Source organism: Falco peregrinus, chromosome 6, assembly GCF_023634155.1.
Source record: "Falco peregrinus isolate bFalPer1 chromosome 6, bFalPer1.pri, whole genome shotgun sequence".
In the NCBI taxonomy this organism is placed as follows: Eukaryota; Metazoa; Chordata; class Aves; order Falconiformes; family Falconidae; genus Falco; species Falco peregrinus.
The window spans coordinates 9,527,880-9,599,968 of NC_073726.1; positions in this window are offsets into that span (position 1 = coordinate 9,527,880).

Consider the following 72,089-nt stretch of genomic DNA (forward strand, 5'->3'; position numbering starts at 1 on the left):
AAGGATGCGTGCAGGCATGCTGCCTGCTGGCTCTTTCCCAGTTTGCTGTCAACCAGGATCCCCAGGACCTTTTCTGCAAAGCTCCTCCCCAGTCAGTCAGTGCCCAGCCTGTTTTTTTGCAAGGGATTACCCAAAGCCATGTTACAGACTGAAGAGCTTCTCAAGTTCTCTAGCTATTTAGGCAGCATTTCTGCACTGGGCATATGAATGACTATAAAAGACATGAGATTGCTACTCAGCTGGCTGTTGACAATGTAATAAATAATTCAATATAAGGCATATAGTAACAAAGCAGAGTAAGAAAACAAGATTTTATAGTGAAAAATATGAGACTTCTATAAGCAGCCAGTAGCTGGATGAGCAAAGTAGAGGATGTAGCTGAATTTTTTAAGCCCCACCATGAGCTCACAGTAAAGGGAGCATTCTTTTTGAGTTATTCAAACACAAAATCAGAAAGGCCTGTGAGAACATCCAGGGACTTAGTCCTTTGTTTGTCATTTATTTATTGTTTTGTAGTATGCAACTGCTTATTCTTACAAAGTCTGCAGAAGTTCAATGTCATCTGTCAGTCACACAAACCAGTATTGCACAGATAACTGATATTGCTCATGTAGAAACATATTCTCTATTTTCATTGTTACTAAGTAGGCACACTATCCATCAAATAATCATCTGTGAAGTTACAATCATTATATTTGGAATTTCAAATAAAAAAGGAAATAATTATACCTGCTGTAAAAAAGAGCTGTGGATAAAAACAAAACCCATAAGGTCATTCATATCTACAAACTGTACCATGCATCCTGAAAGTTAAATAAAATGGAGTTAATTGGCTTTGAAGAAAAAATTTAATAGTCTGACAGAATCTTTTCTTCCACCGGATTGAGAAATGCAAGTCTTTCAGGTTATATCCTTTACAATGCTGCTAAAAATAGAATAAAACCAGGAATTAATTTGTGTTAGAGCTAGATGGAGAGTAATCACAGCAATCCACAGGTTACATTTTCATATTGAAATGTAGGAATGTTCCACACAGAGCATAGTTAATTGCTCAAGGTTGTTAAACTAATTATGATGATGATAAAAGATACCATATATATAACTATCAGCTTTTAAAAAAAAAAAAAAACAACACCAAAACCCCCCAAAAAACCCAAACACAAAAGAACAGTGAAGGTTTTCCACCTTCCAAAAGGCAAGATGCAAGTGAGGTATATTTAGAAAGACAGAACAATATTTCAGTAAATGCAATAGACTGAAATCTGATAAACTTAATAAAACTACTGACTTTACCACAGACAGTCGTTGTTGTTTCAGCTTATTATTCTGGTAAACCATATAATCTTATAGTACTTATTTTCCTTTTCTGTAAAAATGGAAATAATAAGTCCATCCTGTCTATTCAGATTTGATACTTGGCAGGGTACAGGGCTTATCCTATAGCATGCTTTAATAGTGTGTCTAAAAATGTATGACTAATTATATTGTTATATGATATGCACAATGTCATATTAATCATTATTAATCATCATCTTCAGCATCGCTCAGAAAGGAAAATAGTTCTGTATAGCCTCAGAGAAGTAAGCAGATAAGGCAAACAGCTTGATAAACTACTTACAACTCCTTCTGAGAGGAGATAAAACAAGGTAAATGACCACAGGTTCCAGGGATTCTGACCTAAACTTTCCTTGCCACGAGGCATGCACTGTCATGTGGTAAGGGTACTTGTGCAGCAATTAGAACAGCAAGCCAGATGACCTCTGGATGGATAAGAATAATCCCATATAAGTTTGTATTGCACTGAATAATACATATCTATGGTATTAAAAATGCTGGTCTGAGTTTGCTGGTCTGGAATTTCCCCTGTGCGTAAAATTTGTTTTCAGTTTTTATGTACCTTACATAATGATGTCAAGTTTGATTTCCTGCCTCATACTCATGATTTCAGGTTTCATTACAGGGACTCAACTTCTGCTTTATTGAATAATCAAAGCTAAGAAAAACAGATAAAATATTTTGTACAAAAGAAAAAAAAGATGTGACTGTGAAGCTCACAAGCTTTGAAATGTTGACATTGGGAAGACTGCTAAAAGAATCCTTAAATTCTTTAAGCCACAATAAAACTTGCACTGTCTGTGACATAGGATTTTAAAGTCATTTTCACGGTTAAAATATTACATCTTTTGTCCCATTACAAACACAGCAAGAAAGAAAGTGATAGTGCTCAGATTAGGAGTGCATCATTACTCCATTCATCCCAAATGCCTTTTATAAATGCTCTAGACTTGATCAGAGCAAACTGACATCATCCGAGAGCCTGACTTCCACAGCTGATGCTGGGATACAGTGACAATGCACACAGTGATAAAATAAAGCAACTACTTTGCCTATTTTAGAGTATTTTATCATCACATCATTGGAATTCCTCAACATTTTAATACATGTACTAAAAAAATACTGGTGGGTCATTGAGCAAGTTTTACTATGTATGAACTGTTAGCTATGAAACTGAGGGTAAAATGTATAAAGTGATATACTGCTGCCACACAAAAAGTCTGTGGCAGGGTAACAACTGGAGTTCTTCAAATAAACTACTAAGGATCATAATCATTATACTATCCTTTTTCTCTGCTGGAAATTCTGGTGAGAAGGACCGGCTACTGTTCTGGAGAGAGAGCAGTAGCTACAACTCTACATCCCTTGCAAGTCTCAAATGACTGTATGACCCATCTCCCTGTTTAAGTTACATTCTGGAGTAAATCAGGAACTGAGAGGGTACCTTTACTGTACCTTGGTGAGCAGACTTGAGAGCTTCCCTAATAAAAAACATGATTAGTGATTTTCATTGTACAGCACGGGTATGGCAGACTAGATCTTCTCCATCATGTATTTGATACAGAAACTTGTTATTCAAATACACAGCTACTTCATGGCAGCCAGATAAATCTGATAGATAAGACTAAGTGAGCATAAGGTTTCTAAGCTTCTGTAAAATTCATACCTCCTCTTTCTGGCTACCCTCAGTAGGTGAGCAGTACTAAAATCTCTCATTTTCAAAGAGCGTTGTATTTGTCCAGGCATTATGTCAATGTGAATTCAGACTTTGAAAATCTACATGTAATCAGACTTTACCAGACTGCATTTTATTGAAAAGGCTTGGAAAAGAATATCACCCTTGAGAGGAAAACATTGGAATATAAAAAGGTTAACTGCATTGTTGCAGGGATACCTCCTACCTGCTGAACACATATGTAGCATTAACTTGCTCCATCCTACATCTAGCCAACTGTGTCAAGAAGCGGCATTCCTGTTGGCATGCTGTTAACTAGTTAGGCACGAGTCTTGGGAAAATGCTGTCACTGTCATAGCGTTATTGTACAGCCCCCTGTATTTCAGCACACTGGTGTGATCTTCCTTGCCACTACATGGGTTCACATTGGGCAGCTGAGGAGAGAAAGCAAGCATTTCATTTTGTCTTACCTCTTAAGGACTGGATATCCCAGAACTGCTAAGGACAGAGGACAAAGCAAGAAGGTAGAAAACTACATATGACAGTAAAGACAATAAAGAGATATATTTGAGTGCCAAGATGGTGATACAGAGTTCTGCAGGACTGGTCATGGTATCTTGGCTGTAGTGCCCTGGAATTCCATGGGGTTCATATAAATCTGTAGGACAAAGAGCAAGTTGAAGAAGAGTTGGCACGCACTGTGATACCTTCGCTCACCTGCAGAAGGTTCTGTTACTACCAAACCCGAAACATTAAATTGAACAGGAGCTCTGAGGTTATGGAGTCTCTGTGAGCAGTTGCCTCTACTGAATATATTTTTTTACCAAATTGAACAGGTAGTGGTGGGAAATTCTGCCTAATAATTTACTTCAGTAAACATTTCCATAACAGTGTTTCTTGTGCAGAGAGGTATTCTACCAGTTTTGGTCTGAAGAAGCAAGGTTAGTAAAGATTGCTATCATAATAGCTACATTTGACTTTTCCATGTGTTCTACCATCATAATGATGTGATTGCAAAAATGCAAAAATAAGGATAATTTTACAATGAAGAAGAAATCCCATTAGGTATACTTTCCCATCTGTAATTTTGTTAGAAATGTTTATTTTGTAAGAAAACCACTTATAAAGCATGCTTTGTGTTGTTAATGACTGGCTATATTTCTATAAAGCAGTAAGCCAAGAAAGCAAAGTAAGGAAGTAAAAACAAACTGTGCACTGAAAAAAGCATATACATTTCTCTAGCTGCCTTTAGCATACAGGAAGAAAAGAGACTGGATTTCAGGGACTCAAATTGTCTAATTATTTATCTATATCTACAACTGCTCTTCTGTCTGCCTATCAAAACCAGAATTTAAGTGATGATGTTATTTCAGTATTGTTAATTTAAATGTATACACTTCCTTTGAATTTATAACCCCAGGAAGATTTTAAAACAAATAAACCCTTATGATTTAGATATAATGTGATTTAACTTGCTACCTTGTATTTTTTTACAGCTTTGTGAATCTAAGGAAAATTTCTTTAGAGCTGATATTAAGTATGGGGTTTTTTTTAAAAAAATAATGAAACTAAAATATAATTAAGTCCTATCAAATAAGCTAACTAGCAATTAGAGTCTGGAAATTGTTAATGAGCCACAGTCAAGTCAGAATTTATTCTCTGCCCTTCAAAATGCAAAATTTCAGTCAAAGTCAGTGTAAATGCAGTGATTTTTAACTTGTATTTATTTAAAACTATTAAAGTAAAGCAAAAGGCAAAAGGCTTGAAACAATGTTACACATATTAAATAACTACAAAAGTTATTATGAAATTATTCCCTCTCTGAAAAATGTATGTTTCTTTAAAAAATCGAAAAGTAGCAACTATTTTGACATTGGCTATCACCAATATTGAAAAAAAAATTAAAAAAAATAGTACATTTGGTTTTCTAATTAAATATAAAAATGGAGTTATAATTTACAAATTCAGTTAACTTGATTAAATAAAATTACACATCCTACCTTCTTGTCCCTTAGTTTCAAGCAGTAATATTTACATTCCCCTTAAGATGTGATGCATAGCCATGGCTCTTTGAAGAAATACTATACACCACATTACACTTTTTCTAATTCTCAAAGAGTCCTTTCTTGGTAATTTAGAGCATTTGTACTCAACGATAAATGTGAGCCCCATTTTTAATTCAGAATAACTGACTTTCCTTTTTCCAATAGTCATTTTTCGCAGTTCTAAAAAGAGTATTTTTGTCTTTATGGACCATGAAAATGAATCTACAGACAAGTGAAACTTATGGTTTCAGAAGAACTAACAGGAACAGTATAGGAAAGACTCAAAACACACAGATAGGCTGTGCAGGTTATAAACAGGATGATGTGAAGTGGTTGCCTAAAACAGGATAGGCCTAGACCTTATGGTCTCGGGATCATTTTCTATCTTTTTTCCTAGGACATCTAGCTGGTTTATATTCATGCTGATACTATCAGAACTGGGCTTAATGTAAGCCAGTAGACTCAGTTTCCAAAATATTATTCTGTTGATGTTGATCTAAGTATTGAGCTATTAATGATGCCTACATCTGGTCAGCTGGGTACCTGTTGACTCCTTTGGCTGTGTTGGTGGTGTACTAACTCTAATGGATCAGTCGGCTCCTCTACAGACACCTGTCTATGAACACCTAGACACCATTGTTTTAAGATGCAACTTGAATTTCAGCCCTATTGTCACAGAGTGATCTCACCATGAAGGAGCCATGGGACAGGCTGTACAAATCTCAAATGCAACTTGTTCAACAGCTTGACCAGTCTAAGATTAGGGTACAATTCCAGTGCAAAGTGTAATTGCAGCTCATGCAGAAGTATTCTGAACTGCTAGGAAGATGTGATTTCAGGAGCTGTGTTACTAATGCAGTGAAAAACGACCACTCTCCTAGCTTGGCCTGAGCAGCCTCTCTGAAGTTTACAGTTTCTCAGCTTACTTTACATGACAGAAGGGAAGAAAAGGACAGGTGAGGAGACACAGAAAGGGCCTTGCCCATATTACTGTTACCAGATGACTCAAATGTTTCCAGTATTTCATAACCAATACTAGAAATATAATAGATGCATCTTTGCCACATTTGACAAGACACTTCATTTCTTCTCAGAGTTGGTTTGCTTTTGGCTGCTTTTGACCATAAATTATTTAGGATAATTTCAATAAGTATATTAAAGCAGCTTGGAGACACTTTTATTGGTAATCAGAAAATACTCCTAGTTTTTAACATACTTCTTACCTCTCTTTTGGATTTTGTAATACTAATCCTTTCTGTTCTATTGCCAGATAAATTAGAATATTTTTTCCTCCTACTTTTCATTCCACACACATAAATATGCTTGACCACAAACCAAAGTATGCTTGATCAAACTTACTAAGGATTTTAAAAAACTGATTTCTTTAAACTAACATTAGACCTTCAATTAAATCTTGCCCTCAGATAATCTGACCCAGTTTTAGAACCCAGTGATTCTGATGATGATAACAAGAGACTTTGTTTAATTTTGACTATTCTCACAGCAGTGACAAAACAGCCTATCTATACAACTCCTCTACAGAAATGTTCAGTGAATTGAATCCAGCACTGAATGTGTTCTCCTAAAGCTTCTATTTCTTTGTGGGTTTATTTACTCCTGAGCATTCACTTTTTTTTTTTTTATATATATATATCTTTTTATTTGTTTGTTTGCTTTAATGCCATCATTTACAATAATTTTTATCTACCTGATTTTATTTGATGTTCAGAAAAACATTGTTTTCAGTTTTAAACTGACTGAAAACTCTTTTCCTATTGCTACATTTTTCAGCACATGCAATTAAATTACTATATAGTCAAAATTCTTAATGTCATAACACAGTAACAATGTTCATATTAATATTCTGAGATAAATTACTTGAAGGCTAAAATAATAATTATTTTACAGAGTAACTTAAGCAAAAATACACAGTTCAGCATATACTATATTTATATGTGCTTCTCTGAATAAATCATTGACCCTAGCTTACCTTTGATCTGTTGGATCTTGCAGATTCAGATAATCAACTTTTTTAAAAAAGCAAACACAACAACAGCAGATCTTCTCTATTCTACTGTATTCTATTACTACTCTATGTTTGAAGAAACTCACCATCACCTTTTTCTTCTAAGATGTTGCCTACATTCTTTTGACCATAAATTGTATAGATCATACATCCTTTATTTCTTGATCTAATAATAATGGAATTGATCATATATTTATTCAAGCTGTGTACGTATCCTTGAGAACATTCTTGTCATTTAATTTTAAATGCTGAGTATACAACAATGTATACATCCAGAAGTGGTTGATTCAGTCCAATTAGGAATTTATTTTATTTGATGTCAGTAAACTTTTAATAAAAGCAATCATTATTAATAGTCAGTTCCATTAATATCTTTTTCATTTTCCAGCCAGACTGCATTGATAAAGTATGCTGGGGCATGAAGTATTTAGAATGGGGAAAAATCCAGTTAGAAGGGAATACCGAGGCATACCTTCTCCTTAACACGTATGATTACTGAAATATTTGTCTTCCATTGTTTGGACTGGCTTCACAAATATTCAATATAGATTAAAGTCTTAGTTCCTTTCCTCAAAGCATTTGGTAACCTGGCTCTCACCAAATATCTTCAAACCAAAAGACAACAAGGTATTTACTTCTCCAGTAGTATGAAACTGTATGCAGTAAAGGAAAATTAGTCTGTTCAGACAACAGGACTTAGGAGTCAGTCTGAGACTGTGGAAAAGGAAAGACGGACCATTAGAAATGTCATTGCCTTCTGCTCCTGGACAAAAATGTATTTATCCCTGGGGTCATAGGACAATTCATAGGAAGATTTCTAGTCCAACCTCCTATTCAAAGCAGGGTCATCTATGACATCAGACCATATTTTTCAGGGTTTGATTCAGATCTTGAAAACCTCTTAGAGAGACTGCACTACCTCTCTGGGCAGCCTGCTGCACTACCTGACTGTCCTCATCACAATGAAGTTTCTCCTTGCAGCAGTCTGAACCTCTTTTATTTCAATTTATGCCTATTGTCTCTCATCTTTCTGCCATGCCTTATTATGAAGATGCTGGCTCCAACTTTTTGAGAACCTTCCCATAGGTTCTGCTGGGCTTCTGTTTTGTCCACCAGAAGCTATCTTTGCTCCAGGATGAACAAGCTCAACTTCCTCATTCTCCCCCTCACAGGGAAAGTGCTTCATCCCCCAAACATTATTGTGGCCCTGTGTTGAACTTGCTCCCATTTATCACAGAATCATAGAACAGTTTGAGTTAGAAGGGACCTTCAAAGATAATCTAGTTCCAACTCCTTGCTGTCAGCAGAGACATCTTCCACTAGATCAGGTTGCTAAAAACTACATCTAACTTGACCTTGAACACTTCCAGTGATGGGATGTCCACACCTTCTCTGAGCAAAGCACTCCAATGTCTCACCACCCTTATAGTAAAGAATTTCTTCCTTACGTCCAATCAAAATCTCCTGCTGTTTAGTTGGAAACTGTTACGCCTTCTCTGGTCACTACAGGCCCTGGTAAAAAGTCTTGCTCTTTCTTTCATATAAGCCCCCTTTGAGTACTGAAAGGCCACAATAAAATTTCCCCAGAGCTTTCTCTTCTCCAGGCTAAACAACCCCAACTCTCAGCCTGTCTTCATAGAACAATGGCTATCTTTTACTGCAGGGCCCCAAACCAAATACAGTACTCATGCTGTGGACATCTAGCAATTGTTTAGAGAGGGGTAATTACTTCCATGTATCCAGCTTAGCTTCTTCTGACATTCTCTGGGCAGATATTCTTTACCAAGTGGCACTAATAAAGATGTGTCTCCTCTCTGTGTAGTACATCTCCTAAAATTTCTCATGTCATGATATATGTATTTTATGTCCCCTACTTTTTAAACTAAGGAAATGGCAACACATGTTGTGGTCAGTTTGGAGATGCACGTAAACTAATTGACCATATTCTAAACGATTGTGGGTTTAATCTATAGCATTTCATTCAAAGCACACCCTAGGTGATATTGACACCTTTAACAAATTTAACAAAACCAGATATGCATAGCTGCTGAAAGAGCAGAAGCAAAATGTAATAAAATAACCAGTAGGGAATAAGAAAAATTCAAGCTGTATAAGCTTTAATTCTAGAAAAAGTACATAATTCACCTTTCCAGCGCAAGGAGGAAAGCCTATCATGATTGCCCTGTTCATTGTCAGAGTTGATCATGAGATACATCCTATTCCTAACCAAGAAAATCACTGAGACATTTAGAAAAGCTGAAGCTACTCTTAAGACATAAGATATCTTACCTTTTTGTTACTGTATAATGTACAGATAGCATAGTACTTGTCAAAAGCTGTATTTCTGCATCAGATGAAATAGCAGGACATCTGAACCAGCCACAGCCTTGTTTCTCTGCAGTGTCTCCACCAAACGCCTTATAGATGAATAGCACGTTCAGCTATATGAGGAGCAGGGGAGGCTGGAAACATAAATTTAACTCAAGCTTCTGGGAAAAAATTAGCTGCAAAACAGTCAAATTTCACCTCTGAAGTTTGTATTATCAACATAAAATCTGCCTATTAACTGGTTTCTGTTGTGCAGTTGGGCATAATTTACTCTTCATATAGTTCAGTACAACACAGAAACACGGGGTACGATATATTCTTTTAGTACAAAAATCTGTTGTGAATAACTACTAAGTGTGTCTTGCCACACTGGTTTTGATTTGGCATATATAAATAAACAGATCTTATTTTTGTTCACCATACCAGAAAACTATTAAGTTCTATAAAATTATTTAATGCTGCCCTTTTTTTTAATAATAAGCAACTGTTTATCACTAATAAACAAAATTATTTGTTTCATCCAAACTTCAATACTTTCTTTAGTTTTCAAGATTTGGAAAAAAGTTAAAATGAAAAGTCCACTTAGAGACTTTAAAATTCTTCAAATTCTATAGAAGGCAATATGCGTTTTGCTCATCTCGTTAATGCTTTCCTGGGATGTGCCAGACTGTTTAGTCGGTTTAATCCAGAATGAAAGCTAATGTTTAATACCAACATTTAGAAGTATTTCTCAGTTTCTGGTTGATAGTAATTTTTCGTCTTTGGCAGTACTATACCTTCCAATAAATAGAAGAGACAGTCATATTGTGATAGATGATTAATTTTCTTTAATTTTCATGCAAAAAATGCAGGAGTATTCACCCTGAAAAATCCTCGCTTCTACACATTGGCTGTGGTTGACAGATTCCCTCTTCATACACAATGGAAGAATTAAAGAGTAAAAATTATTGAAGTGGGAGTTTATACTTTATCTGCCCTTGATTGAAGATTATGAAGATCTAAGGACTCAGTAGTAAAAATGCATAAGAACGTGAACATAAACCAGAAATTTGAACTGAAAAAATAATATATTTTAACAATATTTTCCTTTCTACAAAAGGGTGAGACAAGATTCATGCATAATACTTTGCTTAATGTATTTCAGAAAGAATATTAAGATCATTTTATACAAAACCTGAACTAGAACAGAATGGTATAGCTGGTTTTTCAGAGATGCCAGACAATCTCTTCTACTACAAACTGTTATTCTATACCACACAAACATATTTTAACAGTTTTTTATCCTGGATGAGTTTCTTTTCCTCTTCTCCACATTTCTCTAATTTCTTTCAAATAGTGTGAAATTAACTCCCACTGCTCAAGATTGCCATAAAAACATGTCATTCCAAACAACATCATGTCTCTTCTGAGAGACATATTTTTATGAACCTGTAGCTGATGGGCTGTAACAGGCAATAATTGGTACACTTTTTTGTGACTTTATGTTTGGAACATAGGGCATAGAATTTAATTGGCCTCCTGCACTGCTGTTCATAGATATGCATTATGACAGAAAACAGTATTATATAAATGTACCTACATTTATGAAAGTAAGTGCTACAGAGAGTTCTACACTTCCCTCCTGTTGTTGGACTGATATTGTGAAGTTGTAATGTTCTAGTGGTTAGAGCCTTTTTCTCTAACCCGTAGGAAGCCCTTAATCTAGCACATTTACTTTTTTTTTTTCTTTTTTTGTTTGAGGGTAATATTAATAATAACCAATACTACTGTTCAGAATTTCTACTTTCTTAGTATTTACCTTCATGGTTTTGGAGAGAACGTTCATTTGGGTAGGCTAGATAAGCCAAAGTTCTTTTGAGTGTCTTTTCCTTTGATAAGTTTTCCAGTGCTGATAATACAGTAATTTCCCTTGCAATTCATGTCAATTTTGTTTTCCTCAAAAGAATATATACTCTAATTGAAGCCTGCACAATCACAATTCAATCACATCTCCATTTGCCTACTGGAAATAGCTTGAATGATATAGCCTAGGATTGCATCTGCTTTTTTAGACATTTTTCTTTGTCAAACTGCCTTTATAATTGCAATATTCCCATCATGTCTTTCATGATAAGACAGGAAAGTCAATTATACATTATTCTTCTGTTGAAGATGAGAAGTGAAAATTAAGTCGCTTTCTAATACTGTTGTCCAGTTACAAAAGTGTATATAGTTCTATGCATATATGTATACATATAACTACATGTAATATCAAAGGAGAAAACTAACATTAGTATTCAATTACATTTCTGTGTTTTAGACAAATTGCCAGATTCTGATTTATTTTACAGAATGTAAAGCTGGTGCCAACACCAAAGAATAAGATAATCCAAGTTTATTCTGATTCCATAATCTGATTTTAGAAATGTAGCCGAATGTGCATATAAATTTATATAGCTTGTTTTATATTATCATCCAACGTAAAATAATTTTCAAAAACTATTCTATAGCATTTATATAAAATGTAAAATAAAAGCCCACCTTGGATGTGCACTCTATTGTTTCTGAAAGCATCGAAGGGACTGTACTATAGCATATATGGAGTCCAGAAGGGCAAAGCAGTCCGGGAAGGCTGGACAATCTTCAAGAAAGAAATCTTACAGGCATAGAAGCAGGCTGTCTCTATGTGCTGAAACATGAGCTGGTGCAGAAAAAGACCAGCCTGGCTGAACAACTAGCTTTGGCTGCAACTCAGGGGGAAAAAAAAGGAGGAGTTTATGATCCCTTGAAAAAGTTATGCCCCTTGAAAAAGGGGCAGGCAATTCAGGAGGACTACAAGGATGTCATGAGGCTCTGCAGGAGGAAAATTAAGAGGGCCATACCCCAGCTAGAATTTAATATGGCTACTGCCCTAAAAGATGATTAAAATTATTTTCAGAAATACATTCACAACAAAAGGAGGACTAAGGAGAATCTCTATCCTTTACTGGACGTGCGGGGAAACACAGAAACAAAGGATGAAGTAAACGCTGATGTACTTAATGCCTTCTTTGCCTCAGTCTTTAACAATAAGACTGATTGTTTTGGGGTACCCAGCCCCCTGAGCTGGAAAACAGGGATGGGGAGCAGAATAAAGCCCCTATAATCCAAGGGGAAAGGTTTAGCAGCGTGCTACACCATGTAGTCACCCAGAAGTCTGTGGAGCTAGATGGGATTCACCGAAGGGTACTGAGGGAGCTGGCAGGAGTGCTCACCAACCCATGTCCCAGTCATCTGTCAGCAGTCCTGGCTAACCAGGAGGTCCCAGTTGGCTGGAGGTTAGCAAATGTGATGCCCATCTACAAGAAGGGCCAGAAGGAGGATCCGGGGAACAACAGACCTGTCAGCCTGACCTTGGTTCCAGGGACAGTTATGGAGCAGGTCATCTTGAGTGTCATCATATGGTACATATAGAACAACGAGATGATCAGGCCCAGCCAGCATGGGTTTATGAAAGGCAGGTCCTGATGGACAAACCTGATGTCCTTCTACGACAAGGTGACCCACTTAGTGGATAAGTGAAAGGCTGTGAATGTTGTCTATCTAGACTTTTATAAAGCCTTTGACACCATTTCCCACAGCATTCCCCTGGAGAAACTGGCTGCTCATGGCTTGGATGGGCATATGCTTCACTGAGTAAAAAGCTGTCTGGAAGATCAAGCCCGAAGAGCAGTGCTGAATGGAGTCAATCCAGTTGGCGGCTGGTCACAAGTGGTGTTCCCCAGGGCTCGGTGGTGGGGCCAGTCCTGTTAAACATCTTTAACAATGATCTGGACAAGGGGTTCAAGTGCACTCTCAGTAAGTTTGCAGTTGACATCAATATGGTAGGGAATGTTTATCTGCTTGAGGGTAGGAAGGCTTTGCAGAGGGATCCAGACAGGCTGAGTCAATGGACTGAGACCAATTGTTGAAATTCGACAAGGCTAAGTACTGGCTCCTGCACTTGGCTCATAACAATCCCAGGCAATCCTATAGGCTTGGGGAGGAGTGACTGGAAATCTGACTCATGGAGAAGGACCTGGGGGTACTGGTTGACAGCCGGCTGAATATGAGCCAGCAGTGTGCCCAGGTGGCCCAGAAGGCCAACAGCATCCAGGTTTGTATCAGAGATAGTGTGGCCAGCAGGACCAGGGCAGTGATTGCCCCCCTGTACTGGGCACTGGTGATGCCGCACCTCAAACCCTGTGTTCAGCTCTGGGCCCCTCACTGCAAGAGGGACACAGAGGGGCTGGAGCGTGTCCAGAGAAGGGCAACGGGGCTGGGGAAGGGTCTGGAACACAAGTCTTGTGAGAAGTGGCTGAGGGAACTGGGGTTGTTTAGTTTAGAGAAAAGGGGACTCAGGGGAGACCTTAGCGCTCTTTACGGCTGCCTGAAAGGAGGTTGTTGGCAGTTGAGTGTCAGTCTTTTCTCCCAGATAACAAGATAGGAGAAGAGGAAACAGCCTCAAATTGCACCAGGGGAGATTTAGACTGGATATTAGGAAAAATATCTTCAACAAAAGAGTTGTCAATCATTGGAACAGACTACCTAGGGAAGTGGTTGAGTCAGCAGGCCTGGATGTGTAGATGTAGTGCTTAGGGACATGGTTTAGTGGTGGACTTGGCAGTGCTAGGTTAACAGCTGGACTCAATGATTTTAAGGGTTTTCTCCAACCTAAATGATTCTATGATCCTATGACATGTGACACTGATTTACTGTGGAATTTTTTCTGTGAAAATTTCAATGTAGCAATTGCACAGCAGTATGTCTACACCAGGCAGGAGGTATTTAAAATGAGCCTCGTAAGAAAATTTGCTATCAGGTGAAATGCCTTTTGTTCTAGAAGAATTAAGATACCAAATCATAAACTTCAGCTGTAGGCCTTTAATGCATTTCTTATTCTGAGAAGAGGCAAATGCAGGAGAATTCTAGAGGACACTAACACTGAATCATTGAAAAAAGATTTTGGGGGAGCCCATATTGATAGTTGTATGTGGGTTTGGGTAAATACAGAATGCTTCTCCGGCTGTGCTGATCACAGCAACATTGTGTTCAGGTTTGCCCTATGAACAAGACTATTAGGCTTATAAAAGTGGTTTTGGGAATATGATACTAAAAAAGAATACCTTGTGCTTTTTATTTGAACTAAAAATAAATGTCAGGATTGTAAATTTAACTGGAAATTATTTGAGCACTGAAACATTTTCCCCAGCCGAACAACAGGAAACAAATACTACTTAAGATATTTCTCATCTCCCAGTCCCTCTTGCTCTGGTTCTTCAAATCCACAACATGCCACGCAGAAGAAAACAGTGATGAGAAATGGTCTATCCTAAGAAAGATAAGCACAAGTACGAGGATTTTGGTGCATCTGCCAGTAGGGATGTTAATTAGAATCACAACAGATATTTTGGCAAGCATTATGTGGCTGTTCTTGCTGCTGTTATCAGCTTCTCCTTAAAGTAGACGTACTTCATTGCTAACACAATTCCTCTGAACAAAGTCTATTTCCATGAAGTTCTTGACTCAAATTTAAAAAGAAAATATTTGAAAAGTATTCTTTATTGATATCTTTTTAAAAAATCTGTATGTAATCTAGGGGTTGTGGGGGTTTTTGTTGTTGTAAAAAAGAATAATCCTGAATATGAGGCGAGTTCAGATGTTTCAAAAATTCCAGAAAAAGTTTCATTTTATTTCATTTGAACTATACCTATGGAAAGTCAAAATTGTAGTCATTATTTCTTCTTCAGAGAATAAAACATTCTGAATTCCTGAACGTTTTCTACAATTGGAAAAAAACTTGTCCTGTTTTACTAAGTACAAACACATTCAGTGTGATATAATGAATTATTATTCATATTTCCATTAAATCCTCTTCTTATCCCCCAATCACTTTGCCATTTGTTCTTTGAATTCTTTTTGAAATTTGGCCTTATAATGTCAACAAAGACACTCTGTATTTTATTTTTATACTGTAAGATACCCTTCATGGCTTTAATGACTATAAAATAGTATTTACTATATGCATGAAGATTCTTCTCCACTTACAGTTCTAAGAGGTTTCCAACTCAACATAATGCACAGTGTTTGTACGTGGATGGGGCAAATAATTGAATAAGAAAAGTGTAGTACCAAAACCCTCATTTTTAAAAACAATGCATATAATTTTCTGCCAACAGTAAATCTCTGATATCTTCTTAAGATCAGAAAATGTCTATTTTTAACTGATTTTTTCAGACAGTACAATTTTTCTCTATTGAAGATTTTCTTGATTTATTATTTGTTTTTTCTTTCTTTAACATTTTGTTGTAAGAAAGCCAGCAGTAAGTACTAATATACAATTGGATTTCCAAATGGATCTCAGTCCACTTTGCCACTATTATGGCAGAGCACAGAACACTCGGACATGAAGAAGTTAGATGACAGAGAAGTATCAAAACAAAATAAAAGGTAACTATATTCTTTGAAATGTGATAAAACTACTTCACTGACTGTGGAAATTTAGTTCATCCATTTCAGCTGTAGATGAAAAGATGTGCAGACACTATAGAATATGGAAAGGAAATTATATGTGGAATCTAACGCCAGTTGCTTACCTAGCAAAGATGTAAAAATGAGTCAGATTTTGTTCTCATCTCCCAAGCAACTTCATTGCAGCAATTGAAGCTAAACAAAACCTGAACAGCAAACAAGCGTGCTCCAAAACCTTAGAGAAAAAAGATTAAAAGTGAAATCAGTGAGACTTACAGTCATGAACAGACACAGATCAAGGCTACTCAGAAGTGTGGACAAAGATTACTTTTTCTTTCCACCAAATGAGAAGCTAAGGGTAGACAATAAGGGGAGAGAACAGGAGCAAAGATGGGGTGGAAAGACAAGTAAATGGAGGAAGGGGGAAGTAGCAGATAATTGCGATTGATACCATCTTGTTCCAGCTCCAGCACCCCCTGTTCCGTCACTCTTCAGAGCAACAGCTTCTTCTCCAGGATCTGCAGGAGTGTGCTGTTTTGTGTCTCAGTAATATGATATCCTAGACAAATGCTTACTTTGCCTGTGCCTAAAGATGCCTTTAGTCTTGAAGATAGTAACATGCAAATAAAATACATTTTAGAATGCATCTCTAACAGCTGCATGTGAGAAAACAAAAGAATCATTAAGAAGATCTCATCTATGAATGGCCCATAATGTGAAAGGTGGTCAGCAAAACTACTGTAAATAGGGATGGGAAAATTACCTTCCTTCTTTAGCTTTAACTTGTCCAAAAGAGCATTTATAGCTGTATCAGCCAAAATCTTGTCTTTTTATATTTTGAGATGTAGCCAGTCACATTTATCAAACTGTGCATAAAATCAGAGAATGTATTTTTGAAAAAAGCTTAAAAAATGCTAAAGCTTAAACAAGTTTTCACAATATTGAGACTTTCCAGGGACTGCGTAAGAACAGGTTGGGGAAAAGGGAATCACATGTTCAGTAAAGCCTTAGATCTGATCACAGCTGCTATAGGTGAACTAGTAGACTCTCAGGCATTAGATATCTGTTTATTTTTGCCTTGCATCTTCTTCAACATTAAAGTAATCAGCCCAGCTTAACTGAATTTTAAATACAATTCCTTCTTTTTCTATTCATTTTTTTGATAGAAAACCTTTGCAAACTATACTGGAAAGACTGAGAAGGAAAGTCAAATGAAAAGGGGAACAGCCTCCACACTGCACTTCAGCCAAGTGCCATGGAAGAGAAAACATCATCAATGACGTAGGAGTTTTTCTGTTCTCTGTAGACCAAAAGAGAACTGTAGTGCAATCCTGTACTTACTTAGGAGGAAAAAAGAATGAAGATACTCATAAAAGAGCACATGGAAACACACCTTGATGGCAGTTGAAGAAATGGTAATGAATTATGTAATATAACTGCAAGGATTCAGCCTTCTCCAGAGAATGCCTTTGAAAAAGATGGTAAGGATCACAGGAGAAACAGTAGCGGGTTCCATGTAGAAACCCAGACATAGCATCTTACTATGAAAATGTTCTTAAATATTCAGAAAAAAAGTGCTGTCTGAAATGGACCTAGTGCTTTTATTCCACCGGAGTCTTAACAGTAATCAAAGCTGTTCCAAGGTATTCTCCAGGGCCAGAGGACTGCGACATGAAAGACATGTTTGAATTTGGAACTGATATATTAAAAAAAAAAAAAAGTTACTATGTGTACATAACATGCTTGCTTGGAGTTTAATTTTGGCTTTTAATACCACCAGTTTGGTTTGCCACCCACCAGAAAATGCCTTTCATCAAAAGCTTTTGGCTTCAAAAAATTCAGCCTGCCCTGGAAATGTCATAAAAAAACATCAGTAAACAACAATGTTAGCTTCCCTTTGTCCTGTTTCTCTTTTATATTTATTCAGGAAATCACCACATTAGGTAGGAAAATAAGTATTCCTACTGATCACTGCTACAATATCAATTTGTCCCTTCTCAAGTACCTCCCAAGCCCTCTCTCCCCGAGTGCAATATTCAGTTTTCTCTTGCATCCCAAGAGCTATCACAGACCTGTGAAGCATTTCAATCTTTAATACCTTACTTTGTCACACTGTGTAAGGTTCACTGAACCTAGCTGAAGGCTTCTACAGCAAAGACACACCCTATATTTGGGACACACATATATAGGTTCACTTCATAGATGCAGAAAGGTAGAAAGAGATAATAAAATATTCAGGTCACAATTCATCTACTTTAGATTGAAATTACTTCTACTTCAAAAGTATCTGTTTCTCTCTCTACAATTATGGCTACTAGACAACTACATAACTTGTACAATAAAAGTCCCAGTTAGATTGCAAGATATGTGAGGTCTAAGTTATGATATCATGAAATAAAGTTACATAGCATTAAATATTGATAAAAACTTTTAATGTGTGGCTCCTCCTAATTATTCTGGATCAGATAATCATATACACAATTTTTTTCCTTTGGAATCAGATCCAAATTCTCAATAATCTCTGTTATATCTAGGTGAAAATCATGCCTTAACAAAGTCCACAGTAAATCTTGCCTAATTATCTATATAATTAGGGGATGGCTACGTATGACCTAATCTTTTAAAGCATCTTTTCCAATCATAGGACAGAAACAGGCATTTCAAAGATACAATTAGTCTGCCATATATAGCAAAGCATGACTGGGATTTTTTTTTAATTTTTCCTTTTAAGCTTGACTCTAGTGTAATGTGCTTCTAACTGAAATAACTAAACTCCCATTAATTTCAGCTTCAGAATGTATCTTCTTACAAGGATTAATTTTGGTCTTAAATGTAATCTTTATCACCTAAGGCTATGTGTGTGTGTGTGTTGTGTCTTTTTCGTACATTTTCTTCTCTTGTCCTTTATATCTAAATGACAAATTTGTAAGTGATGCACTTTTTAAAAAATTATTTGAGGTTTTACTTTCCAATATTTTACCTGCCTCCTTTAATGTAGTCATCTTTTATTCACTATATTTGTCCTTGAGGGAAATCAAAACAGGAGGTACAATGCAAGTGTTATTGGGCCCTCTGCATTCTCAAATGTCTTTGTGAACAGCACAAAGCCATTACTAAATTTGCATTTCTGTTGAAATGTGACAGGTCAGTCAGGCTGTACATAGCATCTGCTCATTGGCGTGTTATAAAAACTTGTGGTCCATCCTGAGACAAATTTGAGGTTTTTGACAAATATGCAAGGGGCTAGATAAGATACAGCTGTTCTCAAATAGGTTATCCCTACTGGTACCGAAACAAAACAACCCCAAAATAATTTGCATAAATCTGCCTCTGCAGTGTGGTCACTATGATCTAATATGGATTTTTTTCTAACCTGCTGCACAAAATTTAACTTTTAAAAAAGCTTTCTAAAAGGTACATTTTTAACTGACTTTCTTCTTCTTGCACTACTTGGAGATACAGCATGACAGGGAAACAATGAACTCTCACCTGCTGTTTGAGATAGGTATATTCTCAGTATTGCAAAGACCTGACGTTGGCTGGATTCTGATAGGAGATCAAATTTTAAAGGAAAAAAATTTAAATCACATTTTAAGAAGGTTTCAAGTGAAACTTGAAGCAGGCATAGAATTTTGGAAACAGCCAATTTTCAGACAAGAGAGCTGTTCTGTTTCTGCACAAAACCTAGAGATGCTTCACCTTCATATTGGTATTCTTTTGCTATTGTGCTATTAAGTCGTGCAAAGAGCAACAAAGCAGACATGGAACCAGCTGATTAGTCACATGCTGCCCATGTAGTCATGGAGTCTCGGTGATGACTGCAGTTACTTCTTGCATAAGGAGTAACTTTGAATTTTGATGAACCAGAAAATAGTCTCTTGCTCTCTTTTCCACCAGTAGTTCCATGCCCGACCTGGAAAATCATTCTAGTTAATCACAAATGTTTTTTTACTTTAAAAGAAGCCATCAGATGAAGTATTTCTTGATTTCATTCACTTTACCAACTCCTCCATTGGAAGATTTCTGTGTGGTTTTGCATGTAAGTTTTAAAGGCAAGTAGGAAAATTTCACACTGGTTATATCAAGATTGTTCATTTGAAAGATATTCATATGAAGAAAAATATGTAGAGTTGTTGCTAAAATATTTTAACTCAAAAGAGGTAATTGAAGGACATACCTTTTAAAATCCAACGTTATAAAATTAGTAACAGCTGAATGAACTGTGGTTTTCAAAGGACCAGATTTCAGAAATTCTTCCTTCTCAAATCCCTATTCCCACAGACCTTTCATGGAAAGGGCTGTAACATAATGTGAGAAAGTGCACCAATGAGACCCACCATAGCCACAGCAGATGTATTGCCTCAGCGTTGCTATGGAAGGAAACTCACGCCATCACCACAGTGAATGACTACTGCTGCAGAAGAGATTTAAGGCAGGAAGATAACACCACTGCCACCGCACAGACTTATCTATACTTTGTCAAAGGAGGAAAACGACTGACGCCATGGAGCAACGGGAGAGGCTGATCCTGCAAAACTTAACCAAGCCCCTGTGCGTGTACCCAGACTTGGGGTCAGGAGGGTCAAGGTGCCTGGAGGCCCCTTGATGTTGGGCACGTACACCGTTGTTGGGGGGTGTGGGTGTGGTTGAGCAGAATGGCTTGTAGCAACCCTATAAAAAACGGAGATAATTGGCATCGGGCGGAACGTTCCCCCACCAAACTTGAGAAGGAGTCAGACTGTTGGGACACCGCAGCTCCAGGGTGGTAGCTATTGCTTTGAACTCTTTCCTTTTCTTTCCTTCTTTCTTTCCTTCTTTTCTCTCTCTTTATCTCTCACTCTCTCTCTCCCTTTGCATTCACAGCTTTATTGTTGGGCAAATAAAGCTCCTTGGCTCTTGATTCAATTTGGAGTCTTAATTCTGTTCCTGAGAATACAAACAGAACCACACTCCGGTCTCAGACTGGCATGCGACACATAAACAATGTAGTTTTTATTGTGTATTAGAGATCATATTTGCCAGAATCTCCTGGACAATTTTATGATACTGCGCTGGTTACAATATTCCACTTCTCAGAGGAAGTATCTTTTAAAATGTGTGAGCATTTAGATCAAGTAAAAATCATTTAGACCAACATCCTGCTTAAGATATATTATGTTAATACACCCTCAAAGGAGCGTTATTCTTATAGACATCTGTCATTTTAGTGAAGTCATACAATTGATTTACTAGACCAAAAAGTTGTGTCTCTGCCTGAATCCCTAAGGATTCATTCTTCCACTTCAGCTTTCTAATAAGGAAAAAAACCACAAAAAAACCCAAAACCCAATGTGTTTATCTCCTTTTTCAACACACATTAGTAATATATTCTACTTACATAGAAAGAGTGTAGCCTTTTAAAAAACATTTATAGTGCATTTATGCTATTTGTTATATCATTTTTATACTATTTTGATCACAGAAAATAAGGAAATCAAACAAAGGACAACACTGCCAGCTCCTGCTTGACACTACAGTGGTGTCATAAGCTGGCCTGGGACTTTTCTTCAGGTAGGAGTGGTCCTTTTGGAACCCAATCTCTTCCTGCAACTGCAGAACAGGTAAAAAAGTAACCTTTATTGCTGTTTGTGTGGTAAAGTTCTTCACTGTGTTCTATCTACCCTACTAGAATGCATTCATTTGTCCAATACTAATTGACTTAAGAAATAAATGATAACTTAATTTTTTTGCTGATCATTTTCTGTTTTGCCTGTGAACTCAATCATACCTTATTCATGTAAGACATTACTATGAAATCAATTTTTTTTTCCAAAAATAAAGCAAACTGCTTTCTGACCACTCTTTCCTGACCTACTTCCCTTTTTTCTCATTCATATTAGCACAACCACATTATTTCTTCTGAATTTCAGGCTGAAATTAACCAAACAAACCAGCAAGTAGCACTGCAATGACACGTGGAGGGTCAGCAATTACTATTTCATTTATTTCTGCAGAAATGGGTTATTTTTTTGTTGTTGTTCTTTTGCTATGGAAGTAGTTTGGAACAATTATGGGCAAGTATCGGCTTAAACTTTCTAAGAAACAGTCCATCAAAATTGTTTCTGTGGCCTTCGAACAACAAAAATCAGTAAAACAGATTATCACAATCAGCCATGCTCCATGTGAATTCACAAATTACGCTTGTGATAACAGAAAAACTCAAATCACAGATTCAAAGGTGATTAAGGAAAGACAGACACTACTGAACGATGTGTTCTTAATGATACCTTTTGTTGTTGCTGTTGTATAAGATCTAGGTAATTGCTTTTTTTTCAGGGACTTCACTGAAACTTCAGTGTAAATCTCATAGCAACTTTACAGGTCTTATATTGAAATCAAACTACCTGAACCAAGTTTCCCTGCGCTACTTAAATCCCCACCATTTGTGATCAATTTTTATGGTCCAGTTTTAATTAAATATGCACTATATGTTATATAAGTTACATCATTATGTAGCATCTAGTCTATTATATATACTTTTTCTCATAAAACTTCTGCCTTAGTACAAAATGGTTGATGCTTACAGAATAAGCACAGAATGAGCAACTGCTTAATATTCTATGTTTTTAGATCCACACTACAATTTGCTCTTAGAACAGAATAATTCACTTTTTGTAAGCTTTTTATATTTATCACTCTATTATCTGACTTGTCATAACTGATTTTATCTGACAGCTCTGGTGCAAGGTGATGCTATTATAAACACTGAAGCACAAAGCCATTACTGTAACTAGCATCAGTTATTCAGTTTGAGGTGCCTATGTCCTGATAGCTTGGAGGACTCACAGTTTTTACAATATTCATTCTTAAAATACAGAAAATTTTACAATGCAATGAAAGAATGCACTATTAATGAACACACAAGTGGAAAAAATACTACACTTTCCCAAAGTGTACTTTACAAAGACATTTCATAAAACAGGCAAGGACAGAATGGATTTTACCAGGCGCATTAGAGTGTCCATGTCATCAGATCAGTTTTCTTGCTTTTCTGATTAATTATTATTATTGTCATCACCATCATCATCATCATCATTATTATTATTATTTCTCTACTCCCTGCCATCTTATGGTAAGAAAGAGGCTGGGCCCTGTCCTTTACAACCTGGTTTCCCTCCTTGACTGTACTTTTATTCTACATAATGAATGAGGTACAGATTCTATAGGAGAAAGGAACCAATTTAAATCATTAGAGATTGCTACACAGGACCTATGTATGCAGGATATTTTAAGTGCTTGACTAACAATACCAAAATTATTTATTTTGAACATAGCTTCCAGACTATAAAAAAAAAGATATGTCACTTCCTCGCTCTGCAAAAAGGCCATTGTGCAATGTTATGTTGATTTCCCTATTGTTCATCATTTGAGTTCCTTAAATATGGTGTGGAGATAATCTAGTAATTAGTATATGTAACAGTTAAATATCTTTCTGTCTTTAGGGCTAGACAGTAAAGGAAGAAAGGTATGGCTGGAGAATTTCCCATTTTCTCCCTTAAAAAAGACATTCTATGTACCCTGAGCTCTTATCCAGGTTTTGATCACAACATTACCAAGGAAGGACTACAGACATTTGTGTCCCTCTGCCCCTGCAACTGATACCTTTTAGATCTTGAAGTGCAGACACTGAGGATGAATCAAAATTCACTGAAAGACAAATTTCACGTCTGACTAAGTCAGACTCTTGAGTACAGTCATTCTCATGTTACAATCAGGTGAAAGCAATGTTTCACCATGAGTATTGGGTCACCTTTAAGTACAGGAGGTCATGACAATGCTGATAATAAACACCAATCCTAATATTTCACCTGTCTGCTAAAATACTGTGGAAAAACTGGTTTATTGACAGCTACACAAAACTAAGAAAATAAACCAGCAGTCTATTCCCTGTTAGGTAGCTTCTAGCCTTGATGAAGGAGTTAACCTCTAAGCCAGCCCAGATGAATTCTTCAATGCCTTTAATTTTCAGTTCTCAGGTAACAATGAGATCTGTGTTCTGCCTCTTTACACTGATGAATAAATGTTTTTCTTGATGTAAAACTGTTTTGCCTGTCTGTTCATTTTGATTTTTCTTATTGCAGTTTTACTAGACTGCAAAATTAAAAATTCTTTCTTACATGAAATTTTGATGTAGAAATTCTACTGTCACCACAAGAAAATGTTTTAAGGAATTATAAATTGAATGCAAGCTTTTTCCCCCCTTGCACTTGCTTTTGACTGAAGAAACCATTAGTACATATTTCAAGAAATGGAGGAGTTGTTTGTCTCTCTTATCTTATACACACACCATGCTATATCAAAAGGATATAGAAACTTAAATCCTCCTAAAATTCTAATTCTCCTTTATTTTTTTTGTCAATCAGATACTAGGTCATACCTTCACAACTGTATCTTGATATATAAAATATTTTCTAATTTTGAACTTTATATTTTTGCCAGCTCAGTTCCTTCTGTCCTTGTCTTATCAGTTTCAGGATACACTCCAATGTATCATGCGCTGACCTTTTCTCTAAGGCTGTATGTCTAAAGACATCTGTGCCAGTTTGTGTTTTTCACTATAAATCAAAACTGAAGACCCACTTATTTTGCTTTGCTTTCAGACTTACAAAATTTGACACTGGAGACTATGCCACAACATTTTTTTTCAATGTTCTTTCAGATATCTTACCATGAGAAAAAATTACATAAGTCATGATGACGGGATAGGAATTGAATAAACTTAGAGATTTTCCACATATGATCTCAAATTGAAATTCAAACACTACCAAAAGCTATACTGATCAAAACTATTAAAAACTTCTGTGAATGCCAAGTATAAAACCTGCCTTTATATTTCTTTATTCTTTAAAGTATAGTTGACATATTTTGTTGCCAAAAGCAATATTTTTGTTTTCAGAAACAGGAAAATGTTATATGCCCTAAAAAGTAAATTGGATTTTAAGACATATTTTCCACAGAACCCTTTTTACTAAAGCTCTGTTTCTACTCTATACTTGGGCTAGCCATATCAGACACTCTCTATCACATATTTTCTCTCTGGTTTTGGGGGCAATTCAGTTTTAAACAAAAAAAAAAAATGTTAGTGAAAGTCTGCTCTTCTCTCTTCCCTATGTTCTGTCCTTGGCTTCTCAGTTCCACTTCTGCCTCAGAAGTAGGACATCTTCTCAGCCTCCATGAACAATCAGAGTCCTGTTGCATCAGTCATGGTCTGCAGCTTCTTGAATTAACTCTTAAATAACTACCATAGTTGTAAGGAACCTCAGATGTACACTATAAATCTCAGAAGGTATGCAAAACACACGTCTGTTTGCAACTGTAGAATGCACAATGATGTTTTAATGAATTATCATCTAAATTTAAACAAGCAGCTACAAGCTTTTCTTGTATTGATCATTTTTGCTTTTGACTGAACAAACCATTAGCAGTTGTTCCGTATAACAAATTGACAGATGATCTTAGCATGGAGATTGCAGTATGAAATACTCATCCTACAGCAAAAACCAACACAACTGTAAAAGAAATTTTAAAACCATGCATCTGTTCTTAGTCTGCTGTTCCCTGATGTTTAGAGAGTAACACCTTAGTTCTTCATGTGCACAGATTTGCGGGTATTGTCCTCTAAATCATTATGAGTTATAAAATATGCGTGTTGGCTGCAAGCACTCTGCTAGTATGTCTTCAAATGCAAGAATGCTGCATATTTTTATACAACACTGTGTGTTGGCGTATGTCCTTTGAAGTTGTCATGAATGAGTGGTTTAGGTTAAGTCATTTAAAGAATCACCACCAAAGGTATAAGCCAAGAAGTTTTAGTAGGAATTTGCGGGTGTGCAACTTCACAGAATTTGATAGCAAGGTTCGCTTTATTACTTACTACATAGATAAAAATCACACAAGGAAGAATCAAATTAAAATTAAGCTGGAATGATTTACTCAGAAACCAAAAATGTAACAGATTAAGGAAGACCATCCCTTTGACTCACAAGGTTTAGCATGGACTCCTTTGTTTTCTAAACTCTCAATAGAGCTTAGGTGCAGACAGATCCAATCCTAGTCTCAGAATTAGGCAATGGTTTATGTCTAAAGGATAGAAGAAATATTCACAGTTTAACGTTGATCACAGGATTTTAGCAGCACTTAAACCATCAACTAATTTATCATTTACAAAGTGAATCAGATAGGATTTACTTAAATGATAAAAGTGGCTTATCCATAGACTCAAAATGGTAATACTTATACTATACTTAAGAAATTACTAAATTAATTCACATACACATGCACACAGACACAAAAGAATAGAGATATATGTACAAAGGTATACCTGTTAAAAGTTCCCCTTGAGTTCAGAGAAATACTCATGTCGAATGCTTCTGCATTTCTTAGCGGGCTAAGGATTGAGCCTCAAGAAGCAGGAAAACTAGCCCAGGCCCCATTGTCAGCTTTCGGTGGTGGTCCCCAGTATCACAGGTTTGGGAGTTTGTGAGATCTGAGAGGTGTCCCCCTCACAGGGAGATGCCGTTTGCAGCCCACTACGCTCCAGGGCAGCTCAAACGGCCTCACTTAGGACTGCTGTTTATAGGGCTGGAGATGATTGACTTTAGTCATCAGTAATTTTCCATCCTGGTCACAATCCAAGTCAATAATTAATGGAATTTTTCTCAAAATTCCAGTGATGATGATACCATACCACCCACAGTCATAGCAAAGGGTGTTCTCAGGCTTGTTAGGGAAGTTATGTTCCAGATAAGGAGTCCTCAAAGAGTAGCAGGTGGTCTGGTGTTGAGATAAAAGATATTTCTGTTACAACCAGTGCAGTTTCCAGCCTCAGCCTTGCAGGAGTTGGTAGTATGGGCAAGGAGCACTTAACTGACCAACTTATTACCCAGAGGTGAAGGCCCAGCAGGGATTTCTGAGATCATACAGTGGCCCGGGGGAGGCGGTGAGATCCACCATCACAGAAGTATGGCAAATGACACAGTCGTGTTACCATAGTGGAGCACTTGTCTCTATCATGGTCCAAGGAGGACCACTGCAATTTATAGTTCTCCAAGTAAAGCACTCTAAAAAAATCACAAAAGCTTGTATAGTAAACACAAAGGATGATTAGAACGGCATAGAATTAATTTAATTATTTTAACATTTAGAAACAAACGACCCTTTACAATCATGCCTATAAAAGGAAAATTAGCAGAAGTAATTAGCTTGTACTGCCAAGTTCAAAAGCTGTGAAAAAACAATATTTTATTGTGTGAGGAAAATAAGATATAATTGATATGTACCATACACACAGTATTGATTGGCCAAAAAAATAGCAATAAAAACACTAGCAGAATATTCAGGAGACTGGTTGACTATAAATATTTTTTAGACACTTGCAAGCTACTTTCCAATTAATAACACATTTCATTCTAAGTAAAGCAACATTATAAAATTGAAGTACAGTCTAATTTGACACAGCCTATCAATTCCTAAATCAAAACAGTTAGACATATTTTGTTGTAAGTGGAGGGAAGTTCTTCTAATTATTGCAGTAGCTAAAAAGAGGATACAACAATGTCTTTCTAGTCTTGCTTCTTTTACTAGAAGTTTCATTACTGTGTCCAGAATTATTCTGGCTGGCTTAGGTAGATATTTAGTAAGACTCATTCTTTAAAAACTGTAAGTGATAGTAAAGCAGCGGTACACTTTGCAAATGAGATTCTCGATTCAACAACTGAACAACTGCAACTGTTTGGTAAGTTCTTTGCTTTTAAGGAAATAGCTTGTAAGGGCTCCAGCTGTGTTCAGCTTTTGATGAAAAACACCTTTCAAGGGATTTAAAAAACCAGGAAAAAGACACACACACACAAAAAAAAAAGCAGCTTTACATAGGAGCAAAAAGAAATATTCATGATCTTAAGTTTCTGTTGAGAACTTCATCTGTCATTCATTCTTTTCTAAGGTAATGTAGAGTTCCCTTTTCAAGATCTTTTTTTCCTTTTTTTTTTTTTTTTTATGAAGACAGAAGAATTGTGCAGTAGTTGTGTATATCTAATTACCATCAGACTAAGCAAGAACAATATGCTCTGAATTTATGGGATTCATTTTGTTCATCTGGAAAAACTCTGTTAAAATATAATTGGCTTGGAACTTACAGACATGAAATAAAGATACTATTTTACTGATCTTACATGGTATAGATAATTACATATCTTAAATATGTCATTGTTATGAATCTCATATTCATGTAATCTGAAAATTTTCATCAATTATAACAGTAAAATATATATAAAAATTTGTGCCATATGTGATGTTATTCTATCTTTTACATAGAAGTTTTTATGATATTTTTTCTTTTTTCTGAGTATGGTATTCCAAATTTATAGTACCATAACTGAGAACTGAACTTACTGCATTCTGCTGTTATATAAAAACAGACAAAACTGAAAAATGTTCAATCTCTGAACAACCCCAAGAACATATATATGCTCCTTACATATCTTTCAGATCTGGGATATTGGTGTAGATATAAAAAAGGGTGGTTTTTTGTCTTTTCTGTAAGAAATTAGTTCATTACTTCTGACTAGCTTGATGAGTAAGGAAAAAATGCACATATTTTTGAATCCAAGTCTTCTAAACTGTTTGTTGGTTTTTTTTTATTAATCAGTAAAATTACAGAAACAATTTAAAGAATAACTTTGAATTGATCAAAAACATAAAATTAACAGGAAGGTGCAAAAAAATAAAAACCCTTTAGCTACGTCCTGAAGAAATTATCTCATTGCAGATATTTCAATTTTATTTTGAATTTAATCTATTTTTTTATTACTCTCAGCACTCTTCTCCCTTCATATGTTCTTTAATTTAAGTCTTCACTAGTTTCCAGTAAAATAGCAATAGCAGTCCCTGCTTTTAAACTTATTGGTCAGTAGTGTTATATTAATGTGTTGCTACCTTAGATGAAGAGGAGGGAATCTGTACCACAGCTGAAACCAGGTAATCACTAGCCTATACATGGCAGCATACATGGTTTTGTGTGCTGACATGTAAGTTGATCCTGCCCAATTATATCATCTTAGAAAGTAAAAGGGACAGATTTTATAACTTCTAGGAGGCTACCACCACCTGAAGCAATAAAAACCTGCACGCTCCAAATTGTACAGCCAAGATTCTCACTTCAGTTTATTTTGCGTGTGGTTTATATTACTTTACTTAGATATTCTTACTTCTTAATGGAAGTAAGATTTTACTGAAAATCCCTCAGAAGTCATCTTTCGAATCATAGTGGTTGTGAAATGGAGAATACAAAGATGAAGAAATGTGTGGGGAGATAAATTAATCCAGGGCCCACTTTATTTCATGGCTACATATTTTGTGTAGAAAGTACTTCTTACAGCCAACAGGGACTCTAGCATCTCAGTATTCATTAAAACTAAAAATATAACACAGCTTTGTTTCTAGCCTTCCTTGCTATAACCTTGAAAGCATGAGCAGTGCCTGTAACCAATGGAAGGTAGCAGAGTGTAACCAAATGCCTTCCTGAGATGAAGAGAATTTGCAATTATATCTGAGAGCTATGAACTTCCCCATTTATCTCACCCAGGGCTTTGCAGACTGCATGATCCCATATCTACAGATCATGTCATTTTTTCATAATATTATAGAATACAACATTTTATAGTAACCAGTCATCTAGCATTTTGTTTTTCTGGGCGGGGTGTGTGTGTGTGTGTGTGTGCTCATTTGGGAGGCTCTGTCAGGTGTTTCTTATTCTGTAAATCCCCCAGAAGGAACAGTTAATCAGATTTCGCGCATGCTTACTGTTCTGTTTTATAGTATATTTTTCTTTTACCTTGTTCTTATGCCATCATGTTTCAAAAAAATATGTTAATTTTGATGATACAGGCCTCTAGCAAATTTAATTTTTCCCACTCGTATGATGTCAAGGATTTTCTTCACTCAAATGCTCAAGGAAAGTCTTAAAAGCTCGGGGAATAAGACAGTCACCAAATGTCTCTCGGGAAGCTTTATTACTACCCATGGAGCAGTCCTGAGCCCTTAGCCCACAGCCGTATAGGACTCTTTAGAACAACCTTGCTAAGAATTTACTCCTGGTGTAAATCGATTATAAACTACATCACTGACCATGAAGCCAGCTTACCTTCAGCTAAATTTCAAGTCCTCAGAAGCTCTGACAAGCGTTTTTAAAAGTAATAATATTGTACAGTAACTGCTGCAGTCCTGCACATAGAGCATAAGAAAATCAGTCAGGATAATAAAATCTCCCATAATTCTCAGTTAAAAATATAACCTTTATAGTTATCTTCTCCTCTCCTTTCCTGATGTCTCTGAATAGACAAAATCTCTGACTTCTGAGATTCTTCCAAATCTGCCCATTAGAATACATAGGTGTTTTTCACTTTTAATTTCCTTGCACATTCCTATATTTCTGAATAGCTAGAGTGAATTCATTAGTAGAGAGCATTTTGGACAACTCATTCTGTGAATACCAACATGACCATGTGTCTAAACTTTATCAATGCATTACCAATGTAAGAGCAGGGTTTGGATCTGTCCTGAATTCTTGACTGAATTCACTCAGTATGTGCATAATATGAAGAAATGCATTTTCTTTTGGTTTAACTACTTGTAAATCTGTTGATAATTTCTTTTGTATTTGTTTAACTCTGGTTTAGGTTTATTGTTTCAAACAAGTATTTCTGTGGAACAATTAAAGTAAGAATTAAATTATACGGTAGAATCACATAAAAAGACAGCATAGTATACAAATTCAGTTGATGGCTCTGAAAATTTGCATCAAAGAAAATACAAACTGGCATGTACCTGTAGACAATGCTACATAATATGCTATAATAGACTGAAGATTCAAAGGCTTTGGCCCATATAATTTTATTCTGCTTCCCCCCACAGTAGGACTGGCAAAGCTGATGTTTTAAAACACTGTAAAGAAAAACAACGATGTAATTCAAACCACTAGATATCAAACAGCTTGAATTGGCTCTTTTTCCCAAGTGGGGCACGTGCTTTTCTCTCTGCCTATCTTCTCATTTATGGAAGAATAGCTTTCATGGGAATTCAGGCAGATTATATGTTACAAATAAGACTGCTATCCACATAAATTTTGCAAAACTCATTCAGAAAATAAAAATAAAATTCAAAATACAAGCACAACATAGAGATCAGATAGATGAATAAAAACTTACAAAAGCCTATCTATACTTCAGCTGAAAACTGAAGAGAGAAAACCGTCAAAACTGCGTTCTACCTTGTGAAAAAGAATTGTGCTGATAGCTCTGGAAATCTCCCTTATGGACCACCTCCCAAGGGCTTGCACAGAGCACTTCCCTTGCTGCCACACATCCTTGTGAAACACTATGGGGGCACAATAAAACATGTGGTTTAAATGGCAAAACCACTTCCTTTTGAAGCATCATAAGCTCATATGAAATTTGAGTATAATCTGGTCCATGACTGCAAACCCATCAAAAGTCTGCTGTTTTGGCACCCCATATCTGCAACAACTGCCTAAAAAAAAAGACATTCTGTAGACCAGAAACCTTTCATGCCAAGAAAAAAAAAAAAAGAGTTTAGGCTCAGAAGGAAAAACTTTGAATATGACTATAGGATAAAAAGATGTATCTCAACTGCACTCAAGTACTTCCTCTTTTTACATGGAGTGCATGTCTCCTGGTGCAAGTGTGGGGAATGAGAGAAGTAGCTGATAATGCTCTCTGCTTCAGGACAGCCTGAAGTGTTGTCTGCTCTCTCTGAAGTATGATCTGTCTCTTAACCACAAAATTTGCCTTATTCTGGTAGTCATGAAAAACTGACAACAGTTTTCAAGATACTGTCGGCACACCCTTAAATAACATTTTTATCAGCAATATACCATTTAAATGTCTATATGAAATTCATCTTCATGCAGACCTAAGAGAGAATGACATTAATAGCAGCATGACTAGGAAATAAATTTAAAAAAATCCAACAAACCTATTTTTCTCCATTTGACTAATTAATCTACTGTAGGTATTTTCTAAGATAATTTAATCTTTTCATACTAAAATATTGTAATTTTGTCAATAGCAATACACCTCTTGGGCAGAAGATACATATTTTAGTAAGAGATGCTAAGAAGTTATCAGGTTTTTTCCCCAAACTACCATGACTGTTTTCCTTTAGGGTAGATATTTCTGAACTACTCAGTTTAAGCTAGATCATCAATAAAACAGCACTTGGAAATACAGAAAATTTTGCAGCCACACTGTAAATTTTAAGAATTGTTAAAACTTCACATTTTTTTTCTTTTTATACTACTTAATTTTACATAATGTTATTTTTCTATTTATTTAGCAAGGACTCATATTTATTTTATTTTGCTAACGTACCTTTAAAAAAATCCACTATTAAAAAATTAGCATAAATCTATTTTTAAACCTCACTATGATGAAGTTAGTAGAAGCTTATTTTTAAATTATATACTTTACAGACATATGACATTATCTTAATGGTAGCTAGTCAAGCACATAAGAAGATAAATAAATATCAAAAAATATTAATTTAAGAATGATCTTCCAAAAATTGCAGGAAAAAATATCTTTTTTTTCTTCTTTATGGTCCTTGCAGAACCCTTGAGCTTCAGACTTCTATGAAACCTCTTGCTGAAAACACTATGGCAACTTAACAAAACAATTTGTCTTCATTTGGCTTATGATTCTATTATAAAACCACAGAACACAAAAGTCTTAATCTCTCTGTTGAAATGAATTTGGGATTTTAGTTGAATTCATTCTGTCTTGGTTAGGGAAATGAACTGTTGTTGATCCTTCTGGCAAAAAAACCACCCAACATCAACCAAAAATAAAATCCTATTTAATAGTTTCACTGCTTGCAGCTGATACTTTTTGGATTGAGACTAGGTAATTGATTCACAGCTAAAAATCCCAGATTCAGTATCCCAGTCCACCACACCTATCTGACCAAAGCATCAATGGCCAGCACTTGGAAACTTGGGAGGTTGGCCTCAGAGGACAAACACTGCTGAGGTTTACATTCAGGCATCAAATTGCACTGTGAAAAGTTCTCCCTTTCTGCTCTATTCTCACATGGCAATATCAGTTAATATCTTCATAGCCATGAGAACTGAGGTCCATTGCATTGCTTAGTCTTACTTCGCTGATTGCAGCCTGATGTGTCTGAATCTTGTTTGATCTAAACTTGATTTTTTTTCATGAAACAGGCAGAAAAACTTTATGCAAGCAAAAAGCACTTCTGCTTATCTTCCCCAGGCCATTCAATTAAAATTCTCCATTCTTGAAATCATCCAAGGCATAATCATTTCCCAAATGTGAAGGAGGGGGGAAACTCAGTTTGAGATTGGGGATCCAGAAACAAACTCCTGAATTTTCATCTTCATCCTGAGGCCTCCTAAATGTCTATCAGCATTCTGCAAACCCTCCCAGCTCCCACATTTCCTCCCAGCCATGTAGCACCTTTCATTCGTTTTCACCGTTTCTCATCTGACTTTGTACCTTACCCTTGCATTCAAGCCACACAGTTCTTGGGTGGAATTTCCTTAGAGTAGGAATAGAAAAATGTAAGGCACCTGCAGGGCTGAATCTCTTGTGCCTTCCCACTCTTCTCCCAAAGCATTAGAGGAGAATAAAGAAAGGGAGGCTGACACAAATAAGGGAATAAAGAAGACATCTGCTTGAGGGAAATAGGAGCAGAATGGAGGCAATCCTTTAAACAAGGGACTGTTACTCTGAGCCTGGTGAATCATGCAGTAGTGTCTGTGAGGAGGGGGCTTCCACTGCCTACAGATGAGAAAACTCATGTGGAGACTTTGATTGCATTCTTCTGCAGCTTCCCTCTCAAGACAGCCTCCCTATGTAGCTCCTCTTACTGTCTATACATTATTTTGTTCTTCAGGCCTTAAAAGAGCATTCATTCAAAACTTTCTACCAGAGTTCGTTGGGTATATGGTTCTTTGTGTTGGGAGATGCTCTAATTTAAGAAGCAGATGCTTGGTGTTCTCGACATTATTAATTAAAATTGTGTAAGAAAGTATTACTCCTACCTGCCCCTGTAGATGAGCAGCATTCAGGTATAACTGCCAGTGTTACCCTACCCATGCCTTTCAACCTGAAAGAACACTGAATAACACCTGGCTGTCAAAGGTAATTGATTTAACATAACAAGCACTGAATCTAAGCAATTAAGATCACAAAAGATTGACCAACTTTCTTCAGGTCCTTTGTTGGATATAACTCTTTGTGCTTTGGTGATCATAGTTCCTTTCTCGCAGTTCTTCAGGGTAATCTACAGTTCTCAGTTTATCTTTACTTACAACCTTTTTACCTCAGGTGGAAGGATGCACTTACCACTACTTAGATATTTTAACAATTACTTGCTGACCTATCAATGTTGTTTCCTGAATTTTCTAAATATATGAATGTACAAATAAAACCAAAGAACGTACGCAAACAAGAAAAATAGGAAAGAAGAAAGACCAGTACTCATTTATCAGGCAAGACAGCCTCCATACCACTTCCTAATCTGCCAGGAATCATTTTTCTGCAAGTTTTCTCAGTCTTGTAATTCCATAGTTCTAAATCACCCATTTACAATACACAAAGTTTTTGTTTGCCTGTCTGTGTTCTACAGCTGCAATAAATACGGAAACATTAACATTTCAACCTGGGCCAGAAAACTATGCAGGTACTTACTAAAAAGTAAATATTGTCCCTTATATATAGAAATAGTGTAAAGTTCCTGAGGTGGCAAAAAGTAGCGATAACTGGTACCCTAGTCCTTTTTCTTATTTTTAAACAGAAATAAAAATCATAATGTAAAATTTTCTTCTTTTATTTTTTTCCCCTAGAATTTCATGGCCCATTTCTTTTCTGTTTCATATCACATCTTTCTACTGTCAGAATTACTGTATTCAAACAAGGTTTATGAATGTATTAAGAGATTTTCTGAAAGGATAACAGTCCAATTTCAAATGAATACAGAAATAATTTTAAATGGGCTCAGAGATTGCAGATTACAATACAATTTACAGCAAATTAAATGTAATTTTAAACAGAGTTTGCTGGTCAAAATAAACTACAGTGAAAATGATAGCATAGAAATATGTGATTTTTTAAAAATATATATAAACATATCTAAATCCTGATTTCCAATTATTTTAAAGTTTTTTAAAAAGCAATTACCACAGAACCAGTGTTCAAGAAAGATCATTACTAAGTATTCTAATATAGATGTCCTGCTGGTAAGTAGTAAATTAAAGAAAACGACAACAAAAGAAAAGATACTGGTACTTTTCTGGTTTAAGATTTAGGAGTTATTAAGAACAAGGCCCTGTGTATTCACAAAATGTCACATTAAAGGTGATCTTAAAAGACATCCCAGTTTTTCATGGATGCATTTTTTTCTCATTTCCTTCCCATGTGAATTTATATAGCAGGTATGAACTATATATTTCAACACAGGCTTTTATTATTAGGAAATCAGAAGTAAAATTATATTTTAGAGAAATTATGTATTGATATTCTGTTGACTGACTGCCATACTTGCTGATGGAGAAGTATATACAAATATAGTGAATTTATGGCTAATGTACAGAGAAATAGCATTAGCTCAAACAAATAAATGTGGGCAGCAGTTTCTCATAACTGCACTAAGATTGCTGTGGAATATATCTTGGTAAGCAATGTAATTTGGGGAAAGGCTGATGTAAAATGGAAAAATATGGCTTTTTATTGTCCCATATTGGTAAAAATATGGGCCAACTGATGTTCCCAGATCCATTTTATATTCCATTTTCAAATGTTTCTTTATATATATATATCAAGAGAGAGAGAGAGAGAGGAAGGCTGGGGATATAGGGAAGGATTATCCCTTTTTTCACTATTGTTCCTTTTGTATGTCAGCAAAGCTCAGCAAAAACAATACTTTTTTCCTGGCTTAGCTTTTATACAAATGCAGGGCAAAACATGCTGCTATATTCTGCCTATTGCAAACTCCACCATGAGTCTTGCTTCTGCTCCTTAGTAATATCTAGTTTTGGATTCATTGACTACCTAACATCCACTAAATAAGCAGTCCAACAAGGCAAACATCTAATTAGTAACTATCTAGAAGAACTAGGATACCACAGGATGTAGTTTCAGTCACTGGACCCCATTTCATTGAGGTGCATAACTGTATGTACCTGAGTAGAAATCTGAGCTCAGGTAAGTGACAGAGACTCTTCTCTCGAAATCTTTTGGCTGGTCTAGGTGTTCCCATGCTGAGCATGCTAGATGCTATGAAAATCAGTGTACAAACAAAGATACAAACAGCTGCAATGTCTTGGAATAGTGTTCTGTCCATTGCATTTCCTGGTTCTAATGACAGCTATGTATGGATACTCAGGCAAAATCAGGGAAAGCAATTAGGACTTCTCCAGTGAGCACTCTCCCAGTTACTGATTATGTTCAGCTCAGGGAACTTCCTGACTTTCACGTGATCTGTTCAGCAAAACTCAGTGGATCTCTCATCCAAGTACTTGTGCAATTCTCCTCTAAATATAAAACAATATTCTGGCCACCCACAATACTTTTAGCTGTTACCACCAAAGGATTTTGTTTAGGTTAAAAAAAAAAATATTATTTTTTTTTTTTAACTTGCCATCTACTAGCTTCACTTTATGCACCACTGTCGCAGCACTCTCCAATCTATCAAGCTACAACAAGGTCTTTTACCACCTCATACCAGCATACTCTTCATGCCAGTGCCTCTGCTGCCTTCTCCTCACCTCATCCAGGGCCCACTCTCTCTTCTCTTGCTTCTTCCTCAGCTGCCCAGCATCTTAACTTCACCAGCCATGTTACAGATTTGCTGATAAGTTAAGATTGATTGACTTTATTTGATTGATTATTTTATTTTATAAAATCAATTATGTAATAGAAATATAGAAGGATAAGAAATATATTTTAATGAAACTTATAGTTACACAGTAAAAGCTGCTATAAAAATCCTCTGTACAGCCCCGTACCAAGGCCGGAGGAATTGGTCAGAATCACCTAATAGGAATGTTTAGAACTTAGATAACAGACTTAAGATTCGAGATGATTGTTTATATGTAACATAGGAGAATGTACTAAAATGTCAAAATGAGAATTAATGTGAACTGGGGAGAGTCGAGTGAAGCAACCCATAGTTGCCAGCCAAGAAACAGTTACCTCAAGTGAAAGGTAATTCCGGCAGGGGGAGATCGCGACCATCGACTCATGTACCACCTACCCAAATCATACCCCAGACCCATTTCCGGACCTTTCTAAGCTTTACTGCGCAGAATCGGATATGGGAGGAGAGTATGTTAATGATTTATGGGAAATATTACGATTATGCATGAATACTTAATGAATACGTATGAATAAGCTCTATATATGGTGTCTGATTTTGAAACTTGGTGTGTATGTCGGTCGTGAGAGGACTCACTCACGCACCCGGCCGTCAATAAAGAAGTGTCTGCTTATCTACATCACATTGGTGTCGATAAGTTCTTCATTCCGAGATTTTGGTAACAGCCACAGCTGCACCTTACTACATCGGCCAACCCACCACCCCTGAAGCCAACCCAAAGTTGTATATTGTCAATGCTAATTAACCCAGCTTCATTCCTCTACATACCACGTTCTTGCACTGGAACAGTTGGTGAACAGTCAGTCCTTACAGCCTTCCTTATGCCATTTATCATTCTATATGTCTCTGTTATGTCATTTGCCTCTCCATAGTCCTCTCTGTTCCAGGCTGATGAGTCTTATCCTATTCAGATATTCAGAAGCCTCTCTAAACCTGTGATCATCCTATGGCCTATTTTTGGAACAGTTAAAATTCTAACCTATTCTCTAAAAAAAATGTTTGGAAACCTGAGTACCAAGTTTCCATTCCAGTCTTACTGACTTTTAGGAAGTGCAACAGGAAGCAGCACCCTTTTAAAACATCTTTCTTTGATTAAATTAATATTTTATGGATTCAAAAAAGTTGCTATCCATAGGCACCTAAGAACAAGTTTCTAAAATTTGATGTTACTTTAGAATCATTTAAGGTATGTTGAAGAAGATGTTGACTCAGAAGTTGTCCTTTGTTGATTTCCTTTAAGATAATGTGGCCTTCAGAAAAAGAGATTAGGGTTGGAAACTCCACATTAGAATGGAGATGAGCACATCCGGTTCTGCTGAAAAATTCCCGAGTCCAGCTTTTATCATGAGTTCCATCTGAATATCACACACTAGGGTTTGGTTTCACAGTGATTCCTTTAAAAATCGCAACTTAATATTTCATTGTTCTGAAAATTATCAATGCAGATTGCCCAGCAAGTGCTACCAGAAGTATAACAGCCACCTACACGAGGGACCATAGGTCTTGGCCAGCTACTAGAGTGATCTGCAGGTGTGCGAGAGATCTGCTAGCAACCTTTGAGCCTCATTAGCAAGATTAGACTGTTTGCATCGTTCGTGTTTATGAGCACTTTATGTGTGGCTGTGGTGCCCATGTTGGTCTGCTGATCGACACTGTCTGCATCGTGCAGGTATGCATGTGTGCATGTGTGTGGGATGACATGCTTAGCTTCACTACTGGCTGGACCTGTGAACAGAAAACCACAGCAGCTGGCAGGTGATCTGAGGCCTCACAGACTCACTATGAAGCTTATGGCCTGTTATGAGCAATGATACCAGGCCCTGGGTTACAACTTCTGGTACAAAATGGTATTGAAAAGCAAAGTAAAGATGTGTTAATTCAATTTAAACAACTACAGGAAATTTAGAATGGCAAATATATAATACTGCTTTGGAATTTGGTCTTGCATTATTTACTGTTCTCCAAATTAATCTACACAAGCACAACTGCTTGTTCTCAGCCATAGCCTATATCTTTACAGTCTTCATAGATGTTTTTGGAATCAGATTGTCACATTCTATGCAGAAAGAACGTAGTATCATAATGTGATAATAATTTGGCAAAGCGATAGCACATCTGTTCAGAAAGGCATTTCCTTTTTGGACAGAAAATACAACTTTTTTTTTAAATACATTTACATTTTAGAATATTTACCAATGTGCTCAAACTAATCTTAGAAATACATTAAAAACACTAGACAGTATCTAGGGAAAAAGAAAAATCTTTGTTATGTCATATCTTCAGCCAGTTTTCACTTTGGTTTATTAGATTAAAACTGACCCCTGTGCAAAACACAGAGGAAATAGGATATTCTCCACTCCAGGACTGTTTGTGACTCATAATTAATGTGTCAAATTCCAGTGTAACTGTTAATAGACCCCTCCTCTGTAATCAGATTTCCCTATGGTACAGAAACCTCCAATTTATTCTGCTTATGCTATCGCCTTTAAATCCTTATTAATATTTAGATTCTCATTTAATTGAATTCAGTAATGGCTGTCTATATGTTAATTTGTTTGTAGTTGCAGGCCATCTGTTGTGGTGTAGGAGATTCCCATTTGTATTTAATAATTTACAAACAAGTGGACTTTCTTTTACCTTTAATTGCCCTCCTTTCCATTTCTTTGTTTAAGCTTATAAAATCAGAACTGGAATGAAGTGACTGAGGTACAACTTTAATTTCCTACACAGTAAGTGCATACTTCCATAATATTCAAATAAAAAGAATAATTAACATAGGAAGATCAATCTCCTTGTTATTTTTCAAATTATTACATTACAAATGCTCTCTTTGCATTGTACAATTTACTGCCAATTTTGTGATCTAGATTACATGAGTTCCATGGGCTTTTATAGCTTTAACAAATGTTTTAATGAAAACATTTCAAAACAATTAAACCGGGGTATCCTAATTTCTTAATGAGGACGCACTTTTTATTTTTGGGGTTATCACCAGTAACACATCTTTACATCTTTACTTATGTAAGTTATAGTGTTCACTCATACTTTACGTGTTCTCTCCTTCCTTAAATTTCTATACATTTATCTCTTAAATGAAGAAACTTTGGGATGACAAGGCAACCGTGGGAAAAGTAAACACAGCTTCAACTTCAGGTTCACTGAGCCAGTATTAGCTATGGTGCAGATAGTACGTGAAGTGCTTTATGAAAAATACAGAGGAAAACATAACTCAAGATCTATGTTTATCTTCATAGGACCTAAGCCCTAATTTACTTCACCTTGCTTCTATTCCATATTGCGGTATTACCTACCACCTCTGGGTGTGCACTCTGCCTGGTTAGATATCCATGGAACATAAGAAATGGGAACACAATATTCACTAAATTCAGGTATGTGGTTGGGCAGGAATTACCAAATACCATGAACAGGTGCTGGTCCAAAAGATCAAGTAACCGAGACCTGAGAGTGTGCTAAAAAGTGGGTAGGTGCATCCTAAGGAAGGAACTATTCCTTCATTCTTGAATGGGATCAGTCACTTTTGAGGAGTTCCAATCTCTCCTTCTCTGGAGTATGAAGGTAACTCTGGGTAAATAAAGGTAAAAGATCCTATCTTATTTAAGCACCTGAAGTGAGATGGGTGTAATTTTGACCTAAAATGGTTCTTTATTTGTTTCCCATTATCTCTTGGACTCATTCATTTTAAATGTCCAATTTTAAATGATCCACAAAGACTTTAAGTGCTAATGGATGTTTTTTAGTATCTTATATACTGCCCTTCACAACTGATCCTAGATTTAATTTGAGTCTCCTGGACACTTCTATCATGTAAATAAAAATTAATGATAATAACTGTGACTCAAGGATTTGGGCAGTTATTAGAACAACAGTACATGAAGCTTAAAAGGACAAAATGGTCAGGGGGATCACTTTCGTTACCAGATCTTCTGCTTACACCCATGAAGCAATATGGTCTTTCTGCAGTAGAGAACCTGGCTCTTTATTTTAAAGTTGTATATGTTTCAATCACTGTCATGGTTGAACACTGGCTGACAACCAAGCACCACGCAGCCGCTTGCTCACTTCCCCTCACCCAGAGGGATGGGGAGGAGAATCTGAAAAGAATGTAATAGGTAACGGCTGAGATAAGAACAATTTAATAGGTAAAGCAAAAGCCACACATGCAATCAAAGCAAAGTAAGGAATTCATCCCCACTTCCCACGGGCAGGCAGGTGTTCGGCCATCCCCAGGACAGCCGGGCTCCATCACGCGTAACTGTTACTCAGGAGGACAAAGGCCATAGTGCCGAATGTCCCCCCGCCTTCTTCTTCCCTTAGTTTATATACTCAGAACGACATCATATGGTATGGAATACCTCTTTGGCTAGTTCTGGTCACCTGTTCTGGCTGTGTCCCCTCCCAATTTCCCATGTCCCTCCAGCCTTCTCGCTGGCAGGGCCCAAGGAACCAAAAAGTCCTTGATTTAGTATAAACATCACCCAGCAACAACCAAAATCACCCGTGTCCTATCAACATTGTTCTCACATCAGAGCCAAAACACAGCACTGTACTAGCTACTAAGAAGAAAATCAACTCTATCCCAGCTGAAACCAGGACGATCATACAATATATTTTAAGGAATGTGTTGAAAAAGGTGAACATATATGTTTTTCCTGAAATTATATTCTTTTATTTTCTGTCTAATACCAGATCACTCATGGACCCTTCAAAATCAATACAGAGGAACACAGCCATCTAGAAAAAAAAGACAAAAACCAAACCAAACCAACAAAATAAAAACAACAAAAAAAAACCCAAACCAACAAAAGGCATGTCCTTGTCCTCAGTCTTGTATTCGCAGTATTAAAATATTTAATCAACTTCTTTTCTTTTGCAAATTTTAAGGTAAAATAAAATGTCTTTTTAATTAGAAACCTCACCTTTATCTTTATTTTTATGTATGTCTTTAAGTTATTTAATAGGATAAAATGACTTGGTATTTGTATTTTACCTCATTTTAATTTAATGCATCTTATGATAATTTATTTGTGAGGTTTAATTATTTTGTTTTGTATATGATACACCTTGATCATCAATAGAGGATAGACACCACAGAAATTAAATATGTTCTTTTCTTGCACATTTCAGTGGCACTTCATAAGCTTCAGGAGGTGATGGCAAAGAAACCTAACGTTGAAGAAGATATCACAGCAAGAATGAGAAAGATAAGAACATGGTGTGGGATAGATGCTTACCTAACACATCCACTGACCTTGCACCTGTGTCTCAGTTGCTACGGCAGACTTGGTTTTGACTTAATGTGCTAGTTTGTTTTCTAGTCAATGGAAAGATGTAAGTGATTTTGAGGTCTCCAAAGATCTGTCTGTTAAATAGAAAGCACCCTAGAAACCTTTATAGGTTTCTGCCTCTTTCTGTTGGCTAGAGTTTCATTACGTGCATTGTCCTACACTCCAGCCCCAGCAGACCCAAACAGCTATTTGGCCTCAATGTGATCTTTCTGTTATTCCTCTTCCACATCCACACTCGTCAGAGAAAGTACTCTGTCCATGGGCAAATCCAAGTGGTGAATGGCAGCAGCCCTTAAGTGTTGTGTAACTAGAAGGGCTACTTCAGCATCATCTAAACTACAAATAAAAGTTCACTGTCTATAGTGATGGTGACCAGCCACAGTGATAAAACAAATAATGGCAAGATGTACTACAAGATTACAGCATGATAAGAGACAGAAACGATTTCATGATTAGCTTAGCCAAGGAACTTGACAGAATGAACAAAACAATGCACGTTGTAGATAAGATATATTCTGGCATCAACATTTCTCATCATATTACACCCAGTGAAGCTGACAGACAAGGTTCTAAATTTGCTTAAAGGAAGTATTATTTATATTCCATATGATTAAGTTCTGTAAATCGCTTCAAAAATCTCCCATGGAATGAAAATCCTAATGAGAGTAAAAGTAAATGGATGTTTGTGCAAGTCGCAAAAACACCTACAGTGACATTTGATAGGAGACCCCACAATATGCTTGCACAGACATAGAAGAGATCATCATTTTATATTATGTGAGAGGATAAAACCTTAATTTATCCAGAAGAGACATTGGAAATGTAAGAGCACAAAGAAAGGTCAGGCTCTTACTCCATTGTGCTTTATGCTATGTCTGCTCTTCTCATGGGGGGGGAAACCAGAGTTGTCCCAAGCCTGGAGCATTAGACATGGCACAGAGCCCTACTTAGTCTTCATCTTACTTCTTCTGTGCCATTACATAAGCATTGTGTCTGTCTCATTGGACTTCCCTATCACCTAAGCTAGCTATATTACAATTAAACTTTTTCATTTATTTAATACATTATTTTACTTGTATCTAAATTTCTTTTACATCTGTTTTATGTTGGTGGTGAAATCATATATCTTCAAGGTACTGGGCATAAGGTAACATCAATGGAAAGATTAGGAATTATTAATTAATTATTAATCATGAAAGGATTTTTTTTTTTTTTTTTTTGCTTTACTTTGAACATTGATGTTCAGTCATTCTCTGAGACAGGTTGAAGACCTAGATATGCAACAGCTCTATTATGAACTTACTGTGAATTCCCTATGCTTAATCATTCAGCACTGAAACCGGTAGGAAAGTTTCCCACAGACTTCACAGGGGAATATGGTCATGCCATCTAAATGCTGTGTATGCTCATTATTCATAAAACACAAATTTAAGCACTTCTATGAATGTTAAAACTTAACTAAATTTTACCTGAGTATTAAAACTGTCTTTGTAAGCATTTAAAGGTAAATTTGTGAAAAGCAATAATCTAGTCAAAAATAAATTGCTGTTTTCTTTGAATCTTTCCAGAACAGTCATCTTTCAGAGCATTAATTTTTCCATGAGACTGAAAATTAATTTTAATCATCTGATAACAAACATCAGCTAATACTTGCCAAATCATTGTATTCGGAAGATTGCTGGATATTCTATGAGTAAACGCCTGCATAATTTAGCACTGCTTTTCATGTAATTGATGCTTCTGAAAATTTCAAATTATGCTTATGTTCATGCTAGCGTTTATAGCCACATCCCTTACAAAAGAAGGAGGAAAGGGGGAAGATCAGTTACTGATTATTATTTTATTTTGTTTCCTCAGGGAATGCAAACTTCTCCGTCTGATTAGCCCATTATCTTAACTTACTTTAGAGGTAGCCTCTTGCCTGGCTGACTAGCACAGCTAAGCCCTTTAGTGAGCTCTTCCTTACCGCTAATCTGAGGCTCAGCGCCAGCTTCTCTGTAGCTGGCAGGAGCAGGATGTGATGGCAGTCTCTTAATGCTTTGTGTCAATAGGATAAACAGCATGCTCATCTTGAAAGCTTTATCAGATTAACCCTGGTGTAGTAGCTTCAGTAAGATATATTAATATCTCTGCATGACCAGCTGTACCTAGTAAATACTAAGTTATCTCAATTTTTTTCCATTCCCATACAGATGTATGTTGATTGGTATACAGACAGAAATCAGATATGAAAGTAAATTGCACTATGCTTGTTCGCAATATTATTTTTCCCTACACAAAATTTGATAGTAGATAAAAATAAATGTATCAGTTAAAATAGTAATTAAGCCTCAGATCCATACAGAGATCATTTTGGGTTCATTGGCAATGTCATGCATAGGAGACTTTTCAGAACTGTGCTCTAGCTGCAGTTGCTGTGCATATATATAAAGATGTCACCATAGTATAGTATATGGGATAGAGTTTCAGCTGGTGTAAATAGAGGATGACAGTGAATTCAATTCCACTGATTTACACCAGCAAAGATTCTGACCTGATGTGCTGCAAAGCCTTTATGAAAATAAAGTCTTCCACAAAAAAATGCTGTTGTGATACAGCTTATTGTACTTTAAAGCCAGCTTAATTTCACCAAGATTTCACATTACTTTTTGGACACTGTTTAGGCTAAATGAATCAAGGTGTCTGATTAGAACTTGGTCTAATACTGTGTTTGGTCATATAGCAGCACAATACAAGCTAGCCTTTAGTCATAGTCAACAGAGAGATAGGTACCATGTGTCTCTGTCTATATTAAAATGGAATAAATCAATTTATGAAAAACATGCATTTCCTTCATTTCACTGAATTTAAAGGCTTACACTAAAAATCTAATTTTGATGCCTCAATTTATATTACATGTATCTTGTTAATGCGGCAAAATGTTAACGCTATACAATGTACATACGTTGTACTTTATATGATAAATGAATCTACATACGCTTAACCACGGATGTGTACATGCTGTTAAGTACATTGCTGAAGGCTGATACTCAGTAGATTGCAAGGTAACTAGCAAGGTAACTATCAGAGATGTCACAAACATATTCAGGGAAAAACAATATTTATGCATACTCCACTATCTGAGTAATGAATCTCTCATGTTTCTATTATTTTTACTTCTTATGCTCCTTATATTCAGTGCTGAGAAACCAATCTTTACACGTTAGTGGTTTTAAATGTGTGCCTAGATTGGCACCCAGATATTGAGTTGTTCAAAATAGTTATTTACACAATACTTCAGATTAGCTCCAGTCTCTTCTTACATCACTTTTACCTCTTCAGAGGTCTTTTCCGGCACAAAATCAACATTCCAACAGATGGACAATGAAATTTTTGTCTTGTAAATATAGCCTTTTATCTGTCAACTAACACACTGAAAATCATTATCAGAACTAATCTTGCTTTTCCTCGCATCTTGTGCATACTGAAGACAGAGATAGCAACACTTACTAAAAAGGCAGAAGCCTATGCAATGGTTTCATGTGCAGTGAAGCATACAGCCATTAAGTCTCCTCTATAAGTCACACTTGTGGTGCGCAGGGCCTACTTAACAGTACTATAGGAAGTATTTTTTAGAAACTGACATAAGGTTTGGAATTTATAATATGGCATTGATCATTTGATACTGTGCAATCTTTGAAGAAAGATCTCTCTCCTTGAGACATCCCTTGCACGTGCTGTTTACTGAAGAAGGAAGAATAGTCACAGTTCTCTTAGCGTTCATTGCTGCTTGACTATTATGAAGGTGAGAAAATTCATGGGGAAACTACTTTTTCATTGCATAAAACCTGGTCTTACAATTTTCTTTGGTTGAAAATAAGTGAATTATTTTCTTTTTTTTTTTACTTAGAGATGAGCCAAGGACATTGCAGTGCTTTTTTCCAAGGATTTCTGTGAGAACTTACTACTTTCCCTGACCTCTTGTTGAAAACTAAGGAAGTTCTAATAAAGTTGAGACCTACTTCTTTCCCCAAAGATCTTTATAAAGATGTTCTTCAATCTTTGCACATCTTTCATCAGTTGTCTAGTCATACTGGTCAAAAGCAGAGGAAATCTATGTCCTGTTATCATTCTAATTCCTTTTTCTTTATACCTGACTATAGGTATACAGGTATATATATAGGCTTACCATGCCAGATAATTAAACTTGTATTTGTTACTTTCAAAATAAGGAAACACTATCAGAATGCTGGAAATTGGCATCTCACTTCATCACATGAACAGCCAAAATGTTGATTTAATTGCTGACTAGACAAAATCTTCTAAATAGATGTTTCATATCTGCCAGGTTTTCATTTGATTTGAGGTCATCGTCTGAACTGCACGCACTGATGTTTCTTCATGTTTCTTAGAGGAAGTACAGATACCATTGACGGATATATGCAGCGAGTATGTACAGGCTGTTAGAAGGGTTCCTTTACGTGTCCTGCACTTCCAGATCCTGCACTTGGGTCACAACAACTCCATGCAACGCTATAGACTTGGGGCAGAGTGGCTGGGAAGCTGCCTGACAGAAAAGGACCTGAAGGTGCTGGTTAATGGCCAGTTGAACATGAGCCAGCAGTGTGCCCAGGTAGCCAAGAAGGCCAACAGCATCCAGGTTTATATCAGAGATAGTGTGGCCAGCAGGACCAGGGAAGAGATTGTTCCCTTGTACTGGGCACCGGTGATGCCGCACCTCAAACCCTGTGTTCAGCTCTGGGCCCCTCACTGCAAGAGGGACACAGAGGGGCTGCAGCGTGTCCAGAGACGGGCAACGGGGCTGGGGAAGGGTCTGGAGCACAAGTCTTGTGGGGAGCGGCTGAGGGAACTGGGGTTGTTTAGCCTGAAAAAAGGAGTCTTGGGGGGACCTTACTACTCTGTACTGATACCTGAAAGGAGGTTGTAGCGAGGTGAGTGTCAGTTTCTTTTCCCAAGTAAGAAGCGATAGGATGAGAGGAAACAGCCTCAGGTTGTTGCCAGGGAGGTTTAGATTGGATATTAGAAAAAAATTCTTCACTGAAAAGGGCTGTCAAGCATTGGAACAGGCTGCCCAGGGAAGTGATTGAGTCACCATCCCTGGAGGTATTTAAAAGACATGTAGACATATAATTTAGAAACATGGTTTAGCGGTGGACTTGATAATGTTAGGTTTATGGTTGGATGTGATGTTCTTAAGGGTCTTTTCCTACAGTTCTATGATTCCATGTTTCTCATTTTGCATTTCCAGGGTCAAGGCCAGAAGGATGTTTCAAGCACAGTACCTATGTAACAATACAATACACAGCTATGTAGCCACGTGATCTTTCCTACTTTCTCCATAGGCAAGATACAAATAATTTCAAGCAATATCTGGATTAAATAATTGTCATGTTAAATACTCTGCCTGAGGATCAGAAAAAAAATAAAAAAGCTATTCTCTGTGCTGACCAAAGTATTCTATAATCCTAGGAGTACTGCAGATTCAAGACACCAAGTATTAGGTTGCAGATCTTCCATGAGGCTACAATTGTTAATGATTACATAATAGATTACATAATTACATATGACAGTGTAGTAGGGATTCACAATCAGAATCTATATATCCAAAGAAGGTATGTAGAAAAATTCAGATGTCTGTCAAGAGGCACAGGTGTTACATTGACATGAATAAAGTAAACCACCCTAGTCTCGGCCTCCAGCACTGCACGTAATCATTTATCTTGTCTGTTGGATCTGGCATATTTCCAACCTGCACCGATTAGCACTCTCCAAGATATTGTTCAGCCATAACCCAGAGACTGTTTCCAACAGGTAGTATAATTGAGGCCATTCTTAAGCAAATTCTATGTTATTGTATATTTTTCTCAAGGTCAAAAAGTAGACTCAAGCCCATTTTATTTACAAGCGCAGTCCGCATAGCACAGTATAGCAGCCAACACAATGAGCAATGGGATATCTACATCAATTAGTAAGGAGCACTGAGAGAAGAAGTTAATTTTCCTAAATTCAGTCCCCACTGAAGTGAATTTTGGGACACGGTTTGTTCAGAAAAAAACATATTAACACATTTTCATAACTTTGTTCTTACTAGTGACTATTTTATTTTCCTAATTCCTGGTAGTACTGCCCACAAAGACATCTAAAAATAAGTACTCTAAAGTGAAATAACATTTTGGAGCTTGATTGATCAAGCAATATTTCAGGAGAGAAGAGTTAGAAATATCACTTTACTTAGAAAGTAAAAGGAGAAAGCTAAAGTTATAGATAACTTTATGTAAAGTCATATACAGTTTTCCGCTTGCATTACTTTATGCATATTATGTGAGAAACATAAGAATTAATTCATTTACTCCTTAAGGATGATAGAATTTGGAAGTTTCTCTGATTTCTGACATATCATTTGTTGCAGCAGCAGTCAGAACACAGCCATTACACAAAAATACACTGCGGAAAGAAGGAAGGAGAGATTGAGGCAGTTGTTATGCATGTGAATTCCTAATGACATTCTCCAAAGTGAACTACATTGTCAGGATCTGAGAAATGAAAACTCTACCACTAATTCCCAAACATAAAGAAAATGCTTCTATTCAGATGTCCCTTTCCAAATTTTATTTCTCCCTGAAACCTGCTACAAAGACCTCAAATCTGAATAGAGGTGAATATTCCTTAAAATTGTCACCCTGTGTTAGTTCTCTGTTATGCTACATAATAGCATTACATTTCATCCTTCTCTTTGAAGTACTTATGAGACAACAATGTTATGGTAACAAATAACAGGAATTATCCAGTTGATTAATAAAGATAAGCAAGCTATACTCTAACCATGGTCCTCACAAACATTACTGCATTTTAATCTGTCATCTACTTGTTCTGTGGTTCAGCACATCATGTTGATCATTATATGCTTTTCAGTCTGTACAAATGACAACTCAGGTCTCCCCCGCTTTGGTAGTGGTAATGTAATTACATAAAAGAGCTAAAAAATAAGGTGACTTTTGCACTATGAATAGAAAACATGTAAGTTTAAATTTCTCAACCATTCTGCATTATGCCACTATGTTCAGCATAACTGTGGAGCACAATGGGTGGTACTTATGAAGGATGATGGATGTGACACTGTTTTGACTAGGCTGATTTTCTTTATGTTCTTAACAGAACATAAGTCATACAAAGAATTCATTTTTATATGCTCAGAATAATTTTTGAGCTTCAGAGTTTGATATAAGGTTTTCAAAGTCTGGAACAGCTAAGTCAACAAACTTCAGAAGAAGCTAAACCACTTTAAGGAACAATATTTCATAGAAAAACATTTACATGTAAAGATATAAATGTACTGTTTTCCACTATCATGTCAATTTCCATTAATTATGTGAAAGCATATATTCATATGATTTATTTCCTCTTTATTCTGATGAGGTAAAAACAGTCCTCTAAAGTACTCATTTGTACATTCTAGATAGACAGTTGTATACACATAAACATAGAGATACATATAGTATTCGGTTTATTATGTAATACATACCTGCAAAAGGATGAAGTCATATTACAATGACATTACATTAACTGATGTTTAGTTACATTAAATTGGTAAAATACAAATTGATAAAATTTATCTTGGAAGGGACCTCTAGAGGTCACTCAGTCCAACAGTCTACTCAAAGCAAGGCCAGCTGGGTAAGGTTCATCAGGGCAGTGTCCAGCCAAGGTTGGATTGTGACCAGGGACATAGATTCCACAACCTCTCAAGGTACCTTGTTGAAATATTTGACCACCCTCTCTGTAGAAACATTTTCCTACATGGGGACTACAGAAGGGGAGATTAAGAAGTAGGTAGAAAGGTACTGTTACATTTACTAAACAAAGAGATTTTTTTAAAAGCTTGAGACAATTTTAAAAAGGACCACAAATGTTTAAATTTAGATTTTAAAACTAACAGAAAAAAAAGACTTTTAAAAATATTAAATCAAAAAGAACTTAAATGCTCCAGCACTGAAGGAGATACACAACATGGCAAATCTGAAAATATGTTTTCTTAACAAAACGTCACATATCCCACAAGAAAGTATAGAGCAATAAGTGCATTTTTTGGTCACCATCTAGGTAATCAAAGGGTGGAAAGCCTTCAATGAGAACTGAGTAGAAAAAGGGGAAATGTGAGATTACCATCTTGTCTCATTGACTCGATGAAAATGATGAAGAGTCTCACCAGAAAGTTGAGAACTTAAGAAAAAAATCTTTCCCTTAATTTATAAAATTACTCTAAAAATCTGCTAGTTCCTCACTCTCAGTCACTTCTTTAACCAGAATGCTCAGAAACTAATATATTTTTCAGGCTACAGATTCATCCAGGGTGTGCAACTTTCATTACTTTGCAAAAACACCTAAGTTTTGAGCTGTTATGTTTTGTCTCTGAAAAATTAATGATCATTTAGATTTATCCATCAAATCTGAGCATAGCTAGCACCTTCAATGAAAGTGAGGAATATGTTATGTGTCTGTCTGTAACCGTGACTATAATTCTAAAGTGAGTGGGTCTACTGAAGCCATTTTATCCATTAATACTGACTGTACTAGCTCAATATAGCTATTGAAAATGCCAGAAACTTGAGAAATATGTGAATTTCCTCCTGAGAAGTACCTGACTACTTCATTAATAGAATTGACTTTTTCCATTTCTCCACTGTGTACATGTTGTAATCTGGGAAGTCAGAGGCTTGATTACTAAGCTACAGAAAGACAAAACTTCTGTAGATGTTTGACATTTCTCTACTTAGACAATGATCCCTCCAAAACTATTTATCAGGTACTGGGGAGCTCCCAGAGAGACTTTGTAAGGGATGGAGATTAGTACTGAGGTGACACTCCACCCCCCAGCCCTTAGACCCAGACTTGTCATCCTGCTCACCTGCAATGGCTTTTCTTAAGTAAATTAATTGGTCCCAAAAGTACAAACCCAAGGGAATAGCCACAGCACTTGAGAGATGCACCAGTAAATGCACTGGTAAATAGACAAAAATATAGTATATTCATCCTTTATGGTCCTCTCCTTTTCATTGCTTTGAGAGTCAGCCTTTGTTCTTCTGTTATTACAAAATGGCAGTTTTTCTTGAAAGCAAGCCTGTCCACCAGGAACAATCTAAGGTTGCCTGCCATTTCAGATATACTGTTTTAATGATGTTTTCCCTCAGAGTAAGGAGCTGGCTACTCAGTGAGCAGTACCATTGTGTTTGTGTCAAGTTCAGGCAGAGAACACTGTTAAATGTGAAACTGGCTGACTGACAGGACATCTGGCACACCAAAATTACAACAGTTTCTTTTGCAGTAAGTGGGACACAGCAAAAAGCATTGTGCATTGCTAAGGAGGCCATATGGTCCGATTGCCTTAAAACACCACGCCAAGTATTTTGGCATGTCTGTGCACGCACATGGCTTAATTTAACTGTAACATTGGGGCACTTTTTTCACACATCTCTTCTGTGTCCAATATAATTGAACCATCTCCCTGTGTATGTATCTTCTTCCCTCTGACTCTTTAAAATAGTCATGGAGCTTACCGGTCTTCCTGTGTGCAAGTCTAGACTTCCTGATGATCCCTGCTACCTGTTGCTCTTTCATCAATTGAAATAAGTCTAATACTAAACGTAACTCTTGTCTGTGTGAGCCAATGCTATTCAAATTAAATGAGACCTCCTCATTATATATACAATTTAACTATTGGACATGAAGTCTGAAGGCTGCATCTTTCTGTCATCCTTACCCAGGCAGAACAAAAGGTGCTGTGATGTGCTCCTGTATGTATATAACCTGGAGCTATACATGTCCCCAACGGAACACCCACGTGCAATGTTCAGAGTTTGATCCTACACCAGTCACGCTTCATGAGCATACATATTGCTTTATAATAGTCCTTTTCAGCAGCATTTAAATCATCAGCAGAAATGTCTTGGCTACAAGCGTTCACAGAAATTTTTTTGCTTCAGAAGTTACAAGACAGAAAAAGGAACAGAGGGAGGGTCTGAAAGGAAGCTGAAACTCTCACAGAAATGTCCTAAAGAGGCATTGTTATGCCCAGAACAATGAATCCGTTCTTATGCATACACAAAAGACCAAAAGTCCAACACAAACCAGTCACAGTAAGGCCAAGAAAGCTGACCTTTTCTCTTTGTCACATGTTCCTACAGCCCAGGTCAGGAAGGTTTTACATGCCTGTATGCCGCTTTACTGGTGGGTGAGGATACACTCTCAAACCTCAAGATGTTACAAATTGCTCCCAACAAAGAGAATACTTGGGAGGCATGACGTTTTTTAAAAATGACACCCAAAAAATTGAGTTCATTAAATAATTTTGAAAGCACATAATTTTTAAAATCTGAAATTTTAGGTGTGCTCTGCTTGAAGAAGTTCCCTCTTATTATAAAAGAAGCAGCAAGGGAGGTTTTCACTATATCTTCAAAATATCAGGGTGGCAAAATTTAAGCCTAAAACACTGGAGCAGTTTTTCAATTCATTTCATATTGCACTCTCATCCATCTCCAAGTAATACTGTTTTGCCATTCTCTCTGCTTTCTATTTCATTTTTCATCCTGGCTTTGTTTATTTGTTTTCCAGCTGGTTCTTTTTCTCCTTTCTGCATCATTATCCATAGCACCCTTAAGTGCAGCATAGAAAGCAGAATTTGAGTCTAATTTTCAAACCCATTGTGGGAAAGTAATTAAGCAAAATATGTTTCTACATTCCTAACAGTATAACTCTACAAACATTAGCAACACACTGATATTGGAGAGTGGTACTTACATATAATGGGAGAAAGCAAATTTTATCACAAAAACCTTGTGTCTGAAGCACAAGACTAGCAGTGTCAGACCTTAAGGGCAAGCCAAGCTTCAAAGAGCACAAGCAGAATTGATCAATACTGTAGCTACACTCCTTTGGAAAGTTTTCTTTATCCTCTAAGTTTATAGTGAGTGGGTAACCCAGAGAGGTTACTGGAAGCAGGAAAAAAATGTGGGCAGCATTTCCACGAGAATGCTACACTTTTATCAATAGTGTACAGGATATTATATGTTTGTTTGTTCTTATAGTGAAAATTCTTTGACAATATTGAAAAAGAATGGAAATAGAAACAAAACTTTTTGGAATTAGGTGTGGAAAGGGTATTTTCTGTGTCATAAAAGTTCTAGTTATCTTCTATCTTCTGTAATGAAATAAAAAAATCCTGTTCTACAGACCCATGTCAGATTCCTTTTCAAGACTGGTAGGGTTTATTTCTTCCTGTTATTCTTTTGGTAAGTCACATTCCTCCAAAAGGTATGCACTTCTGATTTGCAGCCCATAATTATTCCTGGTTCATACTTGTACATCTGTTCATGTGTCAACATCTTTTTCAGGTGGTATACCTCCTTTGCTTCCCTGGAGTTTGCCTACCTGATGTATTTATATACAGAAATCCTCTTTACTGTCACTCTTTTTTTAAGCTAAACAAGCCATGATCTTTTAATCTTTTTTTAAGAACTGCAAGCAATGGTTCTGCTAGCAATATTTCAGCACTGGTAGTACTGGTATTTTTGGTATTTACCAAGAAATATTTGTTTTTCAAAAGAAACTGAAACCTGAAAATCCAGACAAGGCAAGTTCATTAATGACAACCTAGAATGCATTTTTAAACCTTCAGATCTATTACCTCAAACTGCTACATTTTAGATATCGATTTCTTTTAATTTTAGGAAAAAAATTGGCCATTGTGGTAGTTTATATATATACATATATTATTTATATATGCATATACATAAAACTCATATCTGTTCAATTACATATACATAAGCAATTGTATAAATATACACAGCTATATGTGTATGTATATATATGCACAGATACATACACATATATATAAACTCTCTCATTTAATTTTCATGTTGTAATCCATGTGGAATGACTAGCAAGGACTTGTCAAAGGTCAGTGCCCTGTCAGTGTTATGTGCTGCTTGACAGCAAGGGTCAAAGCAAAATATCACGTTGCAGCTTCTCAAGGATGGCTTCTGCCAAGAAAAGGGGATGTGTTTTTTTATATAAAAACAGAATCTGGGGAGATTAAGCAGCTGAAGAGTCATGTAGGTTACTGCAGTCCACACTAGAAGGAGATATCCAATACAGTTACCAAGCTAAAGGTCCTTAAACTGTTAACCAGTCTTAGATTTTAGTTTAAATAATAAAGAATGAGAGCACTGAGCACACCATCATAGTGAAATGTTAGGGATCCTTTACTGCAGAGTATTCCTGCTGTCTACATTAACTATCATTCTCTTAGAGGTTGTCTGTAGTATTGTGAGAGCAAAGTTCATCATGAGTAAACTTTATGAACTTCTACAAGCATCCAAGTATTTGTAGAATGCTTATGAAACTCCTCCAGTAAAGAGATGATGTTTGAAAGCATATATGCTATGCATATTTGTATGTATATATGTCTTTATACCTGTCTACACATATATAGAGTTGCTGGGCATATTTGTGGCAAAAAATAACTTTATGATACCCTGCTTATATAAACTTGGGAACAGCTCTGATTTTTATAAGTGTGCTGCATGCAGATATTTGACAAGTAGTTTACGTGAAAGATTTTGGATTGTGGCCTTTTGGAAAATCCATTGCTATTTATTCATACAATATTTTTACCTCCTACAATTGATTGACTTCCACTTCATAGAAGTGCATCATTTCTGTGCAAAAGTTCTGTGTAAATACATGCTCATGGCAATCCTTTGATGGTTGCTCTATGGAAAAAATAAAAAGGGCTGTTCAAATATTTGTGCAAGTATTTCTGGAAAGAGTTCTGCCATAATAATTCTTTAATTCTGGTGACAGAACCTCTCCTATCCAGGAACATTCTTTGAAACCAAATTTAAGACACAAATTTGAAGAGTGGGATCACAAATTGTGCAGAAGAATTAGGCTCATTTTATTTTTGCAATACTGACATTCCATGAGCATAACCACCTATTAGCCAAGCAGGTCCATGGACATTTCAATGTCTTTAGAAATATTACATTTTTTCTACCAGAGAATTTAGCCTGTTTTTTTCATACTGTTGTAACACTACTAGTCTTATTTCTGGTCTAGCTTTTCCAGATTTCTTTGCTGAGCAGTAGGGAAGAGAGAAGCATTTGTACCACATGGCACAGAGGAGATGTACTGTTTGCCTAAGTTAATATTTCCTATCCTTTCTAACCTTTCTCTGCACAGCATAGTGTATCAATTTGACTATTTCAATAGCATTACAATATACAGCTCCTCTAGTGCTAAAGGGTTCTGTTGTAAAAGCTGAGATTATGCATTGCAGCATCTTTTTATAAAGAGCAGCTGGCCTTCAGAACAGGGTAAAGTTGATAGAGCAGCAATCACAGCAGCATACTTTGCTGGTAAAGTTCTGCTACCAATGACAATTCTGTGTCTGAACCTGACTGTACAATTAGCAGAGCAATTAGCAAGACATAACTTGTCTCCATTCATATATCTATTCCTGACAGGAACATAAAACTCTGATCAGAAAATTGTCCTTTACTTTTGAAAAAAAAAAACCCAAAACCACAACAAAAAAAAACAACCTAGAAAAACTCCCTAGGTACTAACAGGCAGCTTGTTGGCTGACTTTAGCAGGAGGAAAGCCTACATTTAATCAGTTCTGCCCTCATTACTGCATTCACTGGAAATTATTATAGTTGGCTGCAGGGGACAGGAGAATCGTTTGTCCAGCCAAGAAAAGAAATTAAGCACTGAAACCCCAAAATTATAACATTGCAATATGATTATATGGGAAGATTAACCATCTCAAAAATAGGACAGAGAATTTAGTGGGACTGAAAAGAAGCAAAACAAAACACAAAGGAGTATAAGAAATACTGGGGTTTATGTAACATTTTCCAGTTCTGAGACAAAATCCTTTGTAGAAATACCTATTATGAACTTGCATGTATATTTTCTTATAATTCTCCATATGCTTTATATTCCTTTATGTTAACATTTACACACACTGTTTGGCACTCCATTAGAAAAGGCATTTACAAAACAGATATTGTTTGTACCACTTTTCAACAAGCTGAAATGCCTGAAGCACTGCACTCCAATCGGCAGATACATAATAGTGTATTTTAATTTTTACCTGAAATAGATAACCCAAAGATTTAAAATGCCATTGGGATCAATCTATTGTTGAAATGTGCTTTTAAGATAGGACCATTTAAGAAGTGTCATGCCAAATAAAGTCAAGGATTTCTAATATAATTATAATATTAAATTATAAAAGCTGTCCTCTGATTCTTTTATGTATCTTGGCAGAAACAAATAATTTCAAAGTTAAGGTTGAAAGTAATTTTAAAATTTCATGCTACTACACATTCATGTTAAGATTGCTTGAAGAGTCCTTGGTTCTTAGAGACATAGATGTCTGCAAGGGCAGTGATGATAAGTAAGAAAGAAAGTGCCTTAAGGGAGTAAGGTGGATAATAAGATTCTTTTTAAAGGAAGTATTCATGCACTTAAGTGTGTGTATATATGCAAGGTATTTGGACAATAAATAATCTAGACAAGCTAACAGTAGTGATTGCTTTGAGCTGTGAAAATCAGATTCAGGTGCCATATGCCCCAAAGTTTAGGAGTATTCAGATGTTACTTCTGGGGTCAGTTTCATCAGTAACAGCAGATGAGCTAAGTGACAGATGGCTTGAGCTAGTGATCGTAATTGAGCCCAGATGAGAAAGTTCAACTCAAAATATTTCTTTAAGGAGATATTATATAGAAGAAGTAAAGGAAAGACAAAGGAGGAATGTGTTGCTAAGTTACTCTGAAGGCTACTCGGATTTTTCTTTGCAACAAACACAGAGTTATTGAAAAAATACCTCTTATGAATCCTTTAGTCTGTTGAAACTGTTCACGTTTCCCTCTTTGTATGGTGTATATATCACCTGCTGCTCAACACCACCCAACCATTCAGTGTTAAAGGGCTGTACCTCCATGCCCATGGGATGACACTCTACTCTGTCCTCCCAGACAAGACTAGCCATCCTGGCTACTTCTGTCTCCATGGCTGCCCATTATTAAATGTAAATGCCCCTTATTATTGTAATTAGAGTATTGCAATACTCTGAGTGGCCATCTCCAGAGCTTGCCTGCTCTTCACAGATTTGTCCGTACACCATCTCAACTGACAGTCACCAGGCTGCTCATTTAATGTGCTCAGGCAGCCGAAGGCTCACAAGTCCTGGAGAATGCAATTTGTCCTGTGGCTGCATTGACAGGCTTTTTGTCTGCAGTCCAGTCCAACTGGTGTGAAGTGCAGTACGAATCTAATCGGGGACGAGTATATTTTCCTGGAATTTTTCTTCAGCTGAGCCAGCGCCAAGACTTTTGTCAACATGTTCTGATGCCACTGCATTTACACACAGCCCTGTGCACAGATGATCAATCATCAACATAGCGTCAGTGAAGCTGTGCTAAGGATATGCACTTGCAGTCAGTCACCATGAGTTTGCTCAACTAGGCTCTCTGTTCCCAAGTCTACTGGACCATTCCGCTCTGGCTAGCTCTCTTGACAGTGATCTCTCTGTACTTGCATGATGAGCACCTAGAGCCATTCCTGATTTGGTGCTTATTTCACAGACCTTTGAGCCTACTTATCTGGAGGTCTCTTGATGGAGACACATTTGCCTACTTATTTCTGCAAGATTTGTCTACTTAGTCATTTCTCTATAGGAGTAAGCTGATTCTTCTCATATGAATTTATTCTAGGATTTCTTTCTGACCAAGTCATGATATCAGGGAATACTCATTACTGTTTCAATGCAAAGCCCTCTGCCTTAGCTTTTTAGGCAATCCAAGATTCTTCTCATGAAAAATCCCTTCCCTGCCCCTACCTTACCTCTAGTTAAGATATCTAGTTGAGATAACTCAAAGCTTATGACCCTAAGTGCTCCCACAGGTGTCTTTGGACTAGATTTATTTTACATACCTGATTAAGATTCTTTATTATCTGTTCATAAGACACCCAAGATAATTAGAAGTTTTCCACAGGCTGCAGTAGTTGTGCTCTCGCAGTGTGATGCTGAAGCTGTAAGCTTTAGGCACAGGGTGTAGCAGAAGGATATAAGATCTGCTGAAATACTGCAGAAGCATCAGCCTAAGCACTGCCAGTATGACCTCTAAGAAACCTTCTCATCCCATCCATTAGAGCTGTCCCTGGAGCTACCTAACCACTCCCAGGGTTAGTCTCGTGTGAGGCTTTTCCATCCACTCCAGATGGGAGCCCAGGAGTGATTCTGCAGACATGCAGAATTAACAGTTTGGACTAGTCCCTGTTGCACATCAAGGTCCTGTTCTCCAAGCTGAGTGTCAGCCTGTGCATACTCTGTAATGGGCTGCAAAACCACAGCTGAAATGTGTAATGCATGAAGAACCCAGGAGGGGGTCTTCTCCCTGGCACTTTTTTCCTGTTCTATTTTCCATATGTGTTTAGGTAATTATTTTAAGGACATAAACCGACACTTCATAATTACTGAAACTGTGACAGACCTCCTGATTCTGTGGTTTAAGCCTATATAAATGTCCTTGACCAATGCTTGTGGTTATTTCACCATTGTGTATTTTCATTTTGCCAGAAAAAAAATCTCAAGAAACTCACAAGCAAAGATAGTGAAAAATAAAAGGCATGATGCATAATAGCATAACTGGGTAAGGCAAATGCTCTCTGATTTCAGTGGTCTTTGAGCATCCTCTGTATATTTTGACAAATTATTATTCTAATTAATGACTTGAATGAAAAGCTAAATACAAACAGGTTACATTCAAAAACAGTAAAAAAAATGGAAGGCATTACAGACATCAGTGAAGAAAAAAAAAAATCAAACAAAACCAACCACAAAGTGACAAGAAAGTGAGTTTTTAATTCTAAAATGTCTGCAGGTAACCAATAGAAGTTCATTCAACCTTTGCAAATGCAAGTAATGTGTCTGAGAAAAAAATAAACTCAGATACAAGTAGAAAGAAATAGCATATTTGAAAGCCAACAAAACATAACATTCTTTAGGGAGACAATGGACAGCAAAATAGATATTATCATGTAATCAAATATACTGAAAAAGGAAGACCAGACAGTTTGAGGCTAAATTTGCAAGTTCAAAAAAAGGCCTTGTCCATGTTTCAAAATTTTTTATCTGTCATTCCTTGTCATTCTCAGGTAAAGGTGACTGTCTTGTACCATAAAGAGCAAAAGAGATTTAAAGTAACATACTTGATATATTTATGTCCAGAAGATATTTATAGATTGTAGTAACTTCAGAAAAGAATGGACAGTAACTCCTTGTTTCCTATACCCTGGATGTTTATAAAATAGAAGAGGTACCCAGACCTTATGTATAATATGTACTGTTATAATACTGTGTTATAATATATAATTAAATATGCAACTTATAATAAATATTTCATGAAAGATGTTATAGATATGGAATAACATACAATTATGTGATTTGATATAAAATATTTTAACATATGCAATTAAAACTATATAGTGAAACAAAATCATATATATAATTATATTTTAAAGCTGTATAATAACACCTGTGACTTCTCAGTCTAGAAAAGTACTTGATTAGTAGACTGGTTGTAATGAATAAATTTCTCAGATTGATTTTCTCAACATTCAAGAATTTTGCTGTATCATACTATAAATATAAACAATCCATGTTTAGTGAAACACTAAGCAATTTGAGAAACCATTAAAGAGAAGAGAACTCTTTTTCTGACAAGGCTAATTCCATCTAGACATAATTCCTGGTCAAATTAGAAGGTAGAACAGTTAGCACATAGAAAACTTTAGACCAATACTATGTAAATGATTGACATTTTGTTTCAATAGATATCGGCTGATTTTGAGGGGTAGAAGTTAGGACACGTGACCTTAAGGAAACTGAAAACTAGAACAGGAATAATGATGCAGAGCTCATTTTTTAATAAGACCAAGACAATGTTTAATAAAGAGACAGTGTTTGTTACTCAATAGCTGTCACTTCAGAAAGTGAGATGTGGGGAATAACTTAGATGTATTTAAGCTGTTAGATGGGACAATATGCTTATGGAAATCTTTTAAAAGCTGTTTGCATAGTACTATGAACTTTTGGATTAATTTCCAATACACTGTTTGGAAGTACTGCTTTTTGCCACTGTATCTACTACAGGTAACCCCAAAAGACAGCGTAGCCAGGCTCAAAATACAGCTAAACTCCCCAAGCAAGCATGATGAATGAAGGTGGTCTCCATCCCAGAGGGACCAATCCTGCCTTCACTATAGCAGTGGGTGTGTTGCAACACCCCACAAGAGACAGTGCACGTCAGCCCCTGGAAAGAGATGCCAGACAGATGACTAACCGATGGTACAGGTCCCTGAACCACACCTACCCTGCTCTCAGCTGTCTTTTCCTACAACTGATGAAACTTGTAAGAGTAAGAAAAATCCAGAATTGAACTAGAAAAACATTAAATCTTTCATTGAAAGATACTAGATGTTGAATATCAAATACTGAATATCAAAGTATGGGCATGGGATGCATAGTTGGCATGATTTAGCTCATTTAAAGCTATCCAACTGACAGGCTACAGTAATGTAGTTTAATAATAAGTTTTCCACTAAAATCAATGATAGGAGACAGGGATGTATAGGACATGACTCATACAGTCTGAGAAAAATGTTCTTAGATGAAATGAATTGTGCACAGTGGAAGATCACTACTTATAAAAATTACTATAAAAGAAGTTTAGAAAGCTAGTTTATATTAGAAACCCAAGTTTCAGCAAGTCTAAATTGAGGTAAATTATTCATATTCTGTGAATATTCCCATACTAAACAGTATTTGCTCCAGAGTAACCATATTTCATTTAAATAAAAGTTTTAATATGTATTCGTCCCTTTTGAAGCAAACAAACTACAGAGAAAAATGCAGACATTTTCTGATAGGCACAGGTGGAAAACTGTGCAATAAAAACTGTTCTCATAAGTTTAATAAGGGACCTGCCACAGAGTAAAAATGTGTATTTTCACAAAAGTAGGTGTGGTTTTGCTAGAAAATCAGGTACTTTCAAGTTGTATAGCATAACTTGATGCATTACATTCAGTAGTAAGTCCCTTAAGTCTATTTTAACTAGCAATGAGATAATATAAGGATGGGGAAGAAAGGGGAGGCAGTGGAAAAACAGAAGCTGTTTTGGCAGGAAGTCAGTGTGAGAAGAGCTTCTAAAGCCAGTTCAGAAAAATGGAACAAAATGCTTGCATGACTAGTTGTATAACAAAGTGTAACCAGTTGAATGACTTGGAAAGAGGCTTTATTTGCTAAACTGCATAAAACTGAGGTGTACAAAACAGTCAGATGTGCCTTGTAAGAAAATACAACACTAGAGATTTTACAAAGACAAGGCAAAATTACCTATCTGTAGAATGATGCTGAATGCTGAACCATGCTGGCTCTGATCCTGAAAAAGATTTAAACATGCAATTTATTTTAATTGTGCAGGTCTCCATTCTTGTTTCACATGGCTTGAGACTCAAGCTCATGTCTTTCAATACTTCATGGAATCAAAGCCTTAGGATCTTTCAGTAAATGACAGTAAAAGCATCGCATGCTTTTGTTACATTAAATAGTTCTGGCAATGAATCAAACTCAATGTTATTATAAGACTTTCATTAAATGCAATTGCTTTCAGATGACATCCAAAGAACTTCAGTGAAGTGTCAAACTAGCAATGGGGATAAAACTGCATGGAAACTGAAGGCGCTCAAGTTGTCAAAGCATGTTATGTCTGGTAAATAATTCAAAAAAATAAAATATTTTTTTTTATTAAAGCCTTGGGGAAGTGTCTTTAAAATATCTTATCTTCCCTTTTTGCAAATACCTTGGTAAATGCCAGCTGAAATGATTACGTATTTGAAATTGCATTTGTTAAACCAGGCATGGCTTTTATCTTTTTTTCTCCCTATGGGCATATGATCTACTTCCTCAGGTATCTTATAGTCTATCACGGGTTCAGTGAGTACTACCTACAAAAGTCATAGTTAAAAAAGCTTCAGTTTTATGCACACCTAGAAATGCTGGGGTTTACCTCTCAGAGAAAATGGACATAGGATAATCTCTTCCACAACTTCAAAGCCACCTTCTTCTGACAGTTTAATTTGGGGGGGGAGAAAAAACCCTTCATATTTGAAAAGGTTACACTCTTGAGTGTTGAATGTATGTACATAGGTATGTGTGCACCTATTGGTTTTCTTTTCTTTTTCTACCATTTAATTTGTTTCCTGTTTTCAGTCCAGCATAAGAAATGCTATATTAGATGCTTTTATCAAAAAAAAAAGGGAAAAGTATACATACTTAGAAGGCTGCAAGTTTTTGGTAATAATGAAACAACATAGTTAGCAAAAGAGAAAGACAAAATAGTTGAAAATATCAGAAAATGTTGTTGCTTTTATTTGTTAATGGTAGAAACATGTTTAAAAAAAAAACAACCAACAACTACCAAGACTTCTTAGATTGGCAGCTGTCTACCTCCACTTTGGAAAATGGTTAATAAAGAAGATTGTTACTTTCATTTAGGAATGCTTAGTCATATTTAAATGACAAGGTAGCCATAGTTCAATGAAAATGTCTATTAAAAGGTATGTGGTCAAAACCAAAACACCCGAGATCAAGAAATGCAACTTGTTTCAGAATATCCTAAGTCAGTAACGTGTTGAAGTTGTTACCCATTCTATTACTTTATGTATCATGAAAACCATATGCAATTTCACAAGCTACTAATGATTACTTGCAAACATAGCTTGTTACAGAATAGCAAATAGACATTCCTAGGGAGCTAAATTTCAAACCATTTATCAGACTTGCTCCACTCTGCTGTCTTTACATACAGGCATTTTAATCAGATACCTCCGTTGGATTCCCCTGAATATTTTTGACATCACTGGAAGGTGGACACAACTGTGACTGTTTCAGCCTAACCCTCACATTCAGATGCTCTGGGTAAGGAAGTATTTTCTATGATTTCAACAGCCAGTCCTTTTCAGTCCCCTTATCCATTTCTTGATTAGTGATATCTCTCATTCCCCATCCTGTGAGGTATCCAAGCAAAAGTAAGGTGGTTTTTGTTTGCTTCCTGCATGCAAAAATGGGGAAACTTTAATACTAAAGATGAACCTTTCTTCTTTATCTTCTAATGGAATTAATTAAAAATCTTCAAAGACCCAACAGGATTCAGATAATTTTGGAGACAATTTGTCCTGCTTACCATTGTAACAAAATGTGTCCCTGACTTAGTCATTTTTACGCTCTCTCGAGTGCAGTTACATCTGTTCATCTCATTAAAATTTGATCAATATTCTCAAATTCCTCCTCAAAACCCATTTGTGAATAATTGTTTCTATACATTAACTGTTCTCGTAAGTAATAGCTCAAATCAATGCCATACTCATTTAGCCCTTAAAAATCTGAGGTGAAAGAAGTTGGACTGCAGCATTTAACTCTATACAGTATCACTGATGTGTACAGAGAGTACTGAGCAAAAAGCAGAATTTGATACATTTAGTGTAATGATGTCAGCCTGTATCATATGTCAAGATGTGACCACCCAGATCCCACTTTCAGCAGCAGCTTGCAGTTACACTAGGTTATATGTAATGTTACACTGCAATCCCCAGCCAAAGTTTCAGAATCCCTTCACGCAGGCAGCCAAGACTATGAAAAATGAGCGGAAGCATGGCTGCCCACCTACTGCCAACACAGGTCCTCAGGCAGCCATTTAAGGACCTCACTCAAAACTTTTTCCGGGTAAAAAATACCATTTTTAAAATAGTATTTTAAAAACATCTAACTTTTTTGCAGTTCCTAAAGGTAGTTCACCACACTGCCATATAAATTCTTATGCCAGTTCGAGGCGGAGGAAATCCATAGGTCAGAAATATCAATAGGAAGAAGTACATATGGTCTTGTAATAGCTCGTTCAGCTTTTAATACTACAGCTTTAGCTACATTGACCCTAAACTAATGAAAATATTGAGAACAATCCATATTAATGTTAATTCATCTAAACAAAATTGGTCTTGAATTCATACTCTGCTGAAAATAACTATTCCATAAAGAGGAATATTAGCTTACAAATAGAAAATGGTGGTTCTGTTATTGCAGAATTTAGATCCAAGAAGAAATTGATCTTCATTTTAGAAAGTAAATAATACCAGCCGGGTCAATGTTTAAGTTTGTTTTTTTTACCTCTAATGCAATTTCCAAGGACTTCATATTTCTTTTACTCATATTACATAGACGTGCTCAAAGAACAAAAGATGGTTCTTTTGTCCTGAAATTACTATGTCTTTAGGAAAACAGCTAACTAAAACAACCCTGATATTTTTTGAAAAGATCTGTTCACAGAGCATTTGACAAAATTATGCTTTAAATTTTTGTCTTTATTTCCCTCATACACTTTTTTTTTGGACAGAGCCAATGTCTTTACTAAAAAATCTGGTGCATATATTACTTAATTTAAAAATAATTTTTAATGATAATCATTGTGATCATAAGTGTTCAAGAACTGTGACACAGGCTGAACTTAGCAAGTTAATAATTGTGCACTAAGGAATGGAGGCAGAACTGAATTCTTATTTTTATATTTCCTGTCAGAATTAAGTTTTTTTTCATGTGACCTCTGTGGGTTTTTTTTTTTTAAACTGATCTGAGATGTTTAGGTAACCCAGAATCCCTGTGACTATCGTATGACAGTTAATCAGCTTTATAAGTTTCATCTTTGGGTTTCCTTTTGATCTTTGGGTTTCCTCCTAGCTAACAGCTCTTTGGGGGTACTGAGGACAGAAACCAAAATTTTCTTTAAGGATCCCTCCTTTATCTATTTTCCTTAGGCCTTCTGCTAACATAGATTAAAAACAGTAATCTAATTTATGGGATTTCTACAGACTCAGGGGGAGGAAGACTATAATAGGATATTAATGTTGTCCTCATATGCAAATGAAGCAAAATGAGAAGGTTGATTTTCTTAATTCCTTTTTTCCCCCCCAATGTATGCTGTAGGAAGAAAGCTATTTGATATCATAATTTTCTATGATTCAGAGCTATGACTCACCTGGAACTGAACTCTTTAAAAAGCTTCTTATTCATGAGACTGCTGTTTATATACCTAGTGAAATCTTTATACTTGAGGTACATAACAAAAAGAAAAGCTTTAGGGGAGACCCAAGAGATTTTTTTTATTATTTTACTTATATATTTATCTTTGTTTCAGAACAAAAAAAAGTAGTACTTATTTTAGTTTTCACATATGCCACCATTTCCCATAACAGCCATTGCTGTAGCAGGATGCTAAAACAGTTAATGTTGGAGAAACAGAAAGCACACAATATATTAACATATAAAAAAGACCATAAAATGCTGCAATTAGAAAAAGACCAGGCAATAAACCCCCTTTTTTTGTTGACTCTTTCTGTAAATGTATGCGCAGTTTACTTTTTCTTCCTCAGGAAAAGCTAGTCACTAATCTTAATTACATTCCTTAAAAAGACTGTTATGGAAAAGCAGAGTGTATTAAATGAAGCAAACTATCACATTCTTTCATAGGAACAAAGAAGGATTATCCACAGTTCATCAAAATGTTCTCCTCCATACCATATTATGTTGTCATGATTAAAATAAATTTCAGTGTGCTTGACAGAACCTTAGAGGTCACATTAATGGCAGCAGTAGGAAAAAAATTCTGATAGCCAGACTAAGAGGAAGCATAATCTCACAGATCACTCATTGAACTGAGGTCTGGAAGACTGCTTCCGTATACCTTTATTCTTCTGCATAAAACTGGGTTCAAAAGCAAAACAATCTCCATGTCCTTTCCCATTTGGTTTTTGTTTTCTTTGACACAAAAGCTGTTTGCACCTCATTTCAGCAAGGACTGAGAAAGCATCAGGCACTAAACTTATACAACTGTCTGCACTTTTAATTATAAAATACTGAATTTTTAGATTTTTTTTGCATTACTGTTGTCTGTTATGCACACTGCACTAATGTGAGCTACTTGTTTATTTTCCCCTTCAGCAAGTTTTTAGTTCTCATTCAGCCTAACCATGCAGACCATGGGCTACCTAAAAACTGGACTTCACTTCTTAGAACTGAACTCATAAGAAGCCTATCTAAACTCTGTCATAGTTTGAGCATAGGGGAGGCTGAGATCCCTAATTCACTGTAGTTATACATCACAGGAGAGATAAGCAGCCCTCTGTGGATGGACTCCATTGAGGAGAGCTCATTTCCTACACTCTAGTCCTGCTGGCTTTGGGACAGACAATGGGAGTAGGATGGGGGATGACTGAAGGTGTCAGTGCAGATATAGGACATGAGGAAGGTACAGAGGCAACAGAGGCTCTGAACAGAGGTTTCTTTCTTCTTTCCTTCCTACAGCTCATTTCATCCACTTCCCCTGTCCTCAGTCGCCCCAGGGCATGCAGGAGGGGTTATACATTCTGGGAACTGCCCAGCTAAGCTACCGGAGTGAGAATGCTGCCTTTGATTTGGCTGTGCCTTGAAGGCAGATCTGGCTGGTAGACAATACTGGGCTTTGAGCACTATGGTCTGTACAGAAGTTACAGCAAGATCTCAAAACAAATCTGGAGACAGAATCCAAGGAATGAAGATCTTAATAAAACACCATGTTTGCTGGCATGGCTGTCAAACTTCATGGTTACATTTTTTTTTCTCCAATTAAAGCAAACAATCCTACAGAGTCCATGCAGTCTGACTTCACACAGACCCCAGAATTTTTCCCCTTGAGAAATCTCCAAACTAATGCAGAAGTTTATTTTGTGTTCTGTGAGGTGGTAGCTACTTTTTAACATGTTATATTAATAATTTTATCACCAGCATATATCTGATAAATAGTAAAAGCACCTCCTTTTTCTTTGGCCACAGTGGTATATTTTAATAATAATTTTGGAAACTCAATTTTACAGCAAACATCCAGAAATTTCTATTAATGCAGAAGTTCAGTTAATGTGACTTTTTTAAAATCATCTCAACATCTATTTAAGATTTAGACCTATGACTACCACAAATTTTTTTTTTTATTCTACATGTTTATTCATGATGACATAGAAAACCACAGGAAAAGTAATGGGATGTCTTTGACTGGAAACCTTCAAAGAATTTACATTTTTTCAGTAAACTATCCTCATCAGTTCTCTGAGAAGGTACCAAAACTGACAAACATGAATAGACAATGTCTATGTGTTACTAAGCAATGCAGTCAGAATTCAGAGGAGAAATCTCTTGTAAAAGTAAAGCTCCAAAACTCATCTGTAAACTATATAGAGAATCCTTTAATTTGATATGACTGAAGGTAGTCTGGGATTTAGTCTGGAATAGCACATTTCAATCTCTTACATTTGCAGAATTCTGTACAGTTAAAACAAGTTTTGAGAGTTAGATTATTTTTTATTTTTCGGTTATTCAGAACAGTTATGAATTGTTAGTAACATTGAAATTTTGCTTACTAGTGATGGGAAATACTTTTCAGTGGTATATAGAGGATTAAAAACATTTGTATTATTTATTGTATGTGACACGTCAAGTTTGGAAGTTATTCAGGACAATACTATCACCTAATAAAGAAACTACAGTAAAAAGGCAGTGAACAGAGAGCTATGGGTAGAAATTAGAGGCCAAGCCATCAAAGGAAACCTTATAGTTCATGTTTACTACAGGCTGCCTGATCAAGGAGATTGTTGACAAATTGTTCTTACTTCAGCTAGGAACAGCATCACACTTACAGGCCCTGATCCTGCTAGAGGACTTCGGTCACCCTGACATCTGCTGGAAAAGCAACAGAGCAAACTTTACAGGAGACATGGATTGCATTGAGAATAATTTCTTCATCCAGGTGATAGACAGCCTAACCAGAGATGTATTGCTCAACCTATTGCTCACCAACACAAATAAAGGAATTAGAGGTCAAGACTGGCAGCAGCCTAGGCTGCAGTGATCATGCCCTGGTAGATCTTATAGTCTTGAGGTATATGGGCCAGGCAAAGTGTAAAATCAAGACCCTGAATTTTAGGAGATCAATCTTTCAGTTGTTTAAGAAATTAGTGGGTGGGACCCCCTGGGAAACTACCTTCAGGGATAACGGAGCGAAACAGAGCTGGGAGCTATTTGAAGACACCTTTCCTGAAGTATAAGAGCTCTCAATTCCCATGTGTAAGAAATCAAACAGGAGCAGGAGACCAGGACAGCTGAGAGTTGCAATTTGAGTTAATACAGACAACAAATATTGCAACACACACATATCAATTAGTTGTCAATGGCTCACCTCTCACTGCGTCTGTTACAGGTCAGAGATTCTCCTGCTTGTCTCAGCTACTTTGGGCACCAGTTGTAGTCAGAGTCCAACTCAGTCAGCCTCACATGGGGCACCAATTACTGCAGCACAATCAGACTAGCTGGCTGTAACAAGGCTTTTACTGTCAGTCAGATTCTACTGTCTGTGCTGCTGCTCCTCCTTCCTCCAGAGGCCAAACCACCCTACTCTTCCTCTACCAAACCCCCTCTGCCACCATCCTCAGGGCTATTTAACCACTTAGCAGTAATGAGCTACAGCTGCACATTGTCCATGTCAATCAAGCCACTGCCTTCGAGGCAAGGCCACAGCTGCATATTATCCATGCTAATCAACCCACTGCCTTCAGTCCTCTACAGCTGAGTAAGGACCTCCTGGTCCAATTAAGTGTAGAAGGAAATGCACAGGCAGTGGAATCAGTGACATGTATCCTGGGAAGAACATAGACATGCTGCCCAGATGTGTAGGGATAGGATCAGAACAGCTGAGGCACAGCTGGAGCTGAATGTGGCAAGGGATATGAAGAATAATAAAAAGGGCTTCTACACCCCCCTCCTCAATAAATAAGACAAGAGAACTAGTGACAACCAACATGGAGAAGGCTGAGGTACTTAGCTTTTTGTGTGTGTCTCAGTTTTAAATGGCATTATCTCTTCCCACATCTCTCAAGTCTTGGAACTTCAAGACAGGAACTCGGGGATTGTTGTCCCTCCCATCCTAAGAGAATATCAGGTTCGAGACCACCTGAGAAACCTGAACACACATAAATCTGTGGTACCTGATGAGATGCATCTCAGGGTCCTGACAGAATTGCCTGATGTAGTCACTCAGCCACTCTCCATCATACTTGAAAAATCATGGGAGTCAGGCAAAGTCCCCAGTGACTGGAGAAAAGGGAATATCACACCCCTTTTTAAAAAGGGTAATAAGGAGGAACCTGGAAACTACTGACCAGTCAACCTCACCTCCATGCCCAGTAAGCTCATGGATCATATCCTCCTAGAAGATATCTCAAAACATATGGAAGCAAGGAAGATGATTAGAGACAGACAATATGGCATCACCATGGGCAAATCATGCCTGACTAATCTAGTGGCCTTCCCTGATGGAATGACTGCATCAGTGGACAAGGGAAGAGCTACCAGGACTTCTGTAGGGCTTTTGATATAGTCCTCCACAACATTCTGAATTGGAGAGATATGGGTTTCATGGATGAACTTTTAGATGGATAAGGAATTGGTTGGATGGCTGCTTCCAAAGAGTTAGTCAATGGCTCAATCTTCAAGTGGAAACTAGTAATGAGTGATGTTCCTCAAGGGTCCATACTAGAACCAATACTTTAATATCTTCATCAATGACATAGACAGCGGGATTGAGTGCACCCTCAGCAATTTGCAGATGATATCAAGCTACGTGGTGCAGTTGATTCACTTGAGGGAAGGGACGCCATCAAAAGAGATCTTGACTGAGTGGGTCTGGGTGAACCTCATGGAGTTCAACAAGGCCAAGTGCAAGGTCCTGCACCTAGATCAGGGCATTCCACAGTATCAATATAGACTGGGGGAGAAATGGATTGAGAGTAGCCCTGTGGAGAAGGACTTGTGGATGCTAGTGGATGAGCCGACAATGTGAACTTGCAGCCCAGAAAGCTAATTATATCCTGGACTGCCTAAAGAGAAATGTGACCAGCAGGCTGAGGGAGTTGATTCTCCACTCTGCTCTGAGACCCCACCTGGAGTACTGAGTCAAGCTCTGGAGTCCCCAGCGCAAGAAAGACATTGACCTGGTGTTAGAGTGGGTCCATAGAAGGCCCACAAAAATGATCAGAGGGCTGGAACACCTCTCCAATGAGGAAAGGCAGAGAGGGGGTTCAACCCTTGTTCAGCCTGGAGAAGAAAAGGCTCTGCGGAGACCTTATTAAAGCCCTTCACTATATAAAGGAGACTTAAAAGAAAGACAGAGAAAGGCTTTTTGCCAAGGCCTGTAGTGACAGGAGAAGGGTCCATAGATTTAAACTGAAAGAAGGTAGGTTTAGATTCAACATAAGGAAGAAATTCTTTACTATGAGGCCGGTGACACATTGGAACAGGTTGCCTGGTGAAGCTGTGGATTCCCCATCACTGGAAGTGTTCAAGGCAAAGTTGGACAGGGCTTTGAGCAGCCTGGTCTAGTGAAAGACCCATGACAGCGGCATTGGACAAGATCTTCTTTAGGGGTTGCCTCCAATCCAAACCATTCTATGATTCTATGATATTAGTACAAATTATAATAACACTGTTTTTCATTCACCTTATGAAGGGATAATTCCCGTTCCTTTCTAGGAAGAAAGGAAACACCAGAAAAAAAACACCACTGTTCACAAATATTGATCCAATTTTGGTACAAAAACATATAAATATTAAGAAGGAAAAGTGCTGACTGAAGAAAAATATTTGATGTTTAAGCTGAGAAGTAAAAACAAACTGAAATAAAAAGTGGTTCAGTGAATGGAGTGAAACTGAGATTATACTGTGTGTAGCTGTAGGCACCATGTCTAAATCCACTTTTGCAAATGGATGTAGTTTCCCATATTCTTATCCTTTAAGTCCAAGTTCTATCAGTTTTGTTCTCCACCCAAAAATGTTTGGGGTTTTTTTAATTGTTTGGTTTCAGTTTGTATTCCTTCTTAAATTGTAGAATTAAAAAAAAAAAAAAAAAAAAAAAAAGCTTTCAAAAGTTTATCTAGCTTAGACATTGCAACAAAAAATAGCCTCATAATACATGCTGATTAAGCTAAAGGATTCTTTTAGAAAGTTTTTGTTGTAAATATAACTACATGTACTAGTTCAACTCTCTTTACTTTTTAATAATCACTTCCAGTTTGAGAGGCAGCATACAGTTGCAGTCCTTTAAGGAACTGCATTGGCCTGCAATGGAAAAATTAAGTTTGAACTAGCAACTGAATTGGACCAGCTGAAGGTGTCTCTTTGTATTGGACTTGAGTGTGAAAGTCTTTTCTTTTCTTACAAGATCTTAAAATATTTCATCTTCTACACTGTAACAAAAAAACCAAAGACCTTGTTTTTTAACACCTGCTTCACCCTGTGTCTGCAGTTATTCTACACATTATGCAATTTGGCTAAGGATCATAATGTTTTATTGATCATCTCCTTTTTGTCCTGTGAGACATTTCCCATTATCTATTTCCTTAAAAACTGGAGATGTCTGGGTTATTTATCACTCATTATTCATAATTAATTAGTCTTAATAACATGACCACACATTTATAAAGTCACTGTCAACTCCATAAGTAGGAAACTTCTAAATGCTGCTTATGCAAAAAAACCAGTCAATTTCTCAGGTGGCAAATAGACTGTTTTCTGAAAGTTTAGCAGAATATTGTTGTTTATCTCCTATGAAAATTATTCCAATGTGCTTGCAAATTGAATCTATATTTCCATAGAATAAGTGAAACTCACACTGTTACTTCCCTTTAAAATTCCAAAAATATCATGAGCAACTTCAGAGTTGAATTTGACATTACTGATAGAATGCATAGCATTTTATTT